The sequence below is a fragment of the Arachis hypogaea genome, chromosome 15 (assembly GCF_003086295.3).
Source record: "Arachis hypogaea cultivar Tifrunner chromosome 15, arahy.Tifrunner.gnm2.J5K5, whole genome shotgun sequence".
In the NCBI taxonomy this organism is placed as follows: Eukaryota; Viridiplantae; Streptophyta; class Magnoliopsida; order Fabales; family Fabaceae; genus Arachis; species Arachis hypogaea.
Window position 1 is genome coordinate 19,430,694 of NC_092050.1, and position 72,089 is coordinate 19,502,782.

Genomic DNA, 72,089 nt, shown 5'->3' on the forward strand with positions numbered 1-72,089 from the left:
ATTAATTTATTTAATTATATTAATTATTTGATTTGATTAGAGTAAATATCGAATTATTTAATAAATAATAAATATGATAACAAAATATATGAATTAATTTAATTAGTTTATTTTTCTCAATACCTTCTATTTATACAAGATCAAATGTTTTTTACTCATTCATTTTCTTCTCTCTCTCTCTCTTCCTCTCTCTCTTGTTTAGGTACAATTTTTGTAATTTATTGATTTTTTTTCTTTTATCTTTATTTATACATTTTATTTTTTTATATTTTTTAAGATTTTTGTTTATTTTAATTGCTTATTATTAAGCGCACACTTCTTTTTATTTTAGCTTCTGATTAACAAAAAAAATGTTTGATTTTTATGTTATTTTTAAATAATCTTACTATAATTTTGTTTTGTAATATTCTATTTTGTCATGTGTACTTCAATTCATATATTGTCTTTTTTTTGTGATTCACAATTAATATATACATTGTTTGTGTATGTGGTTTATATGTTAATGTTTTTATTGATTCTCTTTATTTTATTTTATTTTTTTGTGTGTCTCTTTGTTGCTCTTTATTTTAGTTATATATATTCATTGATTTTTCTGTATTGATGCTCTTTTTATTTGAAATATCGTGACAATTTAGAGTGTATATTGTGACCCATGTGATATTCGTTAATTTGGTGTATTTTAGATGGTTTATGTTATAATGTGTTTAAGGAGTTGACTTAAAATTATAATATGATATATAAATTTATAATATGATTTATAGTATGCTAAAATATTAGGACATTATTGTATAAATATTTTTTTATTTATCCGTTAGATTTAACTATATAGGATCTTGAAAATTATGCAATTATGTAATTAGTTATTTTTTCATATAATTATTGTATTGATCATTTACTTAGTGAGACTATTTTTAATATTAATATTTATAAATATACTATTATTTGTATAGTTGATTGAATCATCTTATTCGTTTAAATTTAATTCTATTGAATTAATTATTCAATGTGTCATCGCTATTTCTATTTTTAAAGAATTTTTTTAATATTATTTAACAATTCTAATAATAACAATTAAAAAAAGTAAGATGGTACAAAATTGCAATAGCGATAAGATTGAAATATCCATGATAAAATTATGTTGATAATATACACTTGGGTATTACTAACAACTATGTTAGTAATTACTTAAAATAAATAACAAAATAAGTTATAGGGTATTATTTTATTTAAATTATTAATAATTAAAAGAATCAAAGATCAGTAATTATTTTTAAAATAGACATTAAATTTAATTTTATGGTACTAATTTATTTGAGTTGTTAATAAAATTTATAATTTTCAGATTTATATCTACTCAATTTATATAGTTTATTTTATTTTACTTTAACAAAAAATTGAGACGTGCATTTTTAATTATTTATTTAAAAAGTATAACAAAATGAGTTATATCAATTATAATTAATTATCGATAATTGATATCAATAAATTGATTGTATTAAATGTTGTGAAATTAATTATAATAAATTAATAACTAATAAATAAAAAACTAAAAAGGACTTTTTTTATTATTTTTTAATGGATATACATTTTTATGATTTTACTTTCTCTTTATCTTTTCTTTCACATTTATTTTTTTTAATTTATTAAACTAAATCAATTATATTAATTATTTGTATTAACTAATTAAATATTTTTTAATGGGTTATTATAACTGTACCTTTAAACTATAGGTTAAAAATATTATAAAAAATCTTTTATAAAAGTTGTTGCAAAATAAATATTTTTAAAATGTGTCCTTAAGACACAAATTAACTAAATTATTTTTTAATTTAATGTGTTTGATTCATTCAATTGTATTAATTTTAACTAATCAATTATGTAATTTTATTTGATCAGGATAAATATTTCATCATTTAATATTTTATTTGATTCATTAAATTACATTAATCATAACATCAAATATTTAATTTAATTAGAGTAAATATTAAATTATTTTAAATTTTATTTGATTCATTAAACCAAATTAATTATAACTAATTTATTATTTAATATGATCGAGATAAATATTAAATTATTTAATAAATAATATATAAAGCAATGAAATAAATAAACTCAATTAATTCAAATTATTATCTTATTATTTTATATATCTCTTTTCTCCCTCTCTATTTTGTACCTCAGGTAAAATATTTATAATTTTTTATTTTTATTTTTTAACTTAATTTTGCTAATATTTTTCTATGATTTTGTTTTATATTAATTTTTTATTTATTTTGATTAATAATTCTTAAGGGTATTATTATTTTATTTAAAGATAATTTAAATTTTTTTGTAATATTTTTATAAAAATTGATTAATAGGTTCTTTTTTAAAATATTTTTTTGAAAATTTTTTAATAAGATCGTAATTTTGATTTTTCTCTTTCATCCTTTGTATTAATTAATTATATTAATCTTCTATTGCAATACATTTTTTATCTACTCCACACATTATCTTTTATATCTTCTTTTACTTTTTTTAATTGCTCTTTTTACTTTATTTTTAATTATTTATTTTACTTTCACTTTTCATATATAGATTTATTATAATTCATCACAGGTTCTTTTTGAATTTAAGTGATTTTTTAGGTTATATTTTACCATTGATGCTTTTATTTTGTTTAGTATATTTTTTTAGTTTGTGTTTAATATAATAATCTGTAAATATCTATTTTATTATGTAAAAATTAAATTTCTATACTTAATGATAAAACTGTCGTAACATGTTTCTGATGGTATTTTTCGGTTTATTTCTTTTAACTAATTAAATTCATTTATTATAATAAATTAATTATATCAACTAATTGATTTGGTTAATTTTTTAAATATCATACAATTTATTATAATTTCTATCAATCAATTAATTGTAATTCAAATTAAATGATTCTTTTGTTACGAAAATATTATTTTCTAATCTATTTATGGGCAATACATATATTAATTATAATCGTAAATTAAGCTATTTTACATTAAATGACTTATATAATGGTCATCTTATTTATTATCATAAATGCTGAATTAAATAAGTCATTATTACTTTTGATTTAGAATTAAATGAGAATAAAATCAGAGATACTATTTTATTTGGTCTTTCAGGTTTAATGGGTGTAACACTCAAATATAAATAGTGACTTCCGGATTTTAGTCTCCAACACATCAAAGCCATTTCCATAACTCTTTTTCCATAAAAAGAATTTCGATTCAACTCTATCAGGGATACAGAAGGTTTTCAAAGAACAAAGGAATAGTCTGAATATGCACGAATTTTAATGTTCGAACTTACGACGTGGTTTCAGTTTGTTGTCGTTACGAGAATGACTCTAATAATTGGTATTTGATTAAATTAGTTTTAGAAAAATTTAAATTGTTGACTCAATTCATATATTACAACTATTCTTTTCGAATATATTATTTTTATATTTTTTAATATAAATTTTCTTTTTTTTTTAAGTTTATTTTCTTTCTCATTTTATATTTCAGATTAGTAATGTAATTATTAAGAAAAATTTATTTAAAAAAAAAGAAAAAAAATATTAAAACATCACTATTTAAAAAAAAAGAAAGATACATGAAAAAAAGGAAAACGAAAAATTAAAACATCACTATTAGCAAAAATCTGTTAATATGCGTATGAATAGAGTCGGAATTGAGAAATATATATAGATATAAAAAATAAAAAATCATTGCACGATTGTAGAATAAAAAAAAATCATATATAAAACGAAATAATTATAACAAAAAATAATTAATATATATGATTTAGAAAATAAACAAGACGACTTACATAGAAATGGTTCTCATGAATGATAAGGTAAGTTGATTATTTTTCATTATTCTTTCAAGTGATGCTAGGTCCAATTTATAAATATTTTTTGTTCATATTTTAAGTTTATTTGATAAGTAAACCCTTGCACGCGAATAAAGACAGTGCGATTTTATAGATTTATAAGTGCTAATAGCCTTTATATTTAATTTGTTTTATAGTGTGATAATAACTAATATATTTATTGGTGGATTTAACTATTACTATATTATTTATGATCACATTCAGTATATATGTATGATTTATTGAAAAAAAAATAGATTATTAAAACCGATTAATAACTATTTTAGAGTTAATCCAATTAACACTAAATTAAAAAAAACAATACATAACATGTTATTTTTTTATTAATCAAATTATTATAATTCAAATTAATTTTTAAAAAATAATTTAAAATTATAATTTCAATCTTTTTACTTGTATGGTACGGGTAATTATACTTGTTATTGATGGTAATTAATTATAGCAGGAGTACATAAGGTTAACCACAAAACAGGGATGCAGCATGTAAAATTCGGTTAATTAATGAATAACTAACTCATAAATTAAAATTTATTCTAGCAAATTAGAAAATAAAATTGTATAATTTAATGTGACAGAGAAAATTAAAACAAGAATTTTAATACTAATTTTAAAGAATTTGACCTAAAATTAGACTGAACGGAACAAACCGGATGAACCGAGTCTGTATGGGCCAAGGCCCAACCCATCAGTTCATTAATGAAGGGTAACAGCCCTTCCTTCCCCATTCAAACATTACACACGCTGAAACACTTTGGGAAAAAGGAAGAACACCTTCCATGAGACCAAACCCTCACTTGTGAATCAAATTGCCATAATTTTTTATTCGGAGCTCCGATTGTCGTATCGTTTATGACCACACGATCGTGGCGTCGAGCTCTACAAAGTTCATAACATTATTTAAGAAGTAAGCCACGAATCCTTTCCAGTTTTTTCAGCCCTTAATTTCAAAAATATTGAGTAAAGGTGTTGAGATTTTGAGCTCTTTGATGTTATAGGATCCAATTAGCTTGAGAAAAACGCTTAATCTTACCTTTTTGATCCGCGAATATGGTAAGAATTCTTAACCCTAGTGAAATTCTTGATTTGTTGTGGTTGGGTATTGAGTTTGTATGTGTGGGTGTCTATGATGTGTATTAGGCAATATGTATGTAAGTGGATTGGAGCTTGATTGAGATTTTGGGAGCTTAGAAGTGGATTGTTGTGCTGGAAAATCTGTTTTGGAGGTGTTGAGCCTTGAAAGCTTGAGGGAAAAAGTGAGTTGAAAGTGTTTCGGATTTTATCTAGGAATCGGCCAAGGTATGATTTCGGTTTATCGTATCTAAAATATAATGTATTGTGAAAACTTAGGCTAGCGACCCAAGGATAGGAATTGAATTGTTGATGTTGTTGATTGGTTGAGATGGATTGTGTTATTATGTATGTGGTTAGTGATTTTTGGAGGTTTTAATGGAATATAGTATGTATGATATGTATGCCTTAGTATATGTTTAACAGTTAGTGAGATTCAATTGTAGTTGGTACCATGTTGATGGTGAGGTTGATATTGAGATTGTCATAAGAAATTGATGATGTATTTTGTATATTGATGAACTTGAAATATTGAAATTGAGATTGATGAAAATGGAGAAAATTGGTAGGTTATGGATTGTATGAGGAAGTTGGTATATGGTTGATGCTGAATTGGTAAAGTTTGAGTTGGTTTCAAAGGGTTTGGGATTTGTATGTTTTGAAATTGGAGGTTTGTTAACTTCTATGAAAATTTGATTTTTTGTCGAACTTCGGCGAGGCATAACTCGACTTCCGGACCCCCAAATTGTTTCAAACTTATTTCATATAAAAATTGGGTCCGTGAAGTTTACGCCGTTTGAAAAATAGATAAAAATGTTTTAAAATGAAAAAGTTATGTGCGTCGGAAGTTTAGAGTGAAAAACTGAAAATTCTGCAGCATTTAACATTTTTGTCATTCTGCAGAGCTTGTGTATGCGACCACTGCACGCGACGCGACCAACCCTTTTGGGTTTGGCATCTTGCGTACGCGAGCAGTGGTTTTTGAGGGGTTGCGTACGCGACCATCTGCACGTGACGCAACCAACCCTTTCGAGTTGGGCATCTCGCGTACGCGAGCAAGGTGCTTGCGTACATGAGGAAGCAAAAACGCACACCCACGCTTACGCATAACCCCTGTTTTCAGCAAAAATGAGTTTTGTGTTTTAAAACCCAATTTCAAACTTCTAAACCTCTATTTTCATTCTTTTAGCCCTAAATCCTAATAGTATGCCTAGTAATGAGATGAAGTTAGGAAAGGTGGTAGCTTGGGTGAAATAAGGTTGAAAAATGATGACTCGTGCTTGATATTGATCATAAGATACGATGAGGGTGGAAGTGCTATTTATGTTATGAGTCAGATGGCTGTATTTAATAATGAATTATGGCTGATTATGAATTATGTTATGAGCCGGATGGCTGTATTAATATTGAGTTATGTTATGTTATGAGCATGAATATATATATATATATATATGATTATTGATTGATAATGAGATTGATGCACTTCCAAATATCTGAGATATGAGTTTTTCTGGGTGAAAGCAGTGGCTAGCCACCACGTGTTTCAAGTTGAGACTCGATACTCTGCTGACCCTATGTCGTAAGTGTGGTCGGATACTGTGAAAGTTCCAGATGAGCTCGCTCCCGTGGATAAACACCAGTGTGGGTGTTATATGTTTATGTTTGAGAATTACTCGAGTTGGGGATGCATGACAGAGGGACAGTCCAATGGTTAGCTACTAGGACAGGCATGCATCATATGCATCTATATGTTTGTTTGGTATGCCTTGTTTGGATTGCCTAAACGATTGCATAAACTATTTGCTACATGTTTTTTTGTTGCATATGCTTTCTATTTGTGATTTTCTTACTTGTAATAATTGTGTTTGTTACTACTGTTTTCGGTGGCGGTTGAGAGGTTCGGAGGAGTTGAATTGGGGAGTATTAGATAGTCTGAAGACCTTTAGCTAGTTTCCTATTTTATTTTCATGGTTTAGTTATGTTTATAAGCTTTAATTATATGTCAAAAGTTCTTGGATTGCCTTCGGCTTTCCCAGGACATTATATGTTAGATATATGGGCATTGGTACCAAGCTGAGAACCTCCGGTTCTCACCCCATGCGGATTTTGTGCTTTTCAGATGCAGGACGTGAGGCACCTCGCTGAGGCATGCTGAAAGCTTCTGATAGCAAAGATCCTTGATCATTTTGGGACTTTATTTTAGTTATATGTATTTATATAGATACTCATTATCTCCACTGTTTATATATATATATATATATATATATATATATATATATATATATATATATATATATATATATATATTATGTGCTCTGGCCGGTTATCTTCGCGAACCGGGTCTTGAGCTTTGTTATCTATAATTTGGCATTCTTTTATATTTATTCATGTTAGCATATCTCTTACCTTGCTTCGTTTACTTTATCGCTTTGTGAGTGTTGCGCTTTTCGATTTAACGATTTTGTTTTACCCTTTTCTTCAAAGGCTCCTAGTTATAAATCTTTTTCACTATATTATATATATAAATCTTACTTTTAGGGGTCATAATACCTCACCACCTCTGTCTTATGACTTAAGCATAAGGTTCTGTGTGGTATGGTGTTACACAACAGGAGGTAACGGAGGTTGTCACTGTCTGGTTGTAAGACCCTGCAGGACTGGAGGTCGTCTTTGTGGTGAGAACTACGGTTGCTCAGCCACAAAGTATCATAATTGTCACCTAGATTATTTTGTTATTAGTTTAATATTGACGGTAATTAATTATAGTAGGAGTACATAAGGAGCATGTAAAGTTAACCATAAAATATTTTTTTTAGTTTTCTATTTTTATTTATTTAAAATTTTTAAAATGAGAAGAATCAATCTCTCTCTTTCTTTCTCTCTTTGACAAATGAAAATTGAAGTGATATGAGGAATCAAAGTGTCGTGTCTATGGTGACAACTGCGGTTGCTCAGCCACAAAGTGTCATCATCTTGGATGGAGCCCAGAAAGCCCTTTTTTAATCTTCTAAAGTGATCATCACACAATCATGAGTCTAGTTTTCTTCATGGAAATTATAGGTTGAGTTGATGCTCCTTGTAGGAATTTGATTTTTCATTTTAAGGTAATGCTTAATGAAGTTCTCGTGCGGCCATGAGCCTGGCAAGGAGGGCATCATCCAGGTTTCCTGGTTGAGGTCGAAAATCTGGGGCGTGCTTGGCCGTCCCGTCACTTGTCTATTGCTTTTCTCAAAAGGGACGGTTCGCCAATTGCGGTTTCCTAGGCATCACAATGACATTTTAATGTGAAAGGGAATTTTGGTTCTCTTTCCAATTTTGCCCTTCACCCCTTCGTATTTCATTTGAAGCGTTGGGCTTTTATTAGTAACCGCTTCACCTTTTTACATTTTCTTTGTTTCGAACTTCTTCTTCTTTTACTTCTCCTATTTTCATACTTTTCCATTCGCTGCTTGTTTTTTGGGTTGGTTCATCCATGCATTGTACGTTCATTCATCCTGCATTTTGTGCTGTGTCGTATTTCAGAAAACCAGGTAGATGTTTGCTTTACCTTTAATGCGCATTTTAACTTGCTTTTCCTGTGTTTTCCTTTCGATTGCCTTACTTCTACATTCATTTATTCGGGGTTGTTTTTCTGGGTTGGAGTGATAGGAAATCAGAAGGGGTGCCACTATTTTTGATGTAGCTTTGTGACTGTGTTAGAAATAGAGAGATGGGGAAGGTACCGAAGTCTTTTAGGCTTCTTTTAGGCACGTTAGTGAAAGAATTTGTATGGTTCTCTTTTCTCGGGGAGTGGGCTGATAGTGGTGTCCCCTTTTTAGGTATGGTTTGGTAGAGAAATAAGGGCGTTTGGGCTCCCGTTGTCCAGACTAATGGCATCTCCAAAGCTTACTATTGAGTGTCCTCTGACATGTGGGGAATACCATCTCAGGTTATAGAGAAGGACCTCCAGAAGCTCCGCTACGAGGGCGCGGTTTGCGGAGGTGGTGAGGCTGAACATCAGTACGATCTTGCGCTAGCCGGGATGGACGAGACGAGAGGTTTTGCTATATAAACCTCGACTCTCCCCGAGTTGTAGACTGGATGTGGGTCTATGAACCCATGTTCACGCGGTTGGGGGTGCAGCTTCCTTTTTCGGAGTTTGTTTAAGCGCTGCTTAATCGTTGTTCGGTGGCACTGTCTCAGCTGCATCCCAATAGTTCGGCAGCCATCCAGACTTTCGAACTAGTCTGTGAGTATCTGGAGCTTTCGACTCAGGTAGAAGTTTTTCTCTTTTTCTTTTTATGCACCCTTCTGACAAAGGAGGAAAATCATAAGAAAGATTATGGTCGTTCTGGGCCCAGCCGAATCGGCAGATTTTTGGGTTGTTTGAAGACTTCTTTCATGACTTTAAGGAGGAATATTTTAAGCTGCGCCTTGCTCGGGGGCACCATCCCTTCTGGCTGACCCTGGAGGAGGAACGTCGGTTCGCCACATGGCCGGTGCATCATACTTAATGCGGGTTACCTATGAGGGTTTGTCTCCTGAGAATAAGGACATTGCCGATGTTTTGTTGGCAATTTTTGCGGACCGGCCTTTAAATCTTCGGGACGTTATGGGTGATCCAGTGGCGTGCCGAACCTACGTTGGTAGGTTTTTTTATGTTTCTTCCTGCTTTTATGTTATTTTTGTTTCCCGAGTTTGAAACTTGATGTGATTTTCTTTTCCTCTTCTTCAGTTGTGATGGCTGGCGGTTTGACTTCCCTTGTGAGGCTGAAGGCCTCTATGACCCAAGATGCCAAGAGTGAGGGTGGCGGAGCTTTATCGTCGACACCTCGGTCCCAACTTCAGCTGGATTTCCAGACTATTTCTCAGGAGATGATTTTGATCGAGGTAGCTGGTGTCGAGGTTGATGAGCAGATCGTGGTGGTCCAGGCTCCCGAGGCTAGCAAGAAGTGAAAGAGGGTGATAGAGGGGAGTAGCGGGGAGAACGTGGAAGAAGATGGGCCGTTGCCATCCGTGATGGACTGGAGTTTTGACACTCCAGTTTTCATTAACTAGCACCTTCTGCCGGGAACGGAGGAGTTTTTCATGATTGCAACGTTGTCGTTCAGGCGAAGTCCGTGTACCGTGTCCTTCTTCATTCGATTGTCATTGTCCGGAAGGCGGAGCCGATGTTGACTCAGGTGGGTGGTGCACAAAATTGTGATCCCTGGTAATAGCTCCAAAAACTTGGTGCTCTAATCTTAATTCATAATTTGTCACAACTTTGATACAATTAACCAGCAAGTGCACTGGGTCATCCAAGTAATAAAACCTTACGTGAGTAAGGGTCGATCCCACGGAGATTGTTGGTATGAAGCAAGCTATGGTCATCTTGTAAATCTCAGTCAGGCGGATATCAAATGGTTATGAAGTTTTCGAATAATAATAATAAATAAACAGAAAATAAAGATAGAAATACTTATGTAATTTATTGGTGAGAATTTCAGATAAGCGTATAGAGATGCTTTCGTTCCTCTGACCCTCTGCTTTCCTGCTGTCTTCATCCAACCAGTCCTACTCCTTTCCATGGCAAGCTTTCTGTAAGGCATCACCGTTGTCAATGGCTACATCCCATCCTCTCTGTGAAAAAGGTCCAAATGCTCTGTCACGGCACGGCTAATCATCTGGAGTTTCTCGATCATACTGGAATAGGATTCACCCTCCTTTTGCGTCTGTCACTACGCCCAGCACTCGCGAGTTTGAAGTTCGTCACAGCCATCCCTTCCCAGATCCTACTCGGAATACCACAGACAAGGTTTAGACTTTCCGGATCTCAGGAATGGCCATCCATGGGTTCTAACTTATACCACGAAGATTCTAATATCTCGGACTCGGTCCTCTGTATTAGATATCTAAGAGATACTCATTCTAGCTTGTTTGCATGTAGAACGGAAGTGTTTGTCAGGCATGCGTTCATAAGTGAGAATGATGATGAGCGTCACATAATCATCACATTCATCATGTTCTTGGGTGCGAATGGATATCTTAGAAGCGGAATAAGTTGAATTGAATAGAAAATAGTAGTACTTTGCATTAAATCATGAGGAACAGCAGAGCTCCACACCTTAATCTATGGAGTGCAGAAACTCTACCGTTGAGAATACATAAGTGATAATGGAGTTCATTGGTCTCGGCCCCAGAGGGGAACCGGAGTAACCAAGTCTTGATCAAAGGATCAAAAGATAATCCAAAGATGTAAATATAATAGTAAAAAGTCCTATTTATACTAGACTAGCTACTAGGGTTTACAGAAGCAAGTAATTGATGCAGAAATTCACTTTCGGGGCCCACTTGGTGTGTGCTTGGGCTGAGCATGAAGCTTTCACGTGCAGAGGCTTCTTTTGGAGTTGAACGCCAAGTTGTAACGTGTTTTTGGCGTTCAACTCTGGTTCGTGACGTGTTTCTGGCGTTTAACTCCAGACTGCAGCGTAGAACTGGCGTTCAACCCCCTTTTGCATTGTCTAAACTCGAGCAAAGTATGGACTATTATATATTGCTGGAAGCCTTGGATGTCTACTTTTCAACGCCGTTGATAGCGCGCCATTTGGAGTTCTGTAGCTCCAGAAAATCCACTTTGAGTGTAGGGAGGTCAGAATCCAACAGCATCAGCAGTCCTTCTTCAACCTCTGAATCTGATTTTTGCTCAAGTCCCTCAATTTCGGCCAGAAAATACCTGAAATCACAGAAAAACACACAAACTCATAGTAAAGTCCAGAAATGTGAATTTAACATAAAAACTAATAAAAACATCCCTAAAAGTAACTAGATCCTACTAAAAACATACTAAAAACAATGCCAAAAAGCGTATAAATTATCCGCTCATCACAACACCAAACTTAAATTGTTGCTTGTCTCCAAGCAACTGAAAATCAAATAGGATAAAAAGAAGAGAATATACTATAAATTCCAAAATATCAATGAAACATAGCTCCAATCAGATGAGCGGGACTTGTAGCTTTTTGCCTCTTGAATAGTTTTGGCATCTCACTTTATCCATTGAAGTTCAGAATGATTGGCATCTATAGGTACTCAGAGTTCAGATAGTGTTATTGATTCTCCTAGTTCAGTATGTTGATTCTTGAACACAGCTACTTTATGAGTCTTGGCCGTGGCCCTAAGCACTTTGTTTTCCAGTATTACCACCGGATACATAAATGCCACAGACACATAACTGGGTGAACCTTTTCAGATTGTGACTCAGCTTTGCTAAAGTCCCCAATTAGAGGTGTCTAGGGTTCTTAAGCACACTCTGCTTTTGCTTTGGACATTGACTTTAACCGCTCAGTCTCAAGTTTTCACTTGACACCTTCACGCCACAAGCACATGGTTAGGGACAGCTTAGTTTAGCCGCTTAGGCCAAGATTTTATTCCTTTAGGCCCTCCTATCCACTGATACTCAAAGCCTTGGGATCCTTTTTATTTACCCTTGCCTTTTGGTTTTAAGGGCTATTGGCTTTTTCTGCTTGCTTTTTCTTTTTCTCTTTTTATTTTTGCCATTTTTTTCGCATTTTTTTTCTGCAGGCTTTGTATTCACTGCTTTTTCTTGCTTCAAGAATCATTTTTATGATTTTTCAGATTATCAAATAACATGTCTCCTTGTCATCATTCTTTCAAGAGCCAACATATTTAACATTCATAAACAACAACTTCAAAAGACATATGCACTGTTCAAGCATTCATTCAGAAAACAAAAAGTATTGTCACCACATCAATATAATTAAACTAAGTTCAAGGATAAATTCGAAACTCATGTACTTCTTATTCTTTTGAATTAAGAACATTTTTCATTTAAGGGAGGTGATGGATTCATAAGACATTAATAACTTTAAGACAAAGTTACTAAATACTAATGATCATGTAATAAGACACTAACATAGATAAGCACTTAACATAAAGAAAACAAAAAATAGAAAATTTGAGAACAAGGAATGAGTCCACCTTAGTGATGGTGGCGTTTCCTTCTTGAGGAACCAATGATGTCCTTGAGCTCTTCTATGTCTCTTCCTTGTCTTTGTTGCTCCTCCCTCATTGCTCTTTGATTTTCTCTAATTTCATGGAGGATGATGGAGTGATCTTGATGTTCCACCCTTAATTGTCCCATGTTGGAACTTAATTCTCCTAGGGAGGTGTTGATTTGCTCCCAAAAATTCTGTGGAGGAAAGTGCATCCCTTGAGGCATCTCAGGGATTTCTTGGTGATGAGCTTCTTCATGCGTCTCTTGAGATCCATGAATAGGCTCTCTTGTTTGCTCCATCCTTTTCTTAATGATGGGCTTGTCCTCTTCAATGAGGATATCTCCCTCTATGTCAATCCCAGCCGAATTGCATAGGTGGCAAATGAGGTAAGGAAAGGCTAACCTTGCCATAGTGGAGGACTTGTCAGCCACCTTGTAGAGTTCTTGAGGTATAATCTCATGAACCTCCACTTCCTCCCCAATCATGATGCTATGGATCATGATGGCCCGGTCTATTGTAACTTCAGACCGGTTGCTAGTGGGAATGATTGAGCGTTGAATGAACTCCAACCATCCTCTAGCTACAGGCTTAAGGTCCAGTCTTCTCAGTTGAACCGGTTTGCCTTTTGAGTCAATCTTCCATTGAGCTCCTTCCACACATATGTCCATGAGGACTTGGTTCAACCTTTGATCAAAGTTGACTCTTCTTGTGTAGGGGCGTACGTTCTTTTCCATCATTAGCAAGTTGAACGCCAACCTCACATTTTCCGGACTAAAATCTAAGTATTTCCCCCGAACCATGGTGAGATAATTCTTTGGGTTCGGGTTCTTACTTCGATCATGGTTCCTAGTGATCCATGCATTAGTATAGAACTCTTGAACCATTAGAATTCCGACTTGTTGGATGTGGTTTGTTAGAACTTCCCAACCTCTTCTTTGGATCTCATGTCGAATCTCCGAATACTCATTTTTCTTGAGTTTGAAAGGGACCTCAGGGATCACCTTCTTCTTGGCCACAACATCATAGAAGTGGTCTTGATGGGCTTTGGAGATGAATCTTTCCATCTCCCATGACTCGGAGGTGGAAGCTTTTGTCTTTCCTTTCCCTTTTCTAGAGGATTCTCCGGTCTTAGGTGCCATCAATGGTAATGGAAAAACAAAAAGCTTATGCTTTTACCACACCAAACTTAGAATATTACTCGCCCTCGAGCAAGAGAAGAAAGAAAAGAAGAAGAAGAAGAAGATATGGAAGAGAGGGAGAGAGGGTTGTGTTTCGGCCAAGAAGGGGATGAGAGGGTTGTGTTGTGTGAGAATGAAGAAGAATGGAGAGGTTTATATAGTGGAGGGAGAGGGGTTAAGGTTTGGCCATATGGGGTGGGTTTGGGTAGGAAAGTGATTTTGAAATTTGAAGGTAGGTGGGGTTTATGAGGTAGGTTTATGGGGAAGAGTGGATGGATGTGAGTGGTAAATGGGTAATAGGGAAGAGAGAGATTGAGGTGATTGGTGAAGGGTTTTGGGGAAAGGTGTTTATTGGGAAGAGAGGATGAATGAGAAGAGGGGAGAATATGAGTGGAGGTAGGTGGGGATCCTGTGGGGTCCACAGATGCTGAGATAATCCTGTGGGGTCCACAGATCCTGAGGTGTCAAGGATTTACATCCCTGCACCATTGAGGCATGTAAAATACCTTTGCATGCAATTCTGGCATTTAAACGCCGAATTGATGCTTGTTCTGGGCGTTGAACGCCAGTTCTATGCTTGTTTCTGGCGTTCAGCGCCAGCTTTCCTCAGGGTGCATTCCTGGCATCTGAACGCCAGGATGTTGCTTGTTTCTGGCATTCAACGCCAGATCCATGCTCGGTTCTGGCGTTGAACGCCAGCCAGATGCTCCTTACTGGCGTTTAAACGCCAGTAAGCCCTTCCTCCAGGGTGTGATTTTTCTTCTGCTATTTTTGATTCTTTTTTTAATTTTTCTATTTATTTTGTGACTCCACATGATCATGAACCTAATAAAACATGAAAGAACAATAAGAATGAAAATAAAATTAGATAAATAAAAATTAGGTTGCCTCCCAACAAGCACTTCTTTAATGTCAATAGCTTGACAGTGAGCTCTCATGGAGCCTCACAGATGTTCAGAGCATTGTTGAGACTTCCCAACACCAAACTTAGAGTTTAGATATGGGAGTTCAACACCAAACTTAGAGTTTGGTTGTGGCCTCCTGATGAGCGGATAATTTATACGCTTTTTGGCATTGTTTTTAGTATGTTTTTAGTAGGATCTAGTTACTTTTAGGGATGTTTTCATTAGTTTTTATGTTAAATTCACATTTCTGGACTTTACTATGAGTTTGTGTGTTTTTCTGTGATTTCAGGTATTTTCTGGCTGAAATTGAGGGACTTGAGCAAAAATCAGATTCAGAGGTTGAAGAAGGACTGCTGATGTTGTTGGAATTGACATCCCTGCACTCAAAGTGGATTTTCTGGAGCTACAAAACTTGAAATGGCGCGCTTCTAATTGCGTTGGAAAGTAGACATCTAGGGATTTCCAGCAATGTATAATAGTCCATACTTTGCCCAAGTTTAGACAATGCAAACTGGCGTTCAACGCCAGCTCTCTGCCCAATTCTGGAGTTCAGCGCCAGAAAGGGATAAAAAACCAGAGTTGAACGCCAGAAATGGATCAAAACCTGGCGTTCAACTCCACAAATGGCCTCTGCACGTGGAAAGTTAAATCTCAGCCCAAGCACACACCAAGTGGGCCCCGGAAGTGAATTTATGCATCAATTACTTACTTCTGTAAACCCTAGTAGCTAGTTTATTATAAATAGAACTTTTTATCATTGTATTCAGAGTCTTGGTTACTCCAGTTCCCCTCTGGGGCCGAGACCAATGAACTCCATTATCACTTATGTATTTTCAACGGTAGAGTTTCTACACTCCATAGATTAAGGTGTGGAGCTCTGCTGTTCTTCAAAGATTAATGCAAAGTACTACTGTTTTCTACTCAATTCATCTTATTTCGCTTCCAAGATATTCATTCGCACTTCAACCTGAATGTGATGAACGTGACAATCATCATCATTCCCTATGAACGCGTGCCTGACAACCACTTCCGTTCTACATTAGAATTGAATGAGTATCTCTTAGATCTCTTAATCGGAATCTTCGTGGTGTAAGCTAGAATGATGGCGGCATTCAAGAGAATCCGGAAGGTCTAAACCTTGTCTGTGGTATTCCGAGTAGGATTCAATGATTGAATGACTGTGACAAGCTTCAAACTCGCGATTGCCGGGCGTAGTGACAGACGCAAAAGGATAGTAAATCCTATTCCAGTAGGATCGAGAACCGACAGATGAATAGCCATGCCGTGACAGGGTGCGTTGACCATTTTCACTGAGAGGATAAGATGAAACCATTGACAAGGGTGATGCCTCCAGACGATTAGCCGTGCCGTGACAGGGCATTTGGATCATTTTCCCGAGAGAAGACCGAAAGTAGCCATTGACAGTGGTGATGTATCACATAAAGCCAGCCATGGAAAGGAGTAAGACTGATTGGATGAAGATAGCAGGAAAGCAGAGGTTCAGAGGAACGAAAGCATCTCTATTCGCTTATCTGAAATTCTCACCAGTGATTTACATAAGTATTTCTATCCCTATTTTATTAATTATTTTCGAAAACCCCATTACTATTTTATATCCGCCTGACTGAGATTTACAAGGTGACCATAGCTTGCTTCATACCAACAATCTCCGTGGGATTCGACCCTTACTCACGTAAGGTATTACTTGGACGACCCAGTGCACTTGCTGGTTAGTTGTGCGAAGTTGTGAACCATGGTATTGGCATCGTATTTTTTGGCGCCATTACCAGGGAAAGAAAGAGCGATGAATTTTACATAATCAAAGTGTAATCACAACTTCTGCACACCACCTCCCAACACCAAACTTAGAGTTTGACTGTGGGGGCTCTGGTTGACTCTGCAGTGAGAGAAGCTTTTCATGCTTCCTCTCCATGGTTACAGAGAGAGATCCTTGAGTTTTAAACACAAGGATGTCCTCATTTAGTTGAAGGATCAATTATCCTCTGTCCACATCAATCACAGCTCTTGCTGTGGCCAGGAAGGGTCTTCCAAGGATAATGGATTCATCCTCATCCTTTCCAGTGTCTAGGATTATGAAATCAGCAGGGATGTAAAGGCCTTCAACCTTTACTAGTATGTCCTCTACTTGTCCATAAGCCTCTTTTCTTGAATTGTCCACCATATCTAATGAGATTCTAGCAGCTTGCACCTCAAAGATTCCAAGTTTCTCCATTACAGAGAGTGGCATGAGGTTTATTCCTGACCCAAGGTCACATAGAGCCTTCTCAAAGGTCATGGTGCCTATGGTACAGGGTATTAGGAACTTTCCAGGATCCTGTTTCTTCTGAGGCAATCTCAGTTGATCCAATGCATTTAGTTTATTGGTGAACAAGGGAGGTTTGATGAGCGGATAATTTATACGCTTTTTGGCATTGTTTTTAGTATGTTTTTAGTAGGATCTAGTTACTTTTAGGGATGTTTTCATTAGTTTTTATGTTAAATTCACATTTCTGGACTTTACTATGAGTTTGTGTGTTTTTCTGTGATTTCAGGTATTTTCTGGCTGAAATTGAGGGACTTGAGCAGAAATCAGATTCAGAGGTTGAAGAAGGACTGCTGATGCTGTTGGATTCTGACCTCCCTGCACTCAAAGTGGATTTTCTGGAGCTACAGAACTCGAAATGGCGCTCTTCCAATTGCGTTGGAAAGTAGACATCCAGGGCTTTCTAGCAATATATAATAGTCCATACTTTGGCCAAGAATAGATGACGTAAACTGGCGTTCAACGCCAGCTTTCTACCCAATTCTGGCGTCCAGGGCCAGAAAAGGAGCCAAAACCAGAGTTGAACGCCCAAACTGGCACTAAAACTGGCGTTCAACTCCAAGGAGGACCTCTACACGTGCCACACTCAAGCTCAGCCCAAACACACACCAAGTGGGCCCCGAAAGTGGATTTATGCATCAATTACTTACTCATGTAAACCCTAGTAGCTAGTTTATTATAAATAGGACCTCTTACTATTGTATTAGACATCTTTTGATCATCTTAGGATCTTAGGATCATCTTTGAATGCATTGTTCTTAGACTTTGGGGGCTGGCCATCTCAGCCATGCCTGGACCTATCACTTATGTATTTTCAACGGTAGAGTTTCTACACTCCATAGATTAAGGTGTGGAGCTCTGTTGTTCCTCAAAGATTAATGCAAAGTACTACTGTTTTCTATTCAATTCTTCTTATTTTGCTTCTAAGATATCCATTCGTACCCAAGAACGTGATGAAGGTGATGATTATGTGTGACGCTCATCATCCTTCTCCCTTATGAACGCGTGCCTGACAAACACTTCTGTTCTACATGAATTAAGCTAGAATGAGTATCTCTTAGATCTCCTAACCAGAATCTTCGTGGCGTAAGCTAGAATGATGGCGGCATTCAAGAGAATCCGGAAAGTCTAAACCTTGTCTGTGGTATTCCGAGTAGGATTCAATGATTGAATGACTGTGACGAGCTCCTAACTCGCGATTGCAGGGCGTTAGTGAAAGACGCAAAAGGATAGTAAATCCTATTCCAGCATGATCGAGAACCGACAGATGAATAGCCGTGCCGTGACAGGGTGCGTGAGCATATTATTCACTGAGAGGATAAGATGAAGCCATTGGCAAGGGTGATGCCTCCAGACGATTAGCCGTGCCGTGACAGGGCATTGGATCATTTTCCCGAGAGATGACCGAAAGTAGCCATTGACAGTGGTGATGTATCACATAAAGCCAGCCATGGAAAGGAGTAAGACTGATTGGATGAAGATAGCAGGAAAGCAGAGGTTCAGAGGAACGAAAAGCATCTCCATTCGCTTATCTGAAATTCCTACCAATGATTTACATAAGTACCTCTATCCCTATTCTATTATTTATTATTCGAAAAACACCATTATCACTTTATATCTGCCTGACTGAGATTTACAAGGTGACCATAGCTTGCTTCATACCAACAATCTCCGTGGGATTCGACCCTTACTCACGTAAGGTATTACTTGGACGACCCAGTGCACTTGCTGGTTAGTTGTATCGAAGTTGTGACAAATTATGAATGTGTAATCACGATTACGCGTACCAAGTAGCTCACGTGCCAGGTATTATTTGAGCCTGGACATCACAATTTCGTGCACCAAGTTTTTGGCGCCGTTACCGGGGATTGTTCGAGTTTGGACAACTGACGGTTCATCTTGTTGCTCAGATTAGGTAATTTTCTTTTTGTTTTCTTTTCAAAAATTTTTCAAAAAATATTTCAAAATTTTCTCACCTGTTTTCGAAAAAAAAAATTTCAAAAATAAATTATTCTATGGCTTCAGAATTTTTAAGAATGAATTCTAGTGTTTCATGAAGCATGTTGAAGCCTGGCTGGCTGTAAAGCCATGTCTCAATTCTTATACTCAAGAGAAGAGCTTCTTTATCTTTCTTAGCCAATTGGCTGTTGAATGTAAGGAATGTCAGGCGTGTCATGTCTGAGTTACATACTAAAGCTTGGCTGGCTATTAAGCCATGCCTGACCCTTTGATTGGAGCTTTAGAGCATAAGATTCCTGGAATTCATATTAAAAATTTTGGAATTCTTATTTTCTTTTTCAAAAGAATTTTTCGAAAAATATAAAATAAAAATCCAAAAAAATTAGAAAATCATAAAAATCAAAAATATTTTTGTGTTTCTTGTTTAAGTCTTGAGTCATATCACAAGTTTGGTGTCACTTGCATATGCATCTTGCATTTTTCGAAAATTTCATGCATTCATAGTGTTCTTCATGATCTTCAAGTTGTTCTTGGTAAGTCTTCTTGTTTGATCTTGATGATTTTTTGTTTTGTGTCTTTTCATGTTTATCATATGCATTCTTGAATTCTTAGTGCGTAAGTATTAAAGAATTCTAAGTTTGGTGTCTTGCATGTTTTCTTTGCATTAAAAATTTTTCAAAATTGTGTCTATGATGTTCATCTTGACATTCATAGTGTTCTTGGTGTTCATCTTGACATTCATAGTATTCTTGCATGCATTCATTGTTTTGATCTAAAAATTTCATGCATTGCATAATTTTCATGTTTTTCATAAAAATTCAAAAAAAAAGTCAAAAAAATATCTTCCTCTTCTCTCTCATCAAATTCGAAAATTTGAGTTGACTTTTTCAAAAATTTTTAAAATCAAATTGTTTCTCATGAGTCAAGTCAAATTTTCAATTTGAAAATCTTATCTTTTTCAAAATCTTTTTCAAAAATCAAATCTTTTTCAAAATTCTTAGTTATTTTCGAAAATTCCAAAAATATTTTTTAAAAATCTTTTTCTTATTTTTATATCAAATTTTCGAAAATAACATAATCAATTAATGTTTTGATTCAAAAATTTGAAGTTTGTTACTTGCTTGTTAAGAAAGATTCAAACTTTAAGTTCTAGAATCATATCTTGTGATTTCTTGTGAATCAAGTCATTAATTGTGATTTTAAAAAAAAAATCAAATCTTTTTCAAAACTAATCTCAATCATATCTTTTCAAAATATCTTCTTATCTTATCTTTTTCAAAAATTTGATTTCAAAATATCTTTTCTAACTTCCTAACTTCTTATCTTTTCAAAATTTGTTTCAACTAACTAACTAACTTTTTGTTTGTTTCTTATCTTTTTCAAAACTACCTAACTAACTCTCTCTCTCTCTAATTTTCGAAAATATCTTCCCTCTTTTTCAAAAATTTCTTTTTAATTAACTAATTATTCTTATTTTTATTTTTAATTTTAAAAAAAAAATTCGAAAAAAATACTAACAATTTTCAAAAAAACCATTTTCAAAAATCACTAACTCTTTTTCAAAATAATTTTCGAAAATTATTCCTCCCCTATCTTATTCTATTTATTCATTCATATCCTAACATCTCATCTCACATCTCTGCCATCCTCACAGATGTGTTTCTTCCATTATATTACATTCTTTGTCTCCCGCTCTTCTTCTACTCACACATGGATCCCTATACTGTGGTATAAAGGATCTCTATTATTATTATTATTTTTCTGTGCCTTCTTCTTTGTCATATGAGCAGGAGAAAGGACAAGAATATTCTTGTTGAAGCAGATCCGGAACCTGAAAGGACTCTGAAGAGAAAATTAAGAGAAGCTAAAATACAACAATCCAGAGATAACCTTTCAGAAATTTTTGAACAGGAAGAGGAGATGGCAGCCGAAAATAATAATAATGAAAGGAGGATGCTTGGTGACTTTACTGCACCTAATTCCAATTTACATGGAAGAAGCATCTCCATTCCTGCCATTGGAGCTAACTACTTTGAGCTGAAACCTCAATTAGTTTCTCTGATGCAGCAGAACTGCAAGTTTCATGGACTTCCATCTGAAGATCCTTTTCAGTTCTTAACTGAATTCTTGCAGATATGTGATACTGTTAAGACTAATGGAGTAGATCCTGAAGTCTACAGGCTCATGCTTTTCCCTTTTGCTGTAAGAGACAGAGCTAGATTATGGTTGGATTCTCAACCCAAAGATAGCCTGAACTCTTGGGATAAGCTGGTCACGGCTTTCTTAGCCAAGTACTTTCCTCCTCAAAAGCTGAGCAAGCTTAGAGCTGATGTTCAAACCTTCAGACAGAAAGAAGGTGAATCCCTCTATGAAGCTTGGGAAAGATACAAACAGTTGACCAAAAAGTGTCCTTCTGACATGCTTTCAGAATGGACCATCCTGGATATATTCTATGATGGTTTATCTGAGCTATCAAAGATGTCACTGGACACTTCTGCAGGTGGATCCATTCACCTAAAGAAAATGCCTGCAGAAGCTCAAGAACTCATTGACATGGTTGCTAATAACCAGTTCATGTACACTTCTGAAAGGAATCCTGTGAATAATGGGACGCCTATGAAGAAGGGAGTTCTTGAAGTTGACACTCTGAATGCCATATTGGCTCAGAATAAAATATTGACTCAGCAAGTCAATATGATCTCTCAGAGTCTGAATGGAATGCAAGCTGCATCCAACAGTACTCAAGAGGCTTCTTATGAAGAAGAAGTTTATGATCCTGAGAACCCTGCAATAGCAGAGGTGAATTACTTAGGTGAACCTTATGGAAACACCTATAACTCATCATGGAGAAATCATCCAAATTTCTCATGGAAGGATCAAAAGCCTCAACAAGGCTTTAATAATGGTGGAAGAAACAGGTTTAACAATAATAAACCTTTTCCATCATCCACTCAGCAACAGACAGAAAACTCTGAACAAAATGCTTCTAATTTAGCAAATCTAGTCTCTGATCTATCCAAGGCCACTGTAAGTTTCATGAATGAAACAAGATCTTCCATTAGAAATTTGGAGGCACAAGTGGGCCAACTGAGTAAAAGGATCACTGAAATCCCTCCTAGTACTCTCCCAAGCAATACAGAAGAGAACCCAAAAGGAGAGTGCAAGGCCATTGACATAAGCACCATGGCCGAACCTGTAAGGGAAGGAGAGGACGTGAATCCCAAGGAGGAAGACCTCCTGGGACGTCCAGTGATCAATAAGGAGCTTCCCTCTGAGGAATCAAAGGACTCTGAGGCTCATCTAGAGACCATAGAGATTCCATTGAACCTCCTTATGCCCTTCATGAGCTCTGATGAGTATTCCTCTTCTGAAGAGAATGAGGATGTTACTGAAGAGCAAACTGCCAAGTTTCTTGGTGCAATCATGAAGCTGAATGCCAAATTATTTGGCATTGATACTTGGGAAGTTGAACCTCCCTTGTTTATCAATGAACTAAGTGATCTGGATCAACTGACATTGCCTCAGAAGAGACAGGATCCTGGAAAGTTCATAATACCCTGCACCATAGGCACCATGATCTTTAAGGCTCTGTGTGACCTTGGTTCAGGAATAAACCTCATGCCCCTCTCTGTAATAGAGAAACTGGGAATCTATGGGGTGCAAGCTGCTAAAATCTCATTAGAGATGACAGACAGTTCAAGAAAACAGGCTTATGGACAAGTAGAGGACGTGTTAGTAAAGGTTGAAGGCCTTTACATCCCTACTGATTTCATAGTCCTGGATACTGGAAAGGAAGAGGATGAATCCATCATCCTAGGAAGACCTTTCCTGGCCACAGCAAGAGCTGTGATTGATGTTGACAGAGGTGAAATAGTCCATCAATGGAATGAGGACTTCCTTGTGTTTAAAACTCAGGAATCTCCCTCTGCAACCATGGAGAGGAAGCAAAAAAAGCTTCTCTCAAAGCATAGTCAACCAGAGCCCCCACAGTCAAACTCTAAGTTTGGTGTTGGGAGGCCACAACCAAACTCTAAGTTTGGTGTTGAACTCCCATATCCAAACTCTAAGTTTGGTGTTGGAGAGTCTCAACAAAGCTCTGCACATCTGTGAGGCTCCATGAGAGCCCACTGTCAAGCTATTGACATTAAAGAAGCGCTTGTTGGGAGGCAACCCAATTTTTATTTATCTAACTATATTTTTCTTAGTTATATGTCTTTGTAGGTTCATGATCATGTGGAGTCACAAAATAAATAGAAAAATTGAAAACGGAATCAAAAACAGCAGAAGAAAAATCACACCCTGGAGGAGCATCTGTCTGGCGTTCAGCGCCAGAACAGAGCATGGTTCTGGCGCTGAACGCCCAAAATGGGCATCTTATGGGCGCTGAACGCCAGAAATGGCTAGTAAATGGGCGTTGAACGCCCAAAATGGGCACCAACCTGGCGCTGAACGCCCAGAGTTGTGTGCAAGGGCATTTTGCATGCCTAAATTGGTGCAGGGATGTAAAATGCCTTGACACCTCAAGATCTGTGGACCCCATAGGATCATCTCAGGATCTGTGGACCCACAGGATCATCTTAGGATCTGTGAATCTCACAGGATCCCCACCCACCTCACCCTCTATCTCTCCATTCATGACCATCCCTTCTGTTTTCCATCCACCACTCACATCCATACACACATCCCTCCATCTCCTCCATATCATATTCTTCTTCTATTCCTTCTTCTTTTGCTCGAGGGCGAGCAACATTCTAAGTTTGGTGTGGTAAAAAGCATAGCTTTTTTGTTTTTTCCATAACCATTGATGGCACCTAAGGCCAGAGAAACCTCTAGAAAGAGGAAAGGGAAGACAAAAGCTTCCATCAAGGGTCTATAGCTCAGTGGTAGAACATTTGACTGCAAATCAAGAGATCCCTGAGATACCTCAGGGGAGACATTTTCTTCCACACAATTATTGGAAGCAACTAAGGGTGGAACATCAAAAGCACTCCATCATGCTTCATGAAATAAGAGAAGATCAAAAAGCAATGATGGAGGAGCAACAAAGACAAGGAAGAGACATAGAAGAGCTCAAGGACATCATTGGTTCCTCAAGAAGGAAACGCCACCATCACTAAGGTGGATTCATTCCTTGTTCTTATTTCTTCTGTTTTTCGTTTTCTATGTTATGTGCTTATCTATGTTTGTGTCTTCATTACATGATCATTAGTAGTTAGTAACTTTGTCTTAAAGTTATGAATGTCCTATGAATCCATCACCTCTCTTAAATGAAAAATGTTTTAATTCAAAAGAACAAGAAGTACATGAGTTTCAAATTTATCCTTGAACTTAGCTTAATTATATTGATGTGGTGACAATTCTTCTTGTTTTCTGAATGTATGCTTGAACAGTGCATATGTCTTTTGAAATTGTTGTTTAAGAATGTTAAATATGTTGGCTCTTGAAAGAATGATGACTAGGAGACATGTTATTTGATAATCTAAAAAATCATAAAAATGATTCTTGAAGCAAGAAAAAGCAGCAAAGAACAAAGCTTGCAGAAAAAAAAAAAGAGAAAAAAAATAGGCGAAAAAAAAAAATATAGAAAGAAAAAGCAAGCAGAAAAAGCCAAAAGCTCTTAAAACCAAGAGGCAAGAGCAAAAAGCCAATAACCCTTAAAACCAAAAGGCAAGGGCAATAAAAAGGATCCCAAGGCTTTGAGCATCAGTGGATAGGAGGGCCTAAAGGAATAAAATCCTGGTCTAAGCGGCTAAACCAAGCTGTCCCTAACCATGTGCTTGTGGCGTGTAGGTGTCAAGTGAAAACTTGAGACTGAGCGGTTAAAGTCAAGGTTCAAAGCAAAAAAAGAGTGTGCTTAAGAACCCTGGACACCTCTAATTGGGGACTTTAGCAAAGCTGAGTCACAATCTGAAAAGGTTCACCCAATTATGTGTCTGTGGCATTTATGTATCCGGTGGTAATACTGGAAAACAAAGTGCTTAGGGCCACGGCCAAGACTCATAAAGAAGCTATGTTCAAAAATCATCATACTGAACTAGGAGAGTCAAAAACACTATTCGAAATCTGAAGTTCCTATAGATGCCAATCATTCTAAACTTCAATGGATAAAGTGAGATGCCAAAACTATTCAAGAGGCAAAAAGCTATAAGTCCCGCTCATATGATTGAAGCTTTGTTTTATTGATAGTTTGGAATTTATAGTATATTCTCTTATTTTTATCCTAATTGATTTTCAGTTGCTTGGGGACAAGCAACAATTTAAGTTTGATGTTGTGATGAGCGGATAATTTATACGCTTTTTGGCATTGTTTTTAGTATGTTTTTAGTAGGATCTAGTTACTTTTAGGGATGTTTTCATTAGTTTTTATGTTAAATTCACATTTCTGGACTTTACTATGAGTTTGTGTGTTTTTCTGTGATTTCAGGTATTTTCTGGCTGAAATTGAGGGACTTGAGCAAAAATCAGATTCAGAGGTTGAAGAAGGACTGCTGATGCTGTTGGATTCTGACCTCCCTGCACTCAAAGTGGATTTTCTGGAGCTACAGAACTCGAAATGGCGCTCTTCCAATTGCGTTGGAAAGTAGACATCCAGGGCTTTCTAGAAATATATAATATTCCATACTTTGGCCAAGAATAGATGACGTAAACTGGCGTTCAACGCCAGCTTTCTACCCAATTCTGGCGTCCAGCGCCAGAAAAGGAGCCAAAACCAGAGTTGAACGCCCAAACTGGCACTAAAACTGGCGTTCAACTCCAAGGAGGACCTCTACACGTGCCACACTCAAGCTCAGCCCAAACACACACCAAGTGGGCCCCGAAAGTGGATTTATGCATCAATTACTTACTCATGTAAACCCTAGTAGCTAGTTTATTATAAATAGGACCTCTTACTATTGTATTAGACATCTTTTGATCATCTTAGGATCTTAGGATCATCTTTGAACGCATTGTTCTTAGACTTTGGGGGCTGGCCATCTCGGCCATGCCTGGACCTATCACTTATGTATTTTCAACGGTAGAGTTTCTACACTCCATAGATTAAGGTGTGGAGCTCTGTTGTTCCTCAAAGATTAATGCAAAGTACTACTGTTTTCTATTCAATTCTTCTTATTTCGCTTCTAAGATATCCATTCGCACCCAAGAACGTGATGAAGGTGATGATTATGTGTGACGCTCATCATCCTTCTCCCTTATGAACGCGTGCCTGACAAACACTTCTGTTCTACATGAATTAAGCTAGAATGAGTATCTCTTAGATCTCCTAACCAGAATCTTCGTGGCGTAAGCTAGAATGATGGCGGCATTCAAGAGAATCCGGAAAGTCTAAACCTTGTCTGTGGTATTCCGAGTAGGATTCAATGATTGAATGACTGTGACGAGCTCCTAACTCGCGATTGTAGGGCGTTAGTGAAGGACGCAAAAGGATAGTAAATCCTATTCCAGCATGATCGAGAACCGACAGATGAATAGCCGTGCCGTGACAGGGTGCGTGAGCATATTATTCACTGAGAGGATAAGATGAAGCCATTGGCAAGGGTGATGCCTCCAGACGATTAGCCGTGCCGTGACAGGGCATTGGATCATTTTCCCGAGAGATGACCGAAAGTAGCCATTGACAGTGGTGATGTATCACATAAAGCCAGCCATGGAAAGGAGTAAGACTGATTGGATGAAGATAGCAGGAAAGCAGAGGTTCAGAGGAACGAAAAGCATCTCCATTCGCTTATCTGAAATTCCTACCAATGATTTACATAAGTACCTCTATCCCTATTCTATTATTTATTATTCGAAAACACCATTATCACTTTATATCTGCCTGACTGAGATTTACAAGGTGACCATAGCTTGCTTCATACCAACAATCTCCGTGGGATTCGACCCTTACTCACGTAAGGTATTACTTGGACGACCCAGTGCACTTGCTGGTTAGTTGTATCGAAGTTGTGACAAATTATGAATGTGTAATCACGATTATGCGTACCAAGTAGCTCACGTGCCAGGTATTATTTGAGCCTGGACATCACAATTTCGTGTACCAAGGTTCATCTCCCCAAGTCTCATTACCAAATAAATTGGCATTCAGCTTCATGATTGCACCGAGGAACTTGGCAACTTGCTCTTCAGTAACATCCTCATTCTCTTCAGAAGAGGAATACTCATCAGAGCTCATGAAGGGCATAAGGAGGTTCAATGGAATCTCTATGGTCTCTAGATGAGCCTCAGATTCCTTTGGTTCCTCAAAGGGAAACTCCTTGTTGATCACTAGACGTCCCAGGTGGTCTTCCTCACTGGGATTCACGTCCTCTTCCTCCCTTGTAGGTTCGACCATATTGGTTATATCAATGGCCTTGCACTCTCTCTTTGGATTCTCTTCTGTATTGCTTGGGAAAGTACTAGGAGGGGTTTCCGTGATCTTCTTACTCAGCTGGCCCACTTGTGCCTCCAAATTTCTAATGGATGACCTTGTTTTATTCATGAAATTCAGAGTGGCCTTAGATAGATCAGAGACTAAATTTGCTAAGCTAGATGGATTCTGCTCAGAATTCTCTGTCTGTTGCTTAGTGGATGATGGAAAAGGTTTACTATTGTTAAACCTGTTTCTTCCACCATTATTAAAGCCTTGTTGAGGCTTTTGTTGATCCTTTCATGAGAAATTTGGGTGATTTCTCCATGAGGGGTTATAGGTGTTCCCATAAGGTTCACCCATATAATTTACCTCTGCTATTGCAGGGTTCTCAGGATCATAAGCTTCTTCTTCAGAAGATGCCTCTTGAGTACTGTTGGATGCAGCTTGCATTCTATTCAGACTCTGAGAAATCATATTGACTTGCTGAGTCAATATTTTGTTCTGAGCCAATATGGCTATCAGATTATCAATTTCAAGAACTCTCTTCTTCTGAGGCATCCCATTACTCACAGGATTCCTCTCAGAAGTGTACATGAACTGGTTATTAGCAACCATGTCAATAAGTTCTTGAGCTTCTACAGGCGTTTTCTTTAGGTGAATGGATCCACCTGCAGAAGTATCTAATGACATCTTAGCTAATTCGGACAGACCATCATAGAATATATCCAGGATGGTCCATTCTGAAAGCATGTCAGAAGGACACTTTTTGGTCAGTTGCTTGTATCTCTCCCAAGCTTCATAGAGGGATTCACCTTTTTTCTGTCTAAAGGTTTGAACATCCACTCTAAGCTTACTAAGCTTTTGAGGAGGAAAGAACTTGGCTAAGAAAGCCGTGACCAGCTTATCCCAAGAGTTCAGGCTATCTTTAGGTTGAGAATCCAACCATATTCTAGCTCTGTCTCTCACAACAAATGGGAAAAACATGAGCCTGTAGACTTCAGGATCTACTCCATTAGTTTTAACAGTATCACATATCTGCAAGAATTCAGTCAAGAACTGAAAAGGATCTTCAGATGGAAGTCCATGAAACTTGCAGTTTTGTTGCATCAGAGAAACTAGTTGAGCCTTAAGCTCAAAATTGTTTGCTCCAATGGTAGGGATGGAGATGCTTCTCCCATGTAAATTGGAATTTAGTGCAGTAAAGTCACCAAGCATCTTCCTTGCATTGTTATTATTTTCGGCTGCTATCTCCTCTTCTTGTTCGAGAATTCCTGTAAGGTTGTCTCTAGATTGTTATATTTTAACTTCTCTTAGTTTTCTTTTCCGAGTCCTTTCAGGTTCAGGATCTGCTTCAACAAGAATGTTCTTGTCCTTGCTCCTGCTCATGTGAAAAAGAAGAGGACTAAAGATACCGGGGATCCTCTTTACCACAGTATAGAGGTTCCTTGTGTGAGTAGAAGAAAAGAAGAATAAGAATGTAGAAGAGAAGAATTCGAACTCAGAGGAGAGGAAGGGGTTCGAATTTTGGGTGAAGGGAAGTGTTAGTAGATGAATAAATAAATAGAAGGATATGAGAGAGAGAATTTCGAAAATTAAATTTTGAAAAAGAGTTAATGGTTTTCGAAAATTAAGATAAAATTAAAATTAAAATTAAAAATTGAAACAATTAATTAATTAAAAAGAATTTTTGAAAAAGAGGGAGGTATTTTCGAAAATTAAAGAGGGAAGAGTAGTTAGGTGGTTTTGAAAAAGATAAGAAACAAACAAAAAGTCAATTAGTTAGTTGAAAAAGATTTGAAAATCAATTTTTGAAAGGATAAGAAGATAAGAAGTTAGAAGAGATATTTTAAAATCAAATTTTTGAAAAAGATTAGATTTAAAAAGATATGATAGAAAGATATGATTAAAATTAGTTTTGAAAAAGATTTGAATTTTAAAATCAAAATTAATGACTTGACTCACAAGTAATCACAAGATATGATTCTAGAACTTAAAGTTTGAATGTTTCTTAACAAGCAAGTAACAAACTTGGAATTTTTGAATCAAAACATTAATTGTTGATAATATTTTCGAAAATTATGAGATAAAATTAAGAAAAAGATTTTTGAAAAATATTTTTAAAATTTTCGAAAATAAATAAGAAAAATGAAAGAGATTTGATTTTTGAAAAAGATTTTGAAAAAGATAGGATTTTCAAATTGAAAATTTGATTTGACTCATAAGAAACAACTAAATTTTAAAAAGTTTTGAAAAAGTCAACTCAAATTTTCAAAAATTTATGAGTGAAAAAGGGAAAGATATATTTTTTATTTTTGAATTTTTAATGATGAGAGAGAAAAACATAAAAAATGACTCACAACAAGAAAATTATGAATCAAAACACATGATGCATGCAAGAACACTATAAATGTCAAGATGAACACCAAAAACACTTTGAAGATCATGATGAACATCAAGAACATATTTTTAAAAAAATTTTTATGCAAAGAAAACATGCAAGACACCAAACTTAGAAATTTTTAATGTTCAGACACCATGAATGCAAAAATGCACATGTAAAACAAGAAAAGACACAAAACAAGAAAACATCAAGATCAAACAAGAAGATTTACCAAGAACAACTTGAAGATCATGAAGAACACTATGAATGCATGAATTTTTTCGAAAAATGCATAAATTTTTAGAAAAAATGCAATTGACACCAAACTTAAAAATTGACTCAAGACTCAAACAAACAACATAAAATTTTTTTATTTTTATGATTTTATTAAATTTTTTTGGATTTTTGTATATATTTTTTTTTTGAAAACATATAGGGGAAAGGAAGCAATGAATTCATAGTCCTCAATCAAGATTCCAGGAATCATACCAGGTTAGTCTAAAGCTTGATGGCCAGCCAAACTTCAGCATACCATTTTGAAACTTTAGAATTCATTCTTAAAAATTTTAAAATAATTTTCGAAAACAAAGTCAGTTGTCCAAACTCGAACAATCCCCAGCAATGGCGCCAAAAACTTGGTGCACGAAATTGTGATCCCTGGTAATGGCTCCAAAAACTTGGTGCTCTAATCTTAATTCATAATTTGTCACAACTTCGATACAACTAACCAGCAAGTGCACTGGGTCGTCCAAGTAATAAAACCTTACGTGAGTAAGGGTCGATCCCACGGAGATTGTTGGTATGAAGCAAGCTATGGTCATCTTGTAAATCTCAGTCAGGCGGATATCAAATGGTTATGGAGTTTTTGAATAATAATAATAAATAAACAGAAAATAAAGATAGAAATACTTATGTAATTCATTGGTGAGAATTTCAGATAAGCGTATAGAGATGCTTTCGTTCCTCTGACCCTCTGCTTTCTTGCTGTCTTCATCCAACTAGCCCTACTCCTTTCCATGGCAAGCTTTCTGTAAGGCATCACCGTTGTCAATGGCTACATCCCATCCTCTCTGTGAAAAAGGTCCAAATGCTCTGTCACGGCATGGCTAATCATCTGAAGGTTCTCGATCATACTGGAATAGGATTCACCCTCCTTTTGCGTCTGTCACTACGCCCAGCACTCGCGAATTTGAAGTTCGTCACAGCCATCCCTTCCCAGATCCTACTCGGAATACCACAGACAAGGTTTAGACTTTCCGGATCTTAGGAATGGCCATCCATGGGTTCTAACTTATACCACGAAGATTCTAATATCTCGGACTCGGTCCTCTGTATTAGATATCTAAGAGATACTCATTCTAGCTTGTTTGCATGTAGAACGGAAGTGTTTGTCAGGCACGCGTTCATAAGTGAGAATGATAATGAGCATCACATAATCATCACATTCATCATGTTCTTGGGTGCGAATGGATATCTTAGAAGCGGAATAAGTTGAATTGAATAGAAAACAGTAGTACTTTGCATTAAATCATGAGGAACAGCATAGCTCCACACCTTAATCTATGGAGTGCAGAAACTCTACCGTTGAGAATACATAAGTGATAATGGAGTTCATTGGTCTCGGCCCCAGAGGGGAACCGGAGTAACCAAGTCTTGATCAAAGGATCAAAAGATAATCCAAAGATGTAAATACAATAGTAAAAAGTCCTATTTATACTAGACTAGCTACTAGGGTTTACAGAAGTAAGTAATTGATGCAGAAATTCACTTCCGGGGCCCACTTGGTGTGTGCTTGGGCTGAGCATGAAGCTTTCACGTGTAGAGGCTTCTTTTGGAGTTGAACACCAAGTTGTAACGTGTTTTTGGCGTTCAACTCTGGTTCGTGACGTGTTTCTGGCGTTTAACTCCAAACTGCAGCATAGAACTGGCGTTCAATGCCCTTTTGCGTCATCTAAACTCGGACAAAGTATATACTATTATATATTTCTGGAAATCCCTAGATGTCTACTTTCCAACGCCATTGAGAGCGCGCCATTTGGAGTTCTGTAGCTCCAGAAAATCCACTTTGAGTGCAGGGAGGTCAGAATCCAACAGCATCAACAGTCCTTCTTCAACCTCTAAATCTGATTTTTGCGCAAGTCCTTCAATTTCAGCCAGAAAATACCTGAAATCACAGAAAAACACAGAAACTCATAGTAAAGTCCAAAAATGTGAATTTAACATAAAAACTAATAAAAACATCCCTAAAAGTAACTAGATCCTACTAAAAACATACTAAAAATAATGTCAAAAAGCGTATAAATTATCCGCTCATCAGTGGGGCTCTTGGATGGTAAGCTCCGCCAGTCTCAAACAAAAGTTGGGAAGCTGAAGGAGCTGTTGGAGACGATGGAGACTGCTCAGTTGAAGGTCGTGAAGGACGCTGACGATGTTAGCTTAGAGATTTTCCGTCTTTCCGAGTTGGAGACTCCGCTTCTCTCTCAGCTGGCTCGAGAGCGGAAATAGGCTGTAGACGTTGATTTGGGGTTGCTACTACCCTTATTGAGGTGGAGTTGTTGAGGGCCGAGGTCGCTCAACTGAAGAATGATAAAGAGGGCCGGCTTTGGGATGCTATTTGGGCTGCTGAGGAGACCATGAAAACCCATGTCCGTGTGTTGGCCCCAGATGTGGACGTGTCTATTTTGGGGGCCTTCCGAACCGTGCGAGATGGCCAGATAGTAGATCTTTGATTAGTTCTTTTTTATTTTTGAAGTGTGTAAGCTGTTTGTTCGGCGTTTATATGAATTGCTCTAGAACAATTTTGCTTTTGAAGTTTGTAAGCCGTCTGTTTGGCATTTGTATGCATTGCTTTCGAACGATTTTTCTTTTTTGAAGTTTGTATGCCATTTTTTTGGCTTTTTAAACTTTTTAGTGGCCTTTTGGTGGGCCATTTTTTCATGCATGAAGAGTGGGCCTCTTAGTGGGCCATTTTGAGTACTTGTTTTATTTTATGGATAACCATTTTGTGTTGGCCTCAGAGGTGATTAGACCCCAATGTAGCCGAGTAGGTCGTGTCATTTTTTGTAGGAAATAAAGAATAACTTTTATTAATGCCGGACCTCATTAAAAGCTCCCATTGTTGTTTGGGTAGGAAAGAGTACCCGAGGAATAACAGGAAAGAAATAGAGGTAATATTAAAAATTACAAAACATATAAATAAATATAACGAAGTTATCAAACTGGTCAGGCTTCCTCATAAGTAGTAGCGCCATAGGTTTGAACCATCCCATGACCTCGATACCTCGGTCCCATTAAGTCGTTCAATCTTGTAGGCTCCTTTCCCGATTACAAACTTGATTTGGTAGGGATCTTCCCAGTTGGGTGTGAGCTTTCCATCTCCCGGGATGGAGGGACCGATGTCGTTGCATCGGAAGACGAGGTCTCCCTATTTGTAGTCTCATTTTACCATACCGCAGTTGTACCTTAGGCTTATCCTTTGTTTCAGGGCTAGCTTTCGTAGGTGCGTTATGCTCCTGACTTCGTCCGCAAGATCCCGCTTGGCATCTTCGTCATGTCCTTCCACCGTTTTCCATGGGCTGAGATCTCTGACCTCCAATGAGATGACGGTTTCTAGACTGTAGGTCAACCGAAAGGGGGTTTCTCCAGTGGAGGTTTGTAGGGATGTTCGATATAACCAAAGGAGAGACCCAAGCTCGTCAGCTCATAGGCCCTTGGCCTCGTCTAGTCATTTCTTGAGGCCCTACACAATGATCTTGTTGGCCGCTTCTATTTGACCATTGGTTTGAGGGTGCTCCATCGAGCTGAACTGTTGTGAGATGCTGAGTCTTTCTAGGAACTCCTTGAATCGTTTCTCCATAAACTAGGTTCCGTTATCCGAGACAATCTCGGGGATTCCAAAACGAGTTATGACTTGCCTCCGAAAAAATTTTTGGCATTGAGCGACCATGATGGTGGCTAGTGCCTCAACTTCAATCCATTTTATGTAGTAGTAGATGGTGACTATAAGGAATCGGAGTTACCTGAGAGCCGTGGAAAAGGGTCCTACGAGGTCAATTTCCCAGGTTTCGAAAGGCCGATCTGCCGTTATCAAACTGAGTTGGTGGGGGCTACTTGGTGAAGGTCGACATGGGCTCGACAATTCCTGAAGCTTTTGGCCAATTGGAGGGAAACTCTGATGATGGTGGGCCAGAAGTACCCGGCACAGATGACTTTTTGGGCTAGGGTTTTGTCCTCAATATGGTGGCCATAGTATCCTTCGTGAATCTTATAAAGTATGTAATCCGTGTCACCGGGTTCTATACATTTGAGGAGGGGTTGGGATAATCCTCGTTTGTACAATTGCCCTGTTATTGTGGTGTATTTTGTGGCTTCCCGCTTTACACGCTTTGCCTCCTTTGGGTCCTCGGGTAGGCTGTTGTTAGTGAGGTATCAAAGGATTGTAAAGGTTTAGGAGTGCTGATTCGATATAGTAAAGTTTTCCGTGGTTGTGGCCATGACAAAAAACATCTTGATGACTTCTTGGATTAGTGATTGGTTTGTTGGGAATGTGTCGGATGGTCACCTCGTCGAACTCGGTGGTTAATTCCTTGACTTTGGATAAGTACTATTGTAACAGGGGTCCCGTGTTTGGTAGTCTCCGTTTATTTGGGAGCTAACTACCTGGGAGTCATTGCATACTTCTAGAATTTTTTCTTCGACTTCCTTGGCCAGCGTCAATCCGGCTAAAAGGGCTTCGTATTCGGCTTGGTTGTTGGAGATAGGAAACTCGTATCGACTGGACTGTTCGATAGCGATCCCGTTCTCATTTTCCAGTATTATTCCCGCTCCCCCTAAGCTGGTGTATGACAAGCTGTCAACATAGAGTTTCCATAACTCTATGGGTTCGCTTCCTGCGGCCATTTTGGCAATGAAGTCTGCCATGGTCTGAGCCTTAATTGTGTTTCTGGGCTCAAATCTGACCTCATATTGTGACAGCTCGACTGACCAAGCGAGCATCTGTCCTGCCAAGTCTGGCTTTTGCAATACTTTTCTGACCGCCTGTTCTGTCTGGACCACAATAAGGTGGCTCTGGAAATACTACCGAAGGCATTGGAATGCCGTGAGTAGCGCATAGGTGAGATTTTCGAGTCTGGAGTAGTGCATTTCCGCATTTTGGAGAACCTTACTTATGAAGTATACTGGACTCTGTGTTTTTTGCTCCTCTTCCCAAATTAGTGCCGCCGCTAACACTTCTTTCCTTATGGACAAGTAGAGATATAATGTCTATCCCGTTCTGGGCTTTGAGAGTATGGAGGTTCTGCTAGCTCCTTTTTGAAGTGCTAGAACTCTTCTTCGCATTCGGGTTCCCACTTGAAACTAATGCCCTTCTTCATGAGTTTGAAGAAGGAGATGACCTTTTGAGCCGAGGCACTGAGGAACCGTAAAAGGGCAGCAAGTCGCCCGGTCAGCCTTTGGACGTCCTTGATATTTGCTGAGCTGCTCATCTTGAGAATGGCCCTGTATTTTTTCGGGTTTGCCTCTACTCCCCTTTGTCTGATCATGAAGCCAAGCAATTTTCTGGCCTCCATTCCTAAAGCGCATTTCGTCAGGTTGAAGCGCATTCGGTGCTTCCTTAAAGTGTCTAGTATGAGTTTGAGGTCATTAATGAGCTCATTGCCTGTCTCTATTTTGGCTAACATGTTGTTGATATAGACCTCTAGTTTGGTCATTGAGAGGTCTTTGAAGATCGTTGTGACGAGCCTTTGGTATGTGCCCCAGCGTTTTTTAGCCCGAAGAGCATGACTGTGTAGCAGTACGTGCCCTTGGGAGTCACAAACGCTGTTTTATCCTCATTTGGTTTGTGCATTAGTTTTTGGTTATACCCTGAGTAGGCGTCCATGCAGTTGAGGTACTGATGTCCTGAGGCAACGTCCACCAATTCGTCAATGTTTGGGAGAGGATAGGCATCCTTTGGACAAGCTTTGTTCAAGTCCATGTAGTCGACGCACAATTACCACTTATCGTTTATCTTTGACCAGCACGACGTTGGCTAGCTAGGTCATGTAGGGTAATTCCCAGATGAAGTCTGGTTCGAGCAAGCTTCTGGTTTACTTCTTGACTTCAGTTGCTCATTCTGTGGACAATTTTTCTTCTTCTTTGGGCTACTAGTTTGGCTTTGGGGTCCACGGATAATTGGTGAGACATCAGTTCCGGGTCTATTCCCGGCATGTCGGTTGGGGTGAACACAAAGAGGTCACTGTTTTGTTTTAGGAGTTTCATAGTTCGCTTTTTAGGCCGAAGGATAAATTCTTGTTGATAAATGTGATTCGTCTTTAGTCTGTTCTATCTGTAGCTTTTCCATGTCTCCCTCGGATTCCGGTCTAGGTTGATCGTCTTGTCTTGTGTCTAAGTCGGCAAGGAAGATTCCTGCCACATCCTGAGACCTCTTTCGTAGGGTCAAGTTGGTGTTGTTGCATTCTACTGTGACCTCCCAGTCACTGTGTATCGTTCCTATGATGCCGTTGTTGGCTTGAAACTACATGATTAGGAACTTGGTAAATATGGCGGCGGAGAGTCATTGATTGTCTTTCTGCCCAAGATGATATTGTAGGCTGTGGAGTCTTTCAAGACCACGAACTCGGTGTGTATGGTCCTCTTCTACATCCGGTTTCGATAGCGATCTTTAGCACGATGGAACCATCCGGCTTAAGGAAGTTGTCTCCGAGTCCGGTTACTCCGTTTCGATAATTTTGTAGTTTTTTTTTCGGAATTTTAGCTTGTCTAAAGCTCCCCTGAAAAGTATGTTGGAGTCAGCTCTGGTGTCTACCAATATACATTTTACCAAACCAATCTTGACTCTAGCGGATATGACAAAGAGGGCATCTTCTACCGAGGTGCCGTTTTGGCAATCATCCGGGGGAAATGTGATCATTGTTGGAAACGGAGAGGGTATTTTTTCATCTTTTATGGCCAGTACCCGGAGATCCTTTTTTAATGCCGATTTGGATTTTTGTACTGCATCTTTTCCAGTGATAATGTTCACGATGATTGTTGGGTCGGTTTTCGTACTTTCCTGCTGTGCCTACCTTACCATCCTGGGATTGCATCCTTCTCGCTCTGGCGATCTTTCTCTTTCAGCTTTCCTAGGTTCTTAGATAATTTTGGCAATCTCGGAGAGTTTGCCGTCTCATATGGCTTGCTTGATAGCGTCTTTCATATCGAAGCAATCTTGATTCTTGCGTTCATATCTTCTGTGATAGTTGCAATACAAGCTTTTGTTACCGCCTGTCCGTTCCTTTAATTGTTGTGCCTTCGGGAGGATGTTTCGCTAATAGATCTCCGTGATTGGGGCCGATAGGGGGCATTAGTTTGTAAACTTCCCCACCTTGGGTGGCCAGCTAGGGGCACTGGATTTGAAGTGCTCTTTTGGAGTGTCTTTGGGCGAGGGGTTACCTTGAGGTGCCATGCTTTCATTTATTGGCTGCCACGACTTGGCATACTTCCTCGTCGTTTATGTATTCCCTAGAAATGTTGTGGATTTCGTGCATGGCCAGACCGGTTTGGTCGTGAAGTGTTTACGAAAGTCTTCATTCATGAGCCCATTGGTTAGACAGAGGCTGACCACGGAATCTGTGAGCCCGTCGGCCGTTAGGCACTCGTCGTTGAACCTATCGAGGTACTTCCTCATGGGCTCGTCTTGCCGTTGCGTGACTCTGAGCAGGTTGATCACGTGTTTTGCTTTTGCAATCCTAGTAGTGAAATGTGCCATGAACTTCCTGGAGATATCGTCAAAACTGATGATCGAGCCGTTCGAGAGAGCGTTAAATCACTTGATTACTGGGCCGGCCAGGGTTACTGGGAAAGCCCTGCACTAAACTGCGTCGGTAGCTCCTTTTAGGTTCATCCTGGCCTCGAAGGCCGTTAGGTGTGCTTGGGAGTCTTTGGTGCCGTCATACTTCATATCGGTTGGTTTGTTAAAACAATTTGGTAACTTGGCCTTTAGGATCCTCTCGGTGAACGGGGTGGCTCCCATTAACACGTGCTCACTCTTTGTTTGTTTAGAATCTCGTTGGTGTTTTCTATTTTCGTCATCATGATGGCGCTTTGGTTCCCCAGAAACACTGCAATTCCGACGTTTTCTATGGCTCCGGTCGGGCGATCTTTTGTTCTTGGTTTCTCGCCGTGATTGGCACCTGGAGGTTGCTTGACTTGTATGTTCCGGGTGGTATCGTTCTTTGGAATCAACCCGACCCTCTAGGGTTTGTACTCTTTGGTAGAGCTCTTAGATTATTTGGATCGCTTTCTCTCCTAGGCCATCGGTTATTTTGGTCTTATCTAACTGCGGTTGTCTTCTCTTGGTCGTTGCCTGTCAGGGGTTGGCTGACGGTGTACGGTGCTGGTTACCCTCCTGTGGGTTGGTGGGGGATGTCGTTTCGTGGCTTGTGTGTTGGGTTTGGTGGGTCTGATTTGTAGAGATGGCTTGAGGACCGCTCCTCGAAATTTTCTGTCATGTCGCCAAGACTTGGCAAGTCCCCGCAGATGATGCCAATGTACAAGATGTCACTAGTACGGGTTGTAGGATAGATCAGGGACTCGCCGGTCAAGTTGGATCTTCAGAGCGGCAGAGGTGATACCTGCAAAGATACTCCAATGCTCAAGTTAGAATGGATCTAAGAGATATATGTGGAGGTAAGAATGTGTAGTGTACCTAAGGAAACCCTTGATTCTCTTTATATAGTTAGAGTTTGTTATCTTATCTTATCTTAAAATATATGTGTGGGGATATTTGATTTTGAATATTGGTTAGAGATTTAAGTTTACCGAGCCGGTTTGAACCATGAAGGAGGCCCAAACCTAAATAACCAGATCGAAAACTGCTCCGACGAGAGACCAAAAATCGGGTGTGGAACAAATACAAATAAGCTTATATATATATGTTAGATGAGTCTTTCTTGATCAGCATGTAACTATTATTCATAAAATACTTTCGAGTACTAAAATTAAACAAAAAAACAGCAATAGAAACAACAAGAAAGAAAATGCAGCATAATGAGGATTGAGGAGTCATATAATGTAAAAAATTTGTCATATTGATCAATTAAGGAGTCGCTTTTTTAACTTTTAATTTTAAATCATAAATTATAAATTCTAATTCCTAAATTTTAAATTTTATATTTTAAATTCTAATGATAAATGATTAAATGCTAAATTCTTTAAAAATTAAAATTAAAAAAATAATTTTGTAATAAAAAGTTAATTAATATTAACTAATTAAATATATACGAGTTGATATAAAAAAGGGTTAAGTATGATCTTGGTCACTAAAGTATAGGTCAAAAATTTTTTTGTCTTCGACCTTTTTCTGTATATAAAATCGTTCTTAAAGTTTAAAATCAAGTTTTAAAATTGTCATTTTTATTTAAATATTAAAATTTTAGACTAAATTATCCATAACAAAAAAATTATAAAATAAAAAAAATAAGAAAAAGAAAGTGTTTTTGCTCCTCCGGAGGGGAGGAAAAAAGAAGAAGGGGGCAAGGAAGAAGAAAAAGAAGATGTTCATGATCCACCTCTGTCTCCACTTCCACCGCCACCTCCATACGATTTTGATCCCTAAAGATAAGGATTAAAAACTAAGTTAAACCTTACTACCTTATGGACAATTTTATATGAAAAAAGGTTAGAGACAAAAAAATTTCATCCTATATCTTAAGGATCAAAATTATACTTTATGAGTAAAAAAAACAACCACAAAAAAAATCAATTATTATTTATGTATAAATAAATATATTATTTAATCTATTTTAATATATAATAATTAATTTAATAATTAATTTTTTATATACAGCTAATATAGTTAATCTATATAACTATCATGAATTATGATAATATAAGTTCAAATAGCATTATAACTTGAAGAGTGGCAATTCATGATGATTATAACTCTGAGCATGTCATATTGACTAATCCTTAAATATTAAGATTTAGGAGTAGTGAGAAAAACAAAAGAGATGGAACAGAAGATAAAAGCAAAGAAACTTCTGGTGTTTATTTTACTCTTGGTACACTCGTGAAATTTACTTAATACAGAGGTAGAGATACATACAAGTGATACAAGGACCAAAGGCAATTGAATTGATTCCTTTTTTCCATTTATTATCTAATAAGTAGCTACGTCTTCTACAGTTAACTTCATTCCCCCTTCCTTCATAATAATGCAGCTACCTTCCGTCCTTTCATTTCTCCTTACGACGTCGTTCCTCCTCCTCCTCCTCCTTCTTCTTCTCGTTCTTTTTGGTGCTCACTTTCTTCTTCATCGCGTTCTTTCTGGTGCTCACTTTCTTCTTCTTCACGCTCCTTATCGTGCTCTTGTTCTTCCTCTTGACGTTCCCTATCGTGCTCGCTTTCTTTCTCTTCGTCCCTTTCCTTTTTATTATTGAGTTGTCTGGTGAGGTGGAAGGTTCTCTTATGGCAAACCAAGTATCCATAGATGATGCTTCTCTGAACTTGAACTCCATCTGATCTGCATCGTCCCCTGCTGCACGAGTTGATCACCACCTTCTTGTTTCTGCGGTTATTCTCATCACACAAACAAACAGAACAAAACACGACCATCAAGAACAAAGGAATGATGATGATACTTAGCCTATTATTATTGTCATTAGCTTTGATTGCCATGGCTGCCAACTAGAAAACAGATGAGTGAGAGAACTTAATTAAGATTGGTGCAACACAACATGTATATGTAGAGACTAGAGAGCATTGTGGCTTGTGGTTTGTGTGTTTGTGATGTGCCTTATTTATAAGGCGTGATCCCATGCACGTGCAAGGAGGACACATGGCTATGCATATATAGTTGCATACTCATGCACGCTCACGCCTGCTAGATACACATACATATACATTCATTTCACATACATAACATATATACAGCTTCAAGAGGCAATAATGAGAAACGTAACTTCAGGTTAAAATTTCTTAAAAACCTACAGCTGTTTTTATATGAAATTAAAGTTAAAAATTATTAAATTATATTTAATTAAATAATTTAATAATTTTTAAATATTATCTTTATATAAAAATAACTAGAGTCTTTATTTATTTAAAATTTTATATTTAAGTGAAATATATATAAAAATTATTTGTTTAGTATTATATAAATGAATAAAAAATATTTCTAATATTTGTAAGAATAAATTTACAAATGTATTTATTTTATTATATATTTTTTAAAATAGAATATTCATTTTATAATATTCTTACTACCAGTGAAAAGGAGTTCTTTGAAAAAAGAAAATATAAAAACGAGCGATATATATAACAGTAATTGTATTTATTTAACTTTTATTATCTTGATATAGGAATCTCAAATATTCGCATTTTGGGATGAAAATAAAAATTTTTAATTTTTGTAGAAAAATAATATATTTTTATAAATTGGCTAAATTTTTTTTTATCTTTAGCTACTTTAAATAAACGCTCCCTGAGTTCGTAATGGTTGCTTGCTTAGGCTGCGATTATGTTTTGAGACCGAGACTAAAATTGAGAGATTTTCGACTAGGTTTGATTCTTATCTTTCAAAAATTGAAACAGAAATATAAAGAGATATGAACAACAATATATGTACATTATACATAAATATATTTGTGTTTGGTAATTATGATAGATAAAACACAAATTATATCAAAAAAATTTATTTTATTTTTGTCAATTTTTTATTTTTATCAACTCAATTTCTTCCATCTTCTTCCTTTTACCAAATTATTCTTTTCAAAAATAAAAAAATTACATCATCATAATCTAATACAAATTCATCTAACAAAATAAAATTTTATTTATACACGTGTTTGGCAATTGTAATAGATAGAACACATATTATATTAAAAAAGAGAAAGTACATAGAGTCAATGGCTTAAGCGTACAATGTATACAATGGAGATTTAGAAAGTATTAGAGATATGACCATTAGTATTACATTGTCTTGTCAGGTTATGCTTTTATGATGAGTGGTTCCATGATATGGTATTAGAGTTTTAGATTCAAAAGATCAAAGTTCGATCCTTGGTGAACTCCAAAATTAACTTAAGCTTTTGGGATAAATAGTATGGGTGATGTTCATTTTATTCATTGACTAAAGATTTAGCCCATTGTACACATTGTAGGCTTAGGTCATTACCTCCCTAGCAGTACTCATTAAAAAATCTATTTTATCTTTATCAATCCTTCATCTTCATCATCTCAATTCCTTTCTTCTTCTTTCTTCCACCAAATTATTTTTTTCAAAAAAAATAAAAAATTACAGAATTATAATCTAATACAAATTCATCCAACACAAAATTTCATTTATCATAATCTAATAATATTTCTAAAAGAAAAAAAATTAAAAATAAAAAGAGAAAATAATAAAAAGAAAAGAAAAGAAAGAAGAGCACATATAGAAAAAAATAAAAATAAAAAGAGAAAATGATGAAGATAAAAGAAAGAAGAGCAGATCTACAAGATGGAATACATCATCGATCGATAGTGTTGTAAGTCGGAGACGGCGAATGAAGATAGAGCCGGCAACAAAGTCACTAGCGGTAGCATCACTGATATGGTGGAGGGAAAAAGAGTAGAACAAAGAGTGGAAAAAGGAGAAGACGAAGAAGGAGAAGACGAAGAGAGGACTTAGGAGGATGCAATGGCGGTAGCACTGGCGACGGCAATGGAAGCGGTAATGGAAGGAGAGTAAGAGAACAATGTTAAAGAGAGAGAGAGGAGGGAGATGAGAAGAAAGACAAAGAAGGAGTAGAGGAAGGGGATAAAAAGGGGTTTAGGGTTAAGATAAAATTGGTATTTTAAGAAATAATTGAGGATAAAAATGTAAATAGTTGTGTCTCATAAATTTTATTTTAGTTTCTTAATTTTTAGGAGAGACGCTGAATACATATATTTTGTGTGTATTACTATATTTGTATATCAGCGTGTCCATTAAAATTTATGTCTTATGAAACAAATCTTGAACATGTACTACGATGTCTATGTTTCAGTATTCATGTCTCTCTAACCAAACGCAGCCTTAAGAATAGAGTCTGTTAAGGACTAATTTGTTGTGGATTGAACTCCAAAAATATTATATATATATATATATAAAAGATAGAATTTAAACTTTTAATACTTATTTGAGTGGATTAATGAGCTAACCACTAAATTATCGCACAACAGGACTAAATAGAGAAATGTTATTTGTACACCAAAATTAGCCACTAAAATCAGCCATCAATATATTTGTGTATAAACACATATGTGGTTTAATTTATTTTTATAGTATATTTGTATTACAGCATGTATTTTATATTGGTGGTTGATTTTGATGGCCGATTTTAGTGTACACGTAGCATAATCTGACTAAATATATGCCTATGCAGCTATGCTGGACAGTGCTAAATTGCTATTCCAAGTTTTTTTTTGTTTTTTTGGTCAAGTAGATTGGACAGCCCCAATTCTAAGCATTATACCTATGCATTACACACTCACACAATTCACTCACACACTATATAGAGATACATACAAATGGTTCAATATTCCTCCAAGAGAATTTAAACGCGGTGCAGCTCTATAGGAAGCAAACAAGATTGCCATCTGACCCAGACCTTAGCTGTCCATTCCAAGCTTAATGCCATTGCCAGCGTTTTCTCTTAAGTTGGGCCCTACTCAAATTTCAAATTAACTGGCTGTTAAGGGAGCTATAGTGAGCCCAATTGTTAAGTCTCAGGGCCCAGTCCAGATGCCGGACCCAACTAACTAAAATTTAGAAGCCATGTCAAAACCGACAAAAAGCAAAGGAATAAAGGATTGTACTCCTCTCTCTCTTTCTCTCGCTCGGACTTACAATAAGTTGTTGCCGTTGTACATCCCACAGTAATTAATAATCACCAGACGGAAATACAAAAGAAAAATACTAATAATCACCAGACCCAAAAAAACATCTGTTATTGACTTATTCAAAGTAATGTTTTCTTGTTTGACTATTCTTTTTAAAGAATAACCTATAAAAATGGTTCATGAGCTCCAAGTCTGATGTACACTTGAGAGTGAAAAAGTATTCAATCACTCACTCGAATGTGATTTCTTATGAATGATTTTTTTTTTCTCGTATTTTTTTTAGTGCCACTTATAAAATAAATAATAAAAAATTATACTTTATATTCTAAAGTAAAATTCAAAATTTAGAGAATTTATTCTACTTAAATATATACAGATACCTTAAACGAAAGGAAAACTACCTTTATATATATATCTTTAGAAGAAATAAAAGATAATGTCTGAGATCAATTTGTATGGTAAAGTGGGAACTGCAAACTATCTTCTCATAATTATTAGATCCTTCAATTTAAAATAGAAAGTTTCATAGTTGTATAAATATGGCTCATATATAATATTAATGTATTATACAAATGATAAACAGATACTAGCTACTTCATTAGAGAAAATTAAGTTGATATTTTCTTTTCCTTTTTTTTTTGTTGGTACTTAGTAGTGATGCATATGGAAGAGTGAAATGAGAGTTGAAGTTGAATTAGGTTTGGAGTTGATTGACGTGATGGTGTTGAAGGTTATGGCTTTAATGTGGTGTTAAGAAATAAGAAAACAAAATAATTGGATGTCCTTTTTGATGTGGATAATGAAACGTAACTATGTATGTATGTACTATGTACTGGTTGGGTTCCCTTACTTCCTCATCTCTTCCCTTGTCCATTTTTGTTAGTAAAGTAGCTTTACCACTCTTTCTTTATTTTGGCAACTGAATGCTGATGCCAAGTACCTTACTTGAAAGCTCTCCACTTTGATCCTACTTATAGCATTACCATTCCCTTCTCTAACCAGATTCCTTTGCTTCCAGGATCACTATTTATCTTATCTTACAACCACTTCTCATCCCTCAAAAAATAAAGTTAGGGTTTTTCTTCACTATATGCAGATCTATGTTCTCTTCCTCCAACCCTTCTTCTTCCTCTTCTTCTTACCCTCCTCCTCCTCCTCTTCTTCATCCCTTCTATGTTGATGATTCTCACAATGATAGCAATGCTTTTGTTGTTGCAAATAGTGATGGAAGTATGTTTGACCCATCTTCATCTCTTGGGACGACTACTCATCAAGCTCCATTACTGTTCCCAGCAGCAACAAATCTGAATGTTGCTGACTATGCTGCCATGCTCCAAAGGGACTGTTCTTATTATGATTATGGTGGTGGTGCTAGTGCTGCTGGTGTTGTGGGAGGTCATAATGGTCTGAACTTGTTGACAAAGAAAGGGAAGAAAGACAGGCACAGCAAGATTTTTACATCTCAGGGTTTGAGGGACAGAAGGGTGAGGCTTTCAAGCGAGATTGCTAGAAAGTTCTTTGATCTTCAGGACATGCTTGAGTATGACAAACCCAGCAACACCCTCCAATGGCTCTTCACTAAATCTGAGAATGCTATCAGAGAGCTTCAAAGAACCAAGCAAGCTAATTCCACCACCTGTTCTCATCATGATCATCACACCTTCTGCTTCACCTGCTTCTCATCATCAAAGGACAAGAGATTCCCTCCTCCAGATTCATCAGATCCTCATCATCATCAACTTATGGATGTTGAGCTTCAAGACCCTAATCTACTAAGAACCAATTTCATGAGCCTTGAGATCCCTCAACATCAGGAAGCTAGTTTCAACAACATTAATAACAATAACAACCACTCATCATGCCCCCATTCCCCTCCCAATTGGAATTTATACCAATGATGCCACTATATATTAATGGAAACTTCAGCATGAATCTCTATTCAGGTATATATATTGATGTACAAATAGTGTTTAATGATTATTTTGCAGTTTGAATAGTGATACATGTTTAATTAATGTGTTTGTAGAGCTTCAAATCTTGGAAAGTCTTGGGAGGAGTGCACATCAACAATAATAATCATCATCATTCACCAGGGAGGGAGCAGTAGCATAAACAGTGATGTGTGGAATATATATATTATATGAGATATCAGTAGAATGAGTCATATTCTCAAATCTAAATTACTTAGCTTTGACAAGGACTCATCTTCATGGATCGATGCATATTTTTCCTGCTGCCCTTTCTCTATCAGTAACTTTTTTTTCTGCCTTATAATTTCTCACTTTAATTACTTCTGTTTGCAATGTTTTTCCGCTTATCATTCTTGCTTGCTTGTTTCTGGTGATGATGATAATGATCAGCCAATGTCACAAATTAAAGATAATGTTTCTGAGGATCACATTGAGAAGAAGAGAACAAAAACTTATTCCATTAAAAAGGCTATGGCCATGTTATATGCATTAGAAGATTGTAATATATCGGAAACACTAGTATTTCAAACATTGCTTGATGGGATCAATCATATAGTGAAAAACTTCAACTCCATCATAGATTATTATATTAAAGGGAACAATGATCGCATAAGTAAATACTAATGTAGAGAAAATTTAAATGATCAGTATTTTTTCAGCTAATAATTTCATTTTTACTATTCTTTTTTCCCTAAAAATGACAAGGAAGAAAGAACTAACATTCTTAATTAGTTGGTTTTCTTATTTTGACTATGTGTTATATACAAAACTCTTAGCCATGTATTATGATTCATTTTTCTGTTCATATATATAACAGTGTTTGCAAGTTATCAAACATTAATCTAGCTAATACTTTTTGAATTAAGCAATGTGGATGGGAGCAATATCCATGTTTGAATTGTGATGATTATGAACGATTTACCACACTTTTTGCTTTCAAGTTCTCTCACTCATTGGGAAGGTTCATCTTCTCCTTTCAAAGCTCCAAGATGAATATACATGCATCTTTTATTGCTGAACCACCAAGATCTATGTTTTCCTTCTGTATCTGATAGCAGTTTAATTATACATTTATAGTTGTATTAATGGAATGGAATGTAAAATATCATATCATATCATATCATATATATATATATATATGGTGATCTGCATACATTGGTAACTATATCTATACATACATATACATTTACTGCTGAAAAAAACAGAAGTATGGATGATTATTTAGGACATGCATGTACTCATATTTTCTGTTCACAATTATTAATGGAGTGATTTCAAATGTATACAAACTATATTGCAGTTCAATGCTATTAAATGTTCAGTGTCACTCTATTTTGTCCTCCTCCTCCTTCTCCTTATATATGCCCTGATTAGCTATCTTAATTTTGAATAAGGGAACTCTAATAAGCTGATTAGTATTATATTACTAATTATCTTCTGGTGGTATGAGCATTCTTTTTGGTTAATATTATTCAAAACACAGCTTTTGAGTAGCTAGTTTGATGGAATATTAACTGATAAACTTATACAGTTTTCTTATCGTTGACATCATTTTAATTAGACAACTCAAATATTAATTGTTTCAACTTTCAACCCAATTAAATTTTATCCTTTTTATGTTAATTAGAAACAAAAATAGGGTTTCATGGTGAACAGGTTAATTGATGCAGCAAATTACAAGGCCAAATATTGAATGACTACTTATGGCTAAATGATTTTCTTATTAAATAATTGATAAATGCTTAGCTATTCAAACATTCCATGATCATGCAATTAAGTATTAGGATATTTAATTAACATTCACCTCAGTTTATCTTTTAATTTGTACGGATATTAGGTATACAATTCTGACATACATAGCACTTATTTTAATCTGAGTCTACAGCATATTAACTAAGAGATTCAAAGCGTACCCTAAATTTCTATGATAAATTAATATGAAGCATGCATGTCTTTGATTGCAATAAAGAAATTAAAAAACGAATGGTATCATATCTAATAAGTTCTCTTATTCCCTCGGTTTAGTTTTTGACCTTTTGAAAGCTTATATGTGGTAAACATGTCAGCTTAATCAGTTTTAAATAAAATTTCGGCAAATATATAGCATTATTATCTTTTACAAAATTACTAAAGAAACAACATATTTTATTTTATAACGTGATTATTGGTTAAAAAATTTGACCGCTATGTCAAAAGTAGATTCTAATATATATAGTATAAAGATTATTTTATAACTCATGCTATAATATAAAAATCCGCTGTTGAATAAAGGACAGAAGAAGAGAAATCATATACCAATTTTCCACGTGAAAGAGATGAAAGAATGCAAGCATAGTAGCCAACATAATATAAAAAATAGCTCACATATAATACATAACAAAACTCAAAACATAAAATCAACAATAGATATATCATATCTTTATTTTAATAGATATATAGATGATTATGTTTATTATTTTTAATTGAATAATAATTATTTTTAATTCGATTTACTCATGTACAGTTAACAACGATTGGATGTTCAGTTTACTAAGTATGCAGATAGTTATCTTTTATTTTATTGAGTCAATTCAAAATCCATAGTTTACAAAAGTCATTTTCTACCTAACAAAATTCGATAAGATAATTTCTGACCACCAGAAAAGCACTTTAACCTCATTTATTTCGTAATATACAAGCAGTTACAACAAAACTATTATGAGAGGGCAGCAAAGATACCAAAGCAGCAATATAAAATGATCAAAGTCATGATTATGAAAATAAAAGTTGAAGTTAGCTAGGTTTCAGTGTACTACACTGTACACGCTCTCTTCAGGAAAAGTAGAGGCACGCCAATAGATATTTTAATTTTCTCAAGGTCCTTTTGGACGCATTATTAGACCAAATTACCGGTTTTAGACCAAGTTGTTTTTAAGGCTCTTCAATTTGAGAGTTAAAATTGCATTATCATTTTGGGCCAGAATGGCCATGGCGGCGGCAGCATCAGCCATATGTATATATCACCGCCGTAATAATGAGCGGCAAGGCAACCTGTTGAAACTTTTATTTTTGAAAGCCCTATCCTATTACTATTTGTATCTAGTACTTCCAAACGCCATAAATTGCGTTACCTAACCCAACCCAAATTATTTGCAAGCAAAAATCTCCCCTTTTTAAAAAAAAAAAAAAATTCTCCGACCTGAGCTTTCATGACTAGTACTAATATGTCATTGCTTTGTAATATTGTCTAATTTGTAAAAAAAATTAAAAATAATATTTAATTTAAAAATATAAAAATAAATCATTTTTAAATATTTAAAGTTTGTTATAAACAATAAATTAAAAAAATTAAACACCAAATAATAAATACCATAGAATTAGTCTCATTTACTTTAATGTCGATAGTTAGAAATTTATATTTCTTCTACGATCTATATTGTTGTAGTAGTGAGTTTTTTAATCCCATTTTTATGTGGGTTGTATTATATAGATTTTATTAGTTTTTTTTTTTTTTATAGTAACGAAGCAATTTAGACGTGGAACAAAGAAGTAATTGGTTTATCAATGGGAAAAAAGATAGTATTTACTTTTTCTTATTAACTCTACCTTCAATTGATTAGGACCGAAAGTGATCAAGAACTTGAGTGAAATTGGGAGAAATTCTTTGTACTAATAGCAAATTAAGTCATTTGTTCTGCTATATTATTGTTTGACATATCAACAATTGAAAGTTATTGTTTTTTTTTTAAATTGCTAGAAAAGTATCCATAATTAAAAAAAAATTCAAAACAACAAATGATATAAAACAAATGACTTAATTTACTTCCAGAGCACATAAGAATTTTCCATGATAAAAAAGATGTTAAAATACTAAAGATTATTTGTATAAAAATAAAAATCATTCACAAAGATTAAATGATCACTATTTTTCTCTTGTATTTATTTTTTATTTGAATTAAAACTAACTAATTCTTTACAAAAAATGTTGACTTCTTAAACTTAATATTTCATATTTATATAATATAAATCAAATCCCTCGCTATTAAATTACTCCCAACAATAACTTTAACTAGCTAACTAAGTGGAAGTTCAAGTAATTTTTTGTGCAATGGGTATCGTAGTATGTAGTTTCCTTAACATGTAAAACAGAAATTCCATGAAAACAAATAAAGCAAAAGACGAGCACTAACCGATGGAAGCTTGAAGAGTGGAAGCCGCGATCCACCTACAATTAATAGAAATAATAATTAAACTCAGAGAAAACAAGGTTAGTTAATGAAATGAAATGAAAGAGTGTGTGGTGTTTGTTGTACCGTCTTCAAATATAACAGAGTTGTGATTTGAAGGAACAAAGAAAAGGATATGGGAAGCGTTCAGAGGTGCAGAACGCAGTATGAATGAATATATATAAAACCTTGACCAAATAAGACAATATTCAAGTACCAAATACCAATCATATCAGACAACCACACAACTGTACACTCACTAGTCACTATTCCCACTTTATATGCATGCACATATTTATTTAACTAATAAATTAAATTCTTTTTACGTATAAATAATCCGATCCCATTTTAATTTAAGATTTATAATTGTCAAATTATTTAAGTAAATCAACTTTAAATTTTATTCAAAAGTAGTATGTATACATTAAATTCAATTATTAAAATCAGCTGCGATGTATTTTGTATAAATATATAATGTGCAGTTTAATTTATTTTTATTTAATTATTTTGTACCAAATTTATAATTAGGTTTTTATATTTTTTTTCTAATTGAATTCCTACACTGTTTTTAATTTTATAATTAAGCTCTTTGCATATTAAGAATATTAAAACTAATAAAATATTTCTCTCAAAAAATATGTGATTAAAGATAGATCTAATTAAATTCTTAATTATAGATATCTTTAAATTGTGAAAAATATTTAATTAATTCTAATATTTTTTATATTACGAAGGATTTAATTACAAAATAAAAAATAATGTAGAGATTCAATTGAAAAAAATATAAAAATTTAATTAAAAATTTAGTAAAATTATAAAAACTAACCGAATAATTAAACTTTTATTTTTATATGTATTTTATACTCATGATTAATTTTAATGTATACCTCATTAAATTATATTTTATGTACACATTAAACTATTGATGATAATGATAGTAAATTTTGTATGAGCCTAATTTTTTTTTCTTTTTAATTTCTCGACATGAGTAATAGACTAATAGTAATAGGTTTAAATGTTGGAGCTGTTACTCATATTTTTGGATTGGTCCCTGCATTACCCGAATGAATTGTGTAGCGGCTACCTAATAAGGAGGCTACTCAGATAAAGACGCCTAAAACGTCTTTTTTTAAAGATGTTTTTATATTGTGTTTTAATTGGTTTCTGTATAATTTATTCGGTGTTCCTCATCACATATTATTAAATTCCTCAAAATATTTTCTTTCCAGAAGCAATAAAAAACATTTAATTTGGACTAAAACATAAAAAGTAATAAATTAACTATTAGATTTTTTTTAAAAGATTATTTATATAAAAAAATATATCACATTCATCAAAATATATATATATATATATATATATATATATAAAACAAGCGTTTTTATTTTTAATATAAGTAATATAAGCATTAGAAATAAATAAATTTTTTATAATAAGATGTAATGTAACCAAATATATATAATATTAATTAGTTTTAAAAAATTCTGAAAAGATGATTTTTTCTAATAAAGTGTTATTAAAAAATTAACATTATAAAAACTAATTTCAACCAATATGATATAATAGGTTATTAAATATATTTAATACAAAACACATTGAATATAAATTTTTATTTGAGTTTAAATTTTAAATAATTTTTAATTAAATTTTGAATATTTTTATTTTAAAGAGTTAGAATATTTTAACATTATTTTTTTTGTATCTTTTTAATTGAGTCTTTGATTTTTTAAATTATAAACCTTATTTATAATTAAGAGTAATGTTTTAACACCACCAATTAGTCACACATATAAAAATACAAGAACAATTCTATTGTCATAATTATAATCTAACTTTATAAGCAATACAATACAATGAAACTATATATAAGTAATATAACTAAATTTTATCTACATCTATAGTCACATTTCATAAATAATATAATTAAATTATATTTATGTTTATAATTAAAATATAAATCAAAATACAAAAAATTATCAAGATAGTTAATTTTTTTCGTTCATAATTTTTTTAATTATTTTTGTTGTGAAAAGTTTAATTATTTTAATAATTAATTATTTTTTAAAAAAGATAATTGAATAACACAAAAAAGTCTTATTAAGAGTAATTTATTTATATATGATTAAAAAATAATTGAATAATTATATACAGTAAAAATTAATATTATTAAAAAATAAAAATAAAATTTATTTTAAAATTAAAAATAAAATTTATTTAAAAATAAAATTAAAAATCATGTTTTTTTTTCCAAAATTTATCTACGAGTAATCCTATAAATATTTTATGATGAATAAAAATATTAAATTCGTACTAAAATTTATTCTAATAAAATTTATTTTTATTCTAGTAAACGTTAAATAAACTATTGAAAAGAATTTTGTTTCCTCCATTAGAGAAGAATGATAAACTTCCATACTTCTATTATGTTATGGCAATAATTTGGCCTGTTATTTTTTAATGTAAATAATAATAATAATAATAATAATAATAATAATAATAATAATAATAATAATAATAATAATAATAATAATAATAATAATAATAAAAACAAGTATATCACAGTAAATAAGGAAGCACGTCACCAAATAATTTATCATCCGAATTATATATGAATCAAATTGATAATATGAGGGCTAACACTACAAAAATTGATAACAAGGTTAGGGACTTACAAAACCTTTCTTAAGATCATAGAAAAAAATGTTTATATTTGTGTGATATATAAAATAATTATTATATTATTATTTTTATTACAATATATATATATATATATATATATATATATATATATATATATATATATATATATATGAGCAAAACAAGTCCAACTATTTTAAAGTAAATTTTTTTTTTAATATTTGATTAAATGTTCTTCTATTTAGTATTTTTTTTGGCACTTCCTCTTAGTTAAAAATATAATCATTATAATTTTTTAGTTATTATTGCTAGGGGTGTTTACAGATGGGATATGACTGAAATTTCGATCCAATCCGCACTAAATTTATTAGATCAAATTTGATATTCGCACTTTTTATGTTTGGATCAGATATCAAATATATCCATAAAATAAAAAATATTAAAAAATTTTATTTTTATAAAAAAAGTCAATAATTTTTTTTGTTTACTTTTGTAAACATATTTACTTTTATCTGATTAGAGTGTGGATCCGATTCGATCCAATCCGATCATCTTACAGATCATATCATATCCTCAAATTACAGATCAGATACGGATAAATACTGTGGATTTATATGGATATGATCTAATCTATGAACACCCCTAACTACTACTATAGGTTCATTGTTGCAAAAGAATGCTTCTTTTATTATAAACCATTATTAGATCTTAATTACCATTAAAACAACTTAATTGTCAACAAAGAGATAATACTTATTGGTCTCTAAAATTATGTTCGTATTTGAATCCATAGTTGTAAAAACTGAACTGGATCGGCTGGTTCGACCGAAAAACTAGTGAACCGGACTAGATTCGGTTTACTCCTTGGATCGTTTAAGGAATAAAACCGGTGTGAACCGGTAAGAATCGGTGCAAACCGATCTAACTAAACTGGTCTGCTTGAAAAATTTTTTAAAATGTCTCCATAAGGTCTCAAACCAAGAACCTTGGAGCAAAAGCAACCTCTACTTGCCACTTAGCCATTGCACTTCTAAGTATTGTATTTGACAAATACTAATTATATAGTATATATAAATATCTAATTTAATTTAATTTTTGTTTTTTCTATTTTTAAAATTAATTATATTTTAATTATATACCCTTATTAATATAAATATAAATTTTACTAAAAATTTATTAATTTACTTGATCTATTTTATTGCTAGCATTGTGATTAAGGTTATTTGTTTTGATGTTAGTATTAAAATCTACTGATATTATAGTTAGATGATAGGCTTTGTGAATTAATTATTTTTTTATTGTGTCAAAATAAGATACTATTGTAGTATTAAAATTTTATGATTTTTTTATATTAGTTATTTTTAGAAGTTGAGACTTGATTTTTCATAAAATGTTAGTGAAAATATGTATTTCAAATTTTAATTTTAAGTTTTTAACTATTTTATATTTTATATTTACGTAGATCAGTTTTATCGGTTCAACCAGTGATTTATCGGTTGAACCAATAAACCAGTGAACCAGTAGCTTGATCGGTTCGATCACTGGCTCGGTTCTAATAACTATGTTTCAATCTAATTTCAAAAATTTCGATTTACTCAATTTAGTCTCCCAACTTAATAGTTATGACTCACATTGGTTCCTAATCTTATTTTTGTCACTGTCTCACAAAATCGTTAATGACATGCTGAGATAGACTAACGACTGTTACATTATACATTTTAGCGACTGTTTGATGTGACAATTGAAATTTTTTTTACCTTATTTTTTTCAACTAAACACTTAAAACTCTAATATGAGTCACGGATACCTAAGTTAAAAAATCAAACTAAGTAAATTGAAACTTTAAAAATCAGATTAAAGCTCGAATATAACTTCAAAACAGAACTTTAACTTATGTAGTGATTAATTTAAATGAGAATCAAATAAATCAAAATTTAACATAATTTTTATCAATGTTTTCAAATTCGAAATTTCTATACCAAAATTAACTAGGATTTTTCTTTAAATTAAAAATTTAATGAAATAGTGACTTTAATTATCTTAACCAATGTCCTAATTAATTACTTTTATGTCTTAAAAAAATTATATATGAGAAGAAAATAATTAATTTGTCTATTTTAATAAATAGTTATTTTACTAAAATGAAAGAAACTATTTTTTTTAGAATTTTTTAAGAACTAATTAATATTATATATATTTTGTTACACTACATTTAGTTATAAAAATTTTATTTATTTCTAATGTTTGTATTAAAAATAAAAAAAATTTAAATTAATGAATCTTAATATATAGTATAATAATAATATAATAATTATTTTATATATTGTACGAATATAAATTAATTATTTTTTTATTTATAAAAATTTTAAGAGCTTGTTATATATATATTTTGATGAATGTGATATATTTTTTTATATAAATAATCTTTTAAAAAAATCTAATAGTTAATTTATTATCTTTTATGTTTTAGTCCAAATTAAATGTTTTTTATTGCTTCTGGAAAGAAAATATTTTGAGGAATTTAATAATATGTGATGAGGAACACCGAATAAATTATACAGAAACCAATTAAAACACAACATAGAAACATCTTTAAAAAAAGACGTTTTGGGCGTCTTTATCTGAGTGGCCTCCACCTAATAAACTACTTGCTTAGCTTAATTAGGTTCTTAGCTTCCATTTCTATTTCTGATTCCATAACTCTCCCCAATCCCCATCCCCAAATTAAAACAAATAAAAATTAGAGCACACAGCAGCCGCATCGATCAGAATACTACTACTATGCCACCTCCATATCTATCTCTATAAAACACTTTAATTTGAGCCTTCTTAATACTTTTATTTTATTTATATCTTGTGGCTGCACCTAATACACATGCACCCACCTAGCTAGGCTTATTATATATATCTGGATTGTTGGTGTATCGTGTATATATAATTTCACTCAAGTAGTGCTACTGCTACGTACCGTACGTAATGCATATACTGTATACTATTTTATATCTATGAATTACATACAGTACTAGCTATTACTGTATGAATTAAATAATTTGGTTAAGTGTATATATATGCATGATGAACATGATCAAGTAGTCTAAGTTGTTGTACATATACACATACATAGCTAGTCTGATTTTCTTTACTTCTCACATAACAATATAACAGCAGCTTTTTACCAACTCTCAAGCCATATGTAATTAATTACTTTAACACTAGTGGAGAAGGACTCATGATTTGATTTTGCAAGCATCAAACTGTGCAAGTGTACCATTGTTGTAGATTTTTTTCATCATAAAACCTATGTAGCTGTGTATTTTATAGGACATCATTTCCGTCCTCTTTTACATTAACACTCTAAGTTTGACCAAACCCCTACCATCTTTTGACTCTCTTCAATTATTGCTCCATCCCTGAACAATTACGACAAAAATCTTTCACAATAATTACAACAAACTTAAATATCAAACTTTTTTTCCCCAAAATCTCACCATGTGTTTTGGGTTTTTATGCATAAAAATTTTATTTAATTTTGATATATTATCAAAATTAAATAATTTTAATTTTATTATATGAATGGTAATTAATTTTACATATATAATTAAATATACGTATAAAATTATTTTATACGTATATAAAATAATTATCTTACATTGATCACTTAAATAGTCGTTTAAAATAATAAATATAATTAAACAATAATTATTTTATGTAAATATAATTAAACAACAATTATACCATTCATATGCTAAAATTAAACTCAAAAAATTACTGCATAAAATAATAAAGATAAGTAAAAAAAAAATATTTGGTATATTTATTTCATAGGCATGCTCTCCGATCTAACAAATGAACTTTGACGGACCAAGCAGTTGTTTTAGTCACTTTAAAAATGTGGCTAGAATTAACCGTTTATGCTTTTTTTTTTTTGTGGTTAAAGCCTCCAAGGTTTTTTTTTTCCTATAGTCCAATGTTTTATATAGACAATTTCCAGTTGCCACCTCAAACCTTTTTTTTTTTGGGTCATAGCAACTTTCTTTTTTGGTATTGTGGGTCATAACCACTTAACGCAAACATTATTTTGTTTTCAGTCAAAGGTCGTAGTAGTTTAACATAGTTTTCTTGGGCTTCTTGGGCTTACCTTTTAAGCAACAACCAAAAAGTCCTACTCAGTCCAAAATCCCAGTCGTATGTGATGTAAAATTATTCTTTTAATTTTTTGTTGTGCCCAAAAAGAGACTACTATTTTTGGAGAATTTAGAGTTTAGTATTAAAATTTTGAGTGTAAAAGTCTAAAATTTAAATTAAAAAAATTACCGATGTCGACCAAAAAAATCGACTTTTTAGTTAAACTCTAAATATGTATAATTTAAAGTAGGTGAATATTCCAATAAAAATTTTATAATTATTTTTTATGTGAAAATACTTTCTTTTGGCAAATAAATAATGGATTGTGGGCCAATGAGTAATAGCTCAAATGGCATAATCTCTCCATACTTATCTAAAAGGTTGCGGGTTCGAGTCTTCATATCTTTGGTAAAAAAAAAATAATAATGGATTGTGGAATTAGATTTTTATATATTATAAAAATATTATTTTTATTTAAAGTGTGACTAAATAAATAAATTATACTTTTAAATAAAATATATTCGTAAAAAGATATTTCTTCATATCTTTGGTAAAAAAAAAATAATAAATTGTGGAATTAGATTTTTATATATTATAAAAATATTATTTTTATTTAAAGTGTGACTAAATAAATAAATTATACTTTTAAATAAAATATATTCATAAAAAGATATTTTTTGATATTTTTATTTGAGTAGATATCTTTAAAATAATTAAGTTTCCATACGATAGTAGATATCAAATGAAAAGAAAGGACAAGAGTAGTTTTTTTTTTTTTTTTTTTTTTTTACCAAAGATAGGAGATTCGAACCCGCAACCTCTTAATTGAATATGGGGAGACTATGTCATTTGAGCTATAACTCATTGGCAAGGACAAGAATAGTTTAGTATACTAGGATGCCTTAACATGTATAGGTAGTTACATACAACATTATGCTAAAGTATTGTATATAATTGAGTTAACTTTAATTTGTCCTTCCCTATGGATGGTCAAGGGCAACTTAGTTTAATTCCTGTAACAAGAATTTATTGACAGTTGTCATTTGTTAGTATTTGCAAATAAGCTATTGATTACGCATGTCAAACAGTTATGATGCATTCTCTTCTCTCAACACACATTTTCACAATGATCTCTCGCTCTCACATGCTTTTACAATTATCATTATTTTTAAGATTACCATTTCAGTGATCATTCATTAGTTTTGGACCAACTTGTGTTGATTATATATAGTACGCTACCAAATTTTAGTTTCTTCCACATACATATATTCCATATCAAAATAAATTCATAACTGTTTACCAAACTTGTCTAATTATTATGATTAAAATTCAAAATAGTACTATATATTATTATTAGCATATATTTTTGTCTCATTTTCTACTTACTAATGTTTAATTCAAAAAGCTAAATTAAATTAGTCAAAAGCAAAGAGCAATTGAGCATCAGAATTCAGAACTGATGACTTTAAAGCTGTGAGAGACTTTATAATCTGTTAAATAACTCTCCAACAATCACAAAAAGACGAGCACGCATATCAGGAATCAAAGCACTACATACTATTTGATGTATCATATCATATCATTAGTAGTGCAGAGAAAAAGACAAAGACAATCACCAGTGGGGGGCTCTGAAAATTCTATCCTCATTAATTAACTAAATCATTTCTTTTCAAATTCTTTCTACAGTTTTTCTTTTCCAATCACTGTAGCTATCAGTATACATCATCATAACTACTCTTCTTCATTTTCTATGCATTATTACAAGAACAAATAAATAATAACAATGTTGATTATTTTGACAATATTTTCATCTTCTCAATCATCATAAATATTCTCTGGAAACAATTTAAAAATGATGAATAAAAAATGAAAAATCATCCTCTTCCATTTCCTGCACACAAAAAAAGAAGGGGTTTGATTATGATTATGATTATGCGTGTAGCGTGCATATCACTAGTAACTTACACATACATTAACTAATTAATTAATCAGAAAAGAATAATTTAGTACCTAATGATTGTGCAGCACTGTGATTTGTCATAAGAAGGTATATGAGACAACGGAAAGTGAGTGTTGTTAATTGATAGAAGCTGGCGTGAGTAGGTAACAACATTCATGATGATTATGAACTGTACTGATCATGCGTTAGACAAAGGTGAAATTACATATTAGCACCTGACAAATCACAATGCAAAAAAAACAAAAGTTAAAGTTAGAATTAGACAAAGAGGTTTGGAACCAAAAGCAGAAACCAAGAAAAGCATCAGAGTTTTAAAAAAATTAATTTTAAAAAAAAAACTAACCTTTTTCGGTATATGGGAAATGGGTTGTCTCTATCAACCAACCTATCCATTTATGTATGAATTTCTTCAGTGACTTGTTCTTGTTTGACCAGTTTTCTGAACAGTAATAGGTTGCATCATGCATGTAAGGTTTCTAACTCAAGGTGGAAAATTCATTGTAATTGTAGTGACACAAAAGACTTCATAATTATATCATAGAAAGATGCAAAATAGCTTATATTTCAGGATCAATACTTAGCCTGAATAAACTTTAATTTCAGGCACCTAAGTTATGCTTTAGAAGCAAGAAATGTGAGCATATATGATTATGTATGAACAAGGGATAGAGAAAGTACTTGAATATGCATGGAAGCATCAAATATGTAAAACCCTGCTTGCTTCAGAAAAAGGTTAATTCTGTATATCCATGGGAATATGGCAAAAGTTCCTCCACTTCAATTCTGGAACGAGAAGAACAACTCATACTTTTCTTCATTCTTCCATGACTTGACTCAACTTCAGCCCAAAATATGCCATAAACAGGCCTATGGTCTGAGAATCTTGATTCTCCACGCACATAAGACAATTGATGGAGTCCTCCGCCGTGCCACAAAATACGGTCACACCTACACCAAGAATCTAAGGATTACTATGTGTTCATAACATGCGCAGCAGTAGTAGCAGCAGAAGTAATAGAGTAATCCTAATGATCTCACCAGGCCGGTGTTCGCCTTTTCTCCTTAGGGTGCATATCATCTCCTGCATATCTATCAGAATTGGTTGAATATTTGTATGTTGGAGGGAAATAAATCTTGCCTTCATTCCAACCAACAAATGCACGACCCTTTTTCTGCTCTATTCTCAGCTGCCACAAAACTTAGCATAAGATTCATTCGTTCTGCAATGCTTAAACTAAGAGAAGGTTGTTAATTACCATTGGTACCTGATCATTCTCCAATAATGCTCTCCAATTTTGCATCTCAACAAGTGCCTTTGCTGAACGGTAGGATAGAGCTATCCGGTAATTCAAATCTCCAAGCCATATAATTCGACTGAAAAAATGAATCAAAATCAAAATTACAAGAGTGTGTGGAAACAGAAACGTTTTTGATGTTCATTCTGCATAATAAGATTCATCCTTACTCATGCTGGAGGATTGTCTCCGGAGACTTGTCATTGTCAGAACCATGAACACGTGGAAACCTTGTCTTCTTAAGAATCTCCATCACATCAGAGTTCCTTCTAAGTTCATCTCCTTCTTTCTGTCCAGAGGTCAAGTGGCTACAAATGAAGCAAAAGCTTGTTTCATGGAGAGACATGCTAATTGATATGGATCCCTGCAAGTACATACATATCAGAGATTAATCATTTTCACACAGCTGATGAATCTTGAAAATGTTTCTATGTGTATGAATTGAAATTGACCTTATTTCCAAGATAACCCATGAGTCCTCTGCCAACACAAGACACTTTCATGTTCCCAACATGATCTTTTAATTCACTTCTAACCCATATGGTAAGAAATATTCCTACCATTTGCTTGCTTGCAACAACACAATACCTTGACCTCCCTGCCATTCCATATCCATCTTCATTAGAGGCAGCTGGCGAAAACGCTGTATTGGGTGAATCTCCAAGGCCATTATCATCATCAGAGGAACCCCATCTTGAGTAGTCACTTGGTCTGGAATAGTCACTTGTTCTGGAATAGTCACTTGGCCTATAACCCCATCTAAAACTGGGATCAAAGTCACTTGGTCTGTGACCGAATATCACACGATCACACACACTGAATCTTCTATCCAGCCGCGGCTGCGCAGTTGAAGGATCATTGTCCATTCTCCAGCTGGTTGAAGAAGATGTCTGGAAAGAGAGGCGATGAAAGTAACAAGAGTTCTTCTGTCGAGCCGATCCCTCGAAATCTGCATCTAATTCTACAACTGGCTGAGGAATAGGAGATGGTGCATAGTACACATTGCCTCCATTAGCACCAGGAAGATTGTTCAAAGTCTTCCCAATCAGAGCAAGCCACTTTTTTGCAGGACCATTGTCCTCAGCCCCTAAGATATTACCAGCATTCAGGGGAACTATCTCTTGAAATCTGCAACACAAACAAAAGTAGCAATCTTGTTATTGGTAACCAATTAAAGCAAAGACTTTTCCCTCAAAAACAAGTAATTTAATTCATACCCAAGAACATATATATCTGCAGCTGGTGATGCATGAAGCCAATCATCTATGCTCAAATTACTTGTTGGGGATCTTCCAGCCACATTCCATGTTGCAACAAAAATGCTATAGTTGTGGACATCTATGATTCGAGGATGCTCAAGATTCATTCTTCCTCTTCTTCCTCCTCCTCCTCCTCCTCCTCCTCCTCCCTTGTCTGTACATTGCAATTTATGAGGATTTCGTATAAATTGTCAGAATCCACTCATTGAAGATTGTGTGTGTTTACCTGTTTTGCTCTTCTTGTTTGAGCATGGCTCTCTCTCGGAGAAGCTGCTTCTGCTTCTGTATTCCACGTCACCAACTGCAGAAAGAAACAAAATTCATGAAAATCAATGAGCATTGGTGAATCCGAAGCAGCAGACAAAATGCATAGGAATGAGGGATGAATTTGATGAAGGAAACTAGGCTTTAATTGTTGAATAAAAAAAAAGATGTGCACCTCCATAACCATAAGAAACAGCATTTGGTTGGTGAGAGTCCTCCGTTTTGGTTTTGATGTTGAAGAACTTTCTGACCATTCTCTTGGACCATGACAGCTTCATGATTCACCACAACAGAGGGAACAAAAGTTAACAGAGTTGCCGAGAATTCAAAGATGGTTATGGAAGAAGAAAAAACAAAAATAAAATGAGAGAGAGAGAGAGAGAGAGAAAGAGTGGAGAAAAAGCCAACCTTGGTGTTGTTTGAATGATCAAGTCTCATTGTTAATGTTGCAATTCATAAAGTTTGAGAAGAGAGGAAGAAGAAGAAGAATTTCATGTGACTAAAGAGGGTTATGGTTGTGAATTGTGAATTATGTTGTTTGTGTGTCTTAACTCTTAAAAGCATAAGCATAAGCATAGTGCCTCGTTCTGTGGAACAAGGTTGTTTTTTTTTTCAACAGAATAAAGCACAGTATGTATGTAACAACTTTATTCATAAATTATTAAATCAATATTATATTATGTGCTTTATAGAGAGAAGAGAGGGGCATAGCTTTTAACGATTCTGAACATAGAACAACAACCGCCACAACCAACAAAGGCTGCACCCACCTTACTCACCAAACGTTTGTATATTTTTGCATGTATTCTTCTTCTTCCCGTTCTGCTCTTCTTACCAAAGCCAAAGCAAAAGTAGATCATACAGCATTAAATTATTATTTTTATTCATTACAATTTAGAATCATCGTGAATTTGTTATGTTTTGTACCATGCTTTTGTGACAACAGTTATATAATAATGATAGATTTCGACCTCTTTAATAGGTATAATTTTACTTACAATAAATATTTTTTGATTACCTTATATATATTCTTTTAAGTCTTCCTCTAACAATTGTCTTTACTATCATATAGTATTGAGCATTTTATGGAGCAATGTGATAGTATGTATAATGTATATGATTGGTGGAAGGGGATGCATATATAGCACGGAATGTTTGGATCTGTAGCCAATCAAGTTGAAGAACTTTTTGGCACTCCACCCAAATTTGGGGTTCATCTTTTTCTTTTTGATTTCATGATGCATTAGGAGGGAGGTTTCAATTTCATAATGAATCCGTATTGTACATCATGTATGTGTTTGTTATGTTAATTTAGACTTTAGAATCATGCGCCGTCCATTGCTACTGCCTTTTGAATATCCTCGAGCGTTCAACAAATCCATGCCATCTCTATTCTCTAACATTAACACTATGCGGGTCAAATCCTCAAATGTTCAACCACGTTGACGACCATTCCATAATTTCAATTTCAGAAAACAACAGTTCTAGTGTACATGGTTACGTAAATGCCCGAGTTAGGCATCGAATAATCCAAGCAATAATATAATTAAACTAGCAAAGGGCACAAAACTGTAACAAAGAGAGAGCCATATAGTATAAAATAGTATAAAGTGTACATGAAAATTGAATTATACACCTATATCTATATCTTATGCGAAGAAGAAGTGGTCCTACAAATTTGGGTGGCACAGAGTTTTCATGTAATGTAATAGTCTATATCTATTTGAGTATAGACAATCTATACAAGATTCAGCATCTTCATCAGTGGTATCATATCTAGCTAGCTAAGAAGAACCAACCAACTCTTTGGATTCAATAGTGATATGATGTCCATTTTCATTTTGAGAAAGAGAGGCAAAGTTTGTGGTAGAGAATTAAATGCTATGCCTTCTGAACAGATATTTAGCAATACAATTTGTACTGTCACAATGCAAAGTGCTGGTAAGGGGAACACATTTAAACGCAGCGATGATGAATTATTGAATTTGTTCAATCATATTAAAATCTATCACGCATAGCATGGATCTGTTTCCTTAAATATGTAGTTAAGCTTGAAAGTAATAAATGACTCATTATTCAACATATGAGTGAAAAAGCATTGGCCACAACTGCACGACATTCAATTGTTGGAACTTGGAAATAAGACTATCCATATATACATAAAGACATAATTGAGGAACACAAATTTTAAATTTTTATAAGAGAGAAAAATACGACGTATATATAAAATATAAATTAATTTTTTAATTATTTTAAATATTTTTTAATTATATAAAATATTAAAAATATTTTTTTTTAAAAATAATAATTTGTATTATTTTTAAATTTATTTTAAGAATAATGTTAAAAATAAAATTAAATATACTAACACGTGATAGTATTTAGATGTGTCCAAACCGTCTAAAAAAGTATTTTTCATCTTTTACTAAGACACAAGTTGAACACAAATGACACACGTGTCAACGAGTCTCAGATGAATATCCTGTTCAAAATGTGTCTAATATATGAACACAGTAATTCATATATCTGTACTTTAGGTTGTGTTTGTTTGTTAAGACATTGACACTAATTGTTAGACATGGTAGTACACGTCTAGCGTTTGTTTGGTGAGACACGGATTTGGATAATACAGTGGTATACACAGATACATACAAAATACATGTATTCCTTTTTAAAGTTGAGACAGAAAAACACAATGCATAAAACACAAAATTTGACCTTTTTTCCCTAATTATTTTTAAAATTACCAATGAATAAGACACAATGCATAAGACGGAGAAAATAAAATTGATATTATATATATATATATGTATGTATGTATGTGTGTGTCTTGTACATTATTACTAAATATATTACAAAATTGATGTATTTTTATGTTTATATATCTTTGTATATTGTATATGTGTCTATATGTTTCAAAGACATTAACCAAATGCAGCATTATAGCATAGGAAAGTAGTTTGGTGCATTAGCATCTGGCATTAACACAGAATGTAGAAAGGGGTCATATCCAAAAACAATAATATTAATTAGATTAACCGGTTGTTAATTAATATATAGATATGTATGAAAAAGCTCGTAAGAAACCAAAAAGAAGTGAAAGAAGATCTGCTTGTTGCTTTTGCTTTTTGTGTTCCAAGATTGTAAAATTGAGTGAGAGGGGGTAAAAATAAGCGAGGCAGTTCAGTCAAAGGGAGCAGCATGGTCTCTTTTGCGCTTCCAGTTTCCTTCTTTTTTGCTTTGAACTTTAATGTTTCTTCTCTCTTAGTCCATACTCTATACATACATACATAGAGTGAAATGAGGGTTTTTGGGTTTGGGTAATGTATGTGACAAAGCTTTCCTCATCTGTCACTATCTTTTGCATTAAACATGGATATACTAACAAGCAACACTGTAATACTATGATGTAGACCTATCTTATCTTATTATAATTTAATAATTTAAATATAATCATACATCACATACAAAATCACTTATTATATGACTATACCATATATGTGGGGCACGACTCCATGTAGAAAAGCTAAGCACAAGTTTTTATTTTAATTAGAAATGTATGAGGTGAAAAGGTTGTCATAATTAGGAAAACATGGTTGGACCAAACGGTAGCCTAGTTTGGTAACCATTTTATTAGGGTGGTTGAATCACACTTGCTTGCCATTGTGTTGTGTGAAATGGCAATGTTAAGCATGATGATGCAATGATTCTGTGTGCTTGTTCCCTTTGTCATGCTCGATATCTCTACTAGAAGTAGCAGTGGCGTGGAATGTGCTTCTTCATTCCCAAATTGAGGTGAAAATTGATTGTTGGGTGGGTAAAAGTAAAAATCTTAAATGCATTATTGGACCACACAGGGATGAATGAAATCAAGGTCGAAGAAACCAAGTACACATTTCATACAATAATTGAATTGAACCTACGCTACACTCTTCTCGCCTAGCCTTGCCTTGCCTATTGCCTTCATCACTACCTAATCTTATAAAATTTTGATTCATTAATTCATGTTACAACTTACAAGTGAGTGAAATGACTAGTACCGGTACCACCACCAAAGATCATGTCTCTCGCTCCTAATTCTCAAATGGACTCGCTAATACGTGGATACTCCTGATTATTTTGGGCCATGGGCCGAAAATGTTGAAGTCTATGCTTTCAATGAGATTTGAGAGGTTTAAGTTTGACCAGTCCCTTACGGGCCTTACCCACCCACTTTCAGTGACTTGTTCACCAGACATTCTCCAAACCTTTATAAGAAATACAAACAAAATCAGAGATGAATTACTAGTTCTTTCTAGTCTAGTAAGCTATATCGAAAAATCAGCTAAGCAGATTTTTTTGACTAAGAAAAAGTTAGAACATGAAAGGCAGTATCAGAAACAAAAAAAATAGCAACAAGACACCATAACAAGGTCATAGCAAAGAGCATTACACAACTCTAACCAAAACTCCAACCACTCGATGAATTCTGTCTTATCCCAGACTCCTCTCTTAACTAACAGATTAGTTACAACTTTTGCCTTTCTTTTAACAAAAATTGAATTGAACCTCTAGTTAAGATTCAATAGTTTTCTGATCTTCGTTACTAAGTCACCTTTAAAGTAAGGTGGCTGCTAAGAATCAAATTAAAACAACAAAAAAATAGATTTACATCAATCGAATCTTTTTTTTTTTGTTGGGACCTAAAGTAGATGAAATATAATAACACTAGTTTTACACAGGAAGTACGATATAATAAATGTTAACACAATGCTCATATGGCATTAGAAAACTAAGTTTGTAACACAATACTTTGAATCTAGTGAGAATAATCAACTTTGCATTACATAGGGGAAGCAGCAGCATCTATCATCAAGAAATGGATAGTCGGTATAACCAATAACAGGATCAGATGTATAGAACGTTTGGCGGTTATACTCGTTGAGAGGTGCATTAAGTGCGAATCTCTCTGGCAAATCCGGATTAGACAAGAACCAACGACCATAAGCAACAAGATCTGCCCTGTCTTCAGCTATGGCTTTGATCCCATCCTCTCTGTCATACCCTCCAGCAACAATGAAAGTGCCATTGAAGGCCTTTCTCATTGGCACCAAACTGTGAGGGCATTCACCTTTTTCTCCAGCGGTTATCATTCTCGGTTCAACCATGTGACAGTAGAGAATACCATATTTGTTGAGTGCATTAACCATGTAAAGCCCCAATGCTTCAGGGTTGGAATCTCCACAATCTACATACTCTGCATAAGGTGATAGTCTGATTCCAACTCTTTCAGCTCCTACCTCATTCACAACTGCCTCAACAACTTCTAATGGAAATCGACAACGGTTCTCAAGGGATCCACCGTATTCATCTGTTCGGTCATTCACTTTGTCTTTCATAAACTGCTCAAGTAGGTAGCCGTGAGCCCCATGGATCTCCACTCCATCAAAACCTAAAAAGAGTATATCCAAATAGGATTTATTTGTCCAAATAAAAACCACATATCTAACTAATATAAGGGAGAAACATATATGTCTTTCTTTTGTAAAGTTCAAAAACTTCAATATAAATTTTTTTTTTTGAGATGAAAATGTTATGCAAAATTCTTTAAAGACCTATTTGGATATATACTCCCAAAATTGAAATTTCACACATGAAGATGTTTCCATGCAATTAATCAAGTTACCAGCTCGAATAGCATTTCTAGCAGCAAGTCTGAAGTCGTTGATAACTTGAGGAATTTCCTGAATGCTTAGTGGCCTTGGTTTTGCGAAGGTATCGACTTCGGTGCCACTACCTCGAGGTTGTGGTGAGAGCTGCTTGTCCGTAGAAGATACAGGGGCTTCACCGTTTGGCTGATAACCTTTTTGTAGCGTAAACATACAACACTTAGTTACATTCACATAAACGACATTACTATTTCTATTGAGAGAGAAAGAGAGTACATACATGTGTTGGAGACTCTTCCAGCATGCCAAATCTGACAGAAGAAGATGCCGCCCTTGGCATGAACAGCGTCCACGATGGGCTTCCATGCATGAACATGCTCCTCGCTCCACAACCCGGGAGTATCAGCATAGCCGCGAGCAGTGGGGGATATACAAGTGGCTTCCGCAATGAGAAGGCCGCCATTGGTGGTTCTCTGGGAGTAGTACAAAACTGCATGGGGCTGTGGAACATTGTTGTAGGACCTCTGCCTTGTTAGTGGCGCCAACACAACCCTGTGTGATAAATTGAACTTCCCCATCTTGTATGGAGTAAGGAGAGGAATAACGCTATCCATGGCATAAATATATATGTGTCATCAGCTTCGTTGCTTCATTAAATAGCGCAGTGCCTGGTGGATCCTCAAACGTAGGAACACATAGTCACCATTTTCGATTCCCAAACCAGATATTTTTCCTTGAATCAGGTAGGTACCCATCAGACTCAAGCTGCAATAAGACGCAAAAGAGTTTTCTATTCTCTATCTCTGTATGTTATTTTTGACTTGTCAAAAAAAAAGTCCACCTCTGTATACTGAACCATCTTTTTCTTTCTTTTTTTTCCAAAACAAAACATATTTTTTTAAATTGATGGTCAAATAAATTTTATTTAATTTTAATTATAAAATAATTTTTTAATATATTATTTAATCATAAAATATATTTTTTATTTTATAAATTATTATTTTATTATTCGTCTATCATATTTATTAATAACTAATATTTTTATCCGTAATTATATTACAAGAATACAAATTCTTTAAAATTATGTCGGTTTTATTCTTACATTATAAATTATGGTACAAAAGATTTATAGAATTAAATTATTTTTACAAAAAGATCGTATGGACAAAAGTTTTCGTCAGCTAAGAAGACCAAGGTCTCCGTAGATAAAAATTCGAATATTAAGATTTTTAATTATTATTTTCATGTAAAAGAGTTTAATTTATTACTAATAATTAATTTTAATTTCGTTATCTAAAATTATAAACGATTTAACTTGTATACTTTTGATTAGGTGTTAAGTCTGTTGCACAAATAGAAATAATTAATTTTTATGCTTGCTATTTAAAAATATTTTTTTTCTCTATATATATGTATATAAAAATATAATTAGATATTAGTATAAAAAAATTATATTGATAGTTATAAAATTAACTCAAAATCAATTTTTTTAAACAATTAACTTTTAATTTTAACTTTTAATCGTAACATTAGAATTCTTTTCAAATTATATTTAATAAATATTTAAAAGAAAAAAAAAATATAGATTAGAAAGATAAACGATGAAAATTTAAAACTAAATAAAAAACTTAAAAAAATGTATATACTAATCATATTTTTTATTTAAATTATATTATTTTGTTAATTTTATTTTTTGTAGAACAAAAAAATAGAAAAAATAGAGAATGAGAGAAAAAAGAGAGAAAGATAAAGATGAAGATTAAGAGAAAGAGTTTGTTAATTTTGAATTTTAGTTGGAGAGTTGACGGAGCCAAAAACCTAAAACCTAAATGACTGACGAAATTAATTGTTAGAGATCAATCGAGTAATTAATTTTAATTGGAAACTAAAGTGTCTAGTCCAAAATTCTTTGAAAATCAAAATGGATATATACTCTTTTTTTATTGAGAATGGTATAAAGTATCATCTACTATGGCCCATTACCAAATTTGGGGTAACCAACCCACTAGGGATGGCAAAATTTTCCGAGACGCGGGGATTCCTGCGGGGACTGCCCCGAATGGGGATCTGATTGTGGGAAATTTTTCCGCAGGGATGGGGATGGGGGACAAAATTTCCCCGAAGCAAGCGCGGGGACCCGAGCGGGGATCCCCGCCCCGTCCCCGCTATTCCCCGAAATTTATGAATTCCCTGAATTATCTTTAATAGTTTATTTCTCATATATGTTTTTTAGTCATTTCTTACACAGACATATATATAGAAACCTAAAACTCCTAATCTTTATTTGCATAACCCTTCTTCAATTCAGAGATCCCTAAGGTTGTCCATACTCTATCCAACCTCTCTGCAGCCGTCCCCTCGTTACCCTTCTCACCGCATCGTCACACCTCACTGTGCCATTACCCTTACCGTGTTGTAATTTCTATTTGCGGCGTTTCTTTTCGTAACTCTGCCGTCGTATCCATTCTCCTCTCTGTTGCTGCGTCTCCCACCGCATCCACTGTTTTGTCCTTTGGCTCGTCGTTGCGTTTCCCATTGCGTTATTTCGAAAGAAGTCACTATCGTGTCATTTAGATTTTTTGTATAAAATCTTACAGTTTTTGTATAAGATAGATACTTGCAGCTCTATTCATATGGAAATTAATAATTAGTTAGAACTATTATGTAGATGGAGAATGGGGTCCCCACGGGGAATGGGGATGGGGAGCAATATTCCCCCATGACGGGGAATGGGGCGGGGATGGAGAGCAAATCTGAGGGCGGGGATGGGGAGCAGAGAGGCATCCCCCGCCCCCGCCCTGCCCCATTGACATCCCTACAACCCACAAACTAAAAAAATACTTAGCAGTTTCATTAATCATAACTAAGTACAGTAATGAGAACGGAGAATGAATAACATCAACGAAAAAATAGCTATTAACTAAGTTTCACGCTCCCAAACCGTCATGCGTTAACATCATCCCATGCTCACAATATGGGTCAACACCGTAGAATTTTTCATTCATTAATTCTTATTATGTTTTGTCAAAAACACAACTAATTTTTTATAAGAAAATCACATGTATTTTATGAAATACTAGTGTTTTTCCAAAAAAAAAAAAACACTCATCTTGAGAAATACAAATAATATCATAATTAAAACTCTAAAAGTAAGTATACATATCAATTCATCAATCAATACTGGTAATACTGAACCAATTCTACAAAAATGCGATATCAAGAAATAATGGTCGGAAATATAATATAAAGATGAAAACTTACAACAGGTAATACTAAACCGAAAATATGTGAAACAGGGTCTTCAATAGAAATCATATGTGAAGCCGAAACAATAGCACGTTAATTATATATATTTTGATAGAAAAGAGAATATTATTATTACGCATAATACTAAAAAAGTGAATAAACACTTATTAAAAAATAACTTGAAAGTCAATAGAGGAAACTAAACTAATCGCATTCAAGACACGATTCTCAACACGTTCAATTTGCTTTAACATAAACTCATGTGTAGAAAATTTAAAAACATTATATGCAGGGCATATTGTGTCACTCTCAATGGATTGAGGATCAACCATAAATACCATTTTTTTCTATCAATTTGTACAAAAAATTAGATGCATTCAAGTGAAATTATTTATTCTGATAATAGAAGAATAGAGAAATTAGTATCTAAATATACAGAGAAAAAAAAAGAATAGAATATCAAATCCAAAAAATCAAAGACACAGAAAGAAAACAAAATAAAGAATAGTAACGATACACATGACGTATCTTTAAGATACAAATTAAGGAAACCATCAATTGATATTACACCAGAGAGAATTTTACAGAATTTTTCACTTTTGACCACAACAGTTTTTTTACATTAAATGAATAAAGATATATCATTTAACAGGTAGAAATATAAGAGATAAAGAATTCCCGTCTAGAGCACATAGTGAAAAAAAAAAGGCAGAACAATAACATTATTAATTTATTCAATTAAATTTCCAATAAGAAATACAACATCAATAATTCAAAGATTAGAAACTAACTTAGCATCATAAATGAAATTAAAATAGATGTCTTGTTTTCTAATAAAGTTAAGAATGTGACCTGCAACACATAAAAATATTTTTAAAATGAAAATACCACTAACTAAAAAAAAAACACACACACACACATACACATACAACCAACTCCTAAATACATTACCGATTCCGAGAGAAACAACTCAATCATCAGTTTTAGATTACAAACAATAAATAACTAAATGTTAAACATATCCAAATAAAATTCAGTGGTGTATAATAACACAACTAAGGATAAACTATTGACTAATTTTATTTCAATCTTAGTTGTAAAAAATACAGATTTTCAGTATTACTTATAGCACCATATGAAATAAATGAGTTGTTATCAAACCCACATCTAAATAGTTCACAATTTTTAGATAAATTATACGCATCAATGTAACAAATAAATAATACATTAATCTCGTTTAGAAGTAACTCGTGAATAAGCTAACCAAGATAAGGAGCCATCATCTCTTAAAACCTCAGAACATTTTCGCCCCATTAAGTGTTGCACATCTCCATCATGGAGAATTAATGCATTGCAACCACCAGCATGATTAACAAAAACTTTTACTTTGTATCTACAATAACAAAATAACAGTAAAAATATTTTAAAATAATCCAAAAGTTCTAAACTAATTCGAAAATCTACTAATTAAACAATATATAAATAGAAATGAACATAATTCAAAAGATAACCTCAAAACTCCATCAGAACAATGTGTCAAGTAAAGGTGACAAAAGAGCTTAGATTGGTCTGCATCTATTTTTCCACCACACAAACTAACTGAGTACCACAAATTCC

The 72,089-nt window shown here is 34.1% G+C and overlaps 4 protein-coding genes and 2 non-coding genes across 6 annotated transcripts; 2 read left to right on the plus strand and 4 right to left on the minus strand.

The window, feature by feature from the left end:
* Positions 1 to 21,610: 21,610 nt before the first annotated feature.
* LOC112752439 (small nucleolar RNA R71) lies at positions 21,611 to 21,718 on the minus strand. The gene has a single exon (XR_003176876.1). It is a non-coding gene; the product is annotated as a small nucleolar RNA R71 (small nucleolar RNA).
* A 6,667-nt stretch (positions 21,719 to 28,385) lies between these two features.
* Positions 28,386 to 28,493, plus strand: LOC112752328 (small nucleolar RNA R71). The gene has a single exon (XR_003176770.1). It is a non-coding gene; the product is annotated as a small nucleolar RNA R71 (small nucleolar RNA).
* A 6,846-nt stretch (positions 28,494 to 35,339) lies between these two features.
* On the minus strand, positions 35,340 to 35,699 carry LOC140179142 (uncharacterized). Its single transcript, XM_072217785.1, has one exon. It carries the CDS (start codon positions 35,697 to 35,699, stop codon positions 35,340 to 35,342), a length of 360 nt encoding a protein of 119 aa, XP_072073886.1.
* Positions 35,700 to 44,780: 9,081 nt separating this feature from the next.
* LOC112746915 (uncharacterized) lies at positions 44,781 to 46,137 on the plus strand. Its single transcript, XM_029293315.2, has 2 exons — positions 44,781 to 45,806; positions 45,890 to 46,137. The coding sequence occupies exon 1, from the start codon at positions 44,964 to 44,966 to the stop codon at positions 45,759 to 45,761; it is 798 nt and encodes a 265-aa protein (XP_029149148.1). The 5' UTR covers positions 44,781 to 44,963; the 3' UTR covers positions 45,762 to 45,806; positions 45,890 to 46,137.
* Positions 46,138 to 58,423: 12,286 nt separating this feature from the next.
* Positions 58,424 to 62,688, minus strand: LOC112749842 (type IV inositol polyphosphate 5-phosphatase 7). Its single transcript, XM_025798258.3, has 12 exons — positions 61,987 to 62,688; positions 61,754 to 61,850; positions 61,541 to 61,615; positions 61,273 to 61,468; positions 60,508 to 61,183; positions 60,226 to 60,419; positions 60,026 to 60,134; positions 59,799 to 59,947; positions 59,439 to 59,708; positions 59,104 to 59,199; positions 58,811 to 58,975; positions 58,424 to 58,691 (listed from the first exon to the last, which is right to left on the minus strand). Exons 1-9 carry the CDS (start codon positions 62,014 to 62,016, stop codon positions 59,483 to 59,485), a joined length of 1,752 nt encoding a protein of 583 aa, XP_025654043.1. The 5' UTR covers positions 62,017 to 62,688; the 3' UTR covers positions 58,424 to 58,691; positions 58,811 to 58,975; positions 59,104 to 59,199; positions 59,439 to 59,482.
* Positions 62,689 to 66,224: 3,536 nt separating this feature from the next.
* Positions 66,225 to 68,049, minus strand: LOC112749843 (putative 12-oxophytodienoate reductase 11). The gene is made up of 3 exons (XM_025798260.2): positions 67,507 to 68,049; positions 67,244 to 67,420; positions 66,225 to 67,009 (listed from the first exon to the last, which is right to left on the minus strand). Exons 1-3 carry the CDS (start codon positions 67,838 to 67,840, stop codon positions 66,390 to 66,392), a joined length of 1,131 nt encoding a protein of 376 aa, XP_025654045.1. The 5' UTR covers positions 67,841 to 68,049; the 3' UTR covers positions 66,225 to 66,389.
* Positions 68,050 to 72,089: the final 4,040 nt, after the last annotated feature.

Coding starts and splice junctions, on each gene's coding strand:
- LOC112749843 (XM_025798260.2), bottom strand. CDS start 67,840: ATGGATAGCGTTATTCCTCTCCTTACTCCATACAAGATGGGGAAGTTC. Junction 67,421..67,506: donor TGGAAGAGTCTCCAACACAT/GTATGTACTCTC, acceptor CGCTACAAAAAG/GTTATCAGCCAAACGGTGAA. Junction 67,010..67,243: donor TAGAAATGCTATTCGAGCTG/GTAACTTGATTA, acceptor TACTCTTTTTAG/GTTTTGATGGAGTGGAGATC.
- LOC112749842 (XM_025798258.3), bottom strand. CDS start 62,016: ATGAGACTTGATCATTCAAACAACACCAAG. Junction 61,184..61,272: donor GCAGATATATATGTTCTTGG/GTATGAATTAAA, acceptor TTTGTGTTGCAG/ATTTCAAGAGATAGTTCCCC. Junction 60,420..60,507: donor TGGGTTATCTTGGAAATAAG/GTCAATTTCAAT, acceptor ATGTACTTGCAG/GGATCCATATCAATTAGCAT.
- LOC140179142 (XM_072217785.1), bottom strand. CDS start 35,699: ATGTTAGCCAAAATAGAGACAGGCAATGAGCTCATTAATGACCTCAAA.
- LOC112746915 (XM_029293315.2), top strand. CDS start 44,964: ATGTTCTCTTCCTCCAACCCTTCTTCTTCCTCTTCTTCTTACCCTCCT.